The following is a 72,089-nucleotide window of genomic DNA, read 5'->3' on the forward strand; positions in this document are numbered from 1 at the left end:
GGGTTAAGGGCATCATGGTTAGAAGTTTTGGGGTTTAATCAAACTTTAAAATTAATCCAATCAAGGGCTTAATGGAAGAATTGATAAGTTTTGAGACTTAATTGAGCTTGGAATTAAATTAATTAATCCAATTAAAGGTTTAATTGGAGAATTGATAAGTTTTGAGACTTAATTAAGCTTGAAAATTAATTTAATTAATCCAATCAAGGGTTTAATTGGAGAATTGATAAGTTTTTGGACTTAATTGGCTTGGAATTAATTTAATTAATGAAACCCGGGGACTTAATTGAAGAAATATCAAAGTTTGGGGTTTAATTGTGGTCTAAATTGCAAACATTAAAATCCAAGGACCAGCTTGAAAATGGCGCGGAAATGAAAGGATCCAATTAAAGTTTATCCAGGGACTTATTTACAAAAATTTCAAAACTTCAAGGACCAGATCATAAATAGCATTTGATGGGAAAACGAAGCCGTTTCTTGGACAAAATTGTTCACTGTCTTCTTCCTCCGTTTCATCGGTTTCCAGCCAACGCTTAAGTTCCAGCATTGAAGGCACTTAAAGGGCCGGTTACAGGGCATTTAGGAGGCTGGCCGTTACCACCGATTTTGGCCTTATAAAAGGAGAAGGAGTCGCAGCCAACAGGGGGGGATTTTTGGACTGAAACCGGGGGAAAAACTGGGGAGAAAACAGGGCAGAACCGAAAGAAAAAAACCACAAACGGCAGAAACCAAACCCAGGGAGGAGGAACCACAGAACCGGGGACACTAAAGGAAAAGAAAAGGAGCAGACGTTCGTTCCCTTGGTTTCTTCTCAAAGAAACAGAGAGGTGAACGAACCCGAACAGAGGAAGAACGCAGAAAAAAAGCAGGAGACCTTGAGAAGACAGAAACAAAGAGAAGTGTTGGCCAGCCAACGCACGAGCACCAGCCTTGTCTCGGGTTACACCACCTCTTGAACAGACGAACACAAAGAAAATCGGAGAGCACAAACGAGGAGAGAGCAAACACAGTAGAGAGAGAGAGAGATCAGAGAAGATGAAGGAGCCCGTAAAGGTAAAGAAAAGAGAGCAGAGAGAAGGAAGACTACAGGAACACCAAGAGGGGAACAGAAAAGAGGAATAGAACCGACCGCCCTCAACTTCGTCTTCACCTTCCGGAGCAGCGTCTTCAGGAGCAGCAGATCACTGGTAAGTCTTCTCTTCTCTCCCATGCATTTTAATTCACTGCTACAGTAGCAGTGAATTATAATTCACTTGCTACTATAGCAAGTGAATTGTAATACCCAGCCGGGTCACTGGTCTAGACCAGTGACCCAACCGAATCAGCTGGGTCCAGCCCAGCCCATGTGGGCTGAGCTGGGCCCCAGCCCCAAAAAATTATGTTGGGCCGGGCCAGGTCCAGCCCAACAAAAATAATATAAAAAAAATAAAAAACAGAAAATAAATAAAAAAAATTAAAAAATGTGGATGCATGAATAAAAATAATGTAAATTTACTGGTTTATTCATTGATGCCAGAGTCAGGAATAAAAATATCGGTCTAAATTTTTATTACTTTTATTCGTTGTATTTTTATTTTATTTAGCTAGAAAAAATAAAATATGTGCATGCTTAAAAATAATTTTTTTTTTAATTTAATTATCGGCGCTAGAGTAGGGAATTAAAAAATATATTGATCTAATTTTTGTCGTAGCTACGAATTTTTACCAATGCCAGAGTTGGAATTATTCGAGCTCAAATATTCACTGGCGCCAGAGTCAGGAATATTATAAACAAATCATCACAGCATAAATCAATAAATATTTAGCAATTTAAGACAACACCAACAATGCAGTCTGCCTTAGGCAGAACGTTTAAGGGGTGATAATATCTTCCCTTTTACGTAACCAATCCCGAGTCATAGAATCTCTGTTGACCAGTTAGGGTTCCTAGTGACCATAATACTAGGTGGCGACTCCTGAAACGAGACCTTTTCCCCTAAAAGAACCGGATGCCAGAAATCTGTTCTTTTTCCATATATAATTCATTTGAAGAATTAATTTTTTTTTAGGGTCGCTGCGATGTCGGGTGCGACAGAATGGCGACTCCACTGGGGACTTAGGATTAAGCTTTGTCTTTTGTCTTATTATTGCTATTATTTATTTATTTATTTATTTATTTTTTTGTTGTACTTATTTGTTTATTTTTCCTGCATTTACTGCTTTAGCATGCATCCTTGTTTATGTTGCCATGCATCACTTTGAGAGCACACACTTTGCAACCTAGGATAAGTGGGAAAGTAACGGTACCCCAATGGCTTTAGCCTGGGTAAGACTCGTGAAACCATCCAACTCTCGCTTGATTGTTTACTTGGAAGTGGTTGATATGCCAAACTGATATTACCCAGGGCCTCTATCTTCACACTACTTGTAAGCCTCATATCGACCTTTCATGGACGATCACTGAGCATGCGAGAGACCCTTTGAAACTAGATAATGACCAACCCCTTGATGCACTCAGTAATTAGGATCTTCCAATTAGGTTGTCACCCCGTGAAGGGCAAGTTCACATTTCATACGCATTTTTTTTTTATTTTTTATTATTGCTTTAGCATTTTTGCATAATTGCATGCGGGTGGATAAAATGATTGTTAATAATGAAAAGTTGAAACCATCTGGTGTTGTTGTGAAATTATTGCAAGGCGGACGCTTTAAAGCTCCAAAGTCAGATGGAATGGTATGCTTATATGCTGAGCCTTTTCGAAAAACTGACCTTATGGTGCCAATTAATGGGCTTGCAATTGCTCATATATACTTGCAAAACATGATAATGAAAAGGACAACCTTTAACATTACAAAAACTGATTTCAAGAAAATACATTCAAATTCAGTTTCGAATGTATACTTACAAATTACTACTGTCTTTGCATGTCCTTGATCAGAGCAAGCGAATCGATACCAAGCATGAGGATGATGCTGCGAGAGGTGTATGGAACAAATCGCAGGAAGCAGAAGTTCGCAAAATGGTAAAATTTTAGGTTTCACAAACTTTCTATCTTTTAAGTCTTGGCATGTGACTAACATCACAAAGGGTTTTCATTGCTCCATCATATATCTTAATTTTAACATTATCAATTCTAGCAACTTAGATTTTATTATCATTTATGAGCGCTATAGAATCTTCATCATATTCTTTGTAAGTATCAAAACATTCTTTCTTTAAATAAATATGAAAGGAACATGCAAAATCTACAATCCATGAATTTTTCAAAACCTTTTTACATTTATGATCCATGAGAGCATCCCTATACTTCGTATGATTTAGCTTTAATTCTTCTAAGTCGGCTTTCATCTTCTCACAATGATACTAAACATGGCCTTTCCATTGAAAATAAATATATTTCTCATCATTACAATCCACTCTAGGTCTAGAATCTCAAATAGAGTTTTTTATACCAAATCTACCTCCTAATGCCATGTTCCTCCCATGACAATCATAATTTTATTTCCTAGATTACCTTCCATCACCAATGCCTCGTTACCTTTCAAAACCTTTTATTCTATCCAGTAAGATTAAACCTAAAGTTATCCTTTTAACTAGTATTGTTTGCACCAATGGCTTTGTAGAATGAGGTTTCGCTCTTTATCCTCAATTTTTTTTTTCTAATATTGACTAGTTGTGTTGTCAACCTTTTAACTCTTGTGTGTACCCATTCCTTCATCCATCCTCAAGAGTACAAATCTAACTTCAAAAGAAAACGATTGGTCATGGGTCGTATAGAGAGATAAAGAAGAATCAAGCTTCTAATGGCATTATACTCCACAATCCAGCTTCTAGTAATTGCATAGGAACAATCAATACTCATTTAAAAAGATTTTTTAATTGTCAAAAACCTATAGAATAAAAGAAAACATATAAAAAATTTCTTTCATGATCTCTTAAAAATCCATCAATACCAGAGGGTTTTGGTTAGCCATTTAAAGAACCATTCACATTTCACTTTAGGTGGCATCCAAGACAAATTATATTCTAGTTGCTTTGGTCCACGTAAGAAGCTAATCAGGTGATTGAAGTAAATATATTCTAGTATAGCAAAAACTTTCACATCCACATTGTGTCCATGTTGCAACTTTATAGAAAAGGGAATGATAGATTTCTTTTAATTACCTCAAATTTGATTAATCCAAAATGGAAATAAAGTTCTTTACTTGCTCAAAAATATGGAATGCCTCGCTGATCTACTAAATAGCGATGAATTACTTCTTCGTTATTATGGGATATTAAGCTAACATTGTCATGATGCTTTATATAATTTGTATAACATATATTTTCTAATTAACACTTTGTTGTTCAGCGTAAGGTATTTAAAGTTTTGGTGGAGGCAGATGATAAGACTGAGTGTGATTTACCAAGAACGACGTTAACGACGGAGCAACTGAACAGAGGGGTATGGAATCTTCTCGTGGTGTCAGTACTGGTAGCTGGAGTAACCTTCGCTGGTGCTATCACTGTGCCTGGATCAGGTTCTGATCCTAGCAGTGATTGGTCAAAATATCTGATGAGTTTATATATTTGTTTTGACATGCTAGCTATGAATTTCTCCCTCATCGCTGCTATAATCCTTTGTCAGATATCATTAGGTCGTGCCAGTGATGTAACATCAAGCATGAAGATAGCGACATGTTGTAATTTTTACTCCCTTCTCTACATGAGTTTAGCATTTACATTCATCCTGGCAATGACGCGGCAAGAACACACTAGATCTTTCATAATCATCATCACATCCCAAGTCTGTTTTGTTCTTATCCAATATTTTTTGTCCTTTAGATTGATAGTTTCAAGTGCAAAATCAGCATTTTGTCTTCTTTTGTAATTTGTATCTCTTGTAAGAAATAGATATTAAGCTCTTTCTCTTCTCTCTTGTAACGACTTTGGTTATATAGAGAGCAGAACATACATGTCACTGGTGTGTCTCTTCAGAGTTCTTCCATGTTGCAGGGTACTTGACTATCGAATTCTTAGCACTAAATAGTTTGACAACAACTAATCGCGTGCGTTTTTGATAAATATAGTATGTACTAGTCGTGGACCTGAGCTATGATGTGGGGTTGGATTCGTTTTCTTTCATATAAAACATAATGTTCTAAAGCATAGAGAAAAATGAATGATAGACCAGTTATAGACTAGACTAAATAGATTTGTTTTATTTTAATTAAATAATAAAAAAAATAAATTAACAATGAACTAGAGTATATAGAACAAATTAAGAAAAAATGATCATGATAACTTGAAAAAAATATTATTTCAAAGAGAATAAATAATGTGACTCAATTCCCGACCCATTGAATATAAAATAAAGAAATTGGATAATAAAATAGGATAATTCTCAACTAATCAAATGTTAAAATTTTAAAAAAAAAAAATCAATTATACAGAAAGATAAAAAAAAATAATTGAAGAAATGAGAATCAAAATTAAAATCAAAAATAAATTTTATTTTTGATTGAAGGGTGAAATTTAAAACAAAAATCAATTTAACAAAAGGACTCAAAAAAATAAAACTATCAAAAGAATGAGGACTAAATTGAAAAAAGCATAATATATAACAAATTAAGATAATAAAATTAAAAATAACTCAAAATTTCATAAAATGACCAAGAATAAAATTAAAAAATCAAGAATAAATAATGAATTTGACATCTCAATAAATTAAAGGACAACTTTAAAATTTCGCATGCCCAATATAATTTTCAAGGAAAAAAAAAGAAACTTGAATGAGAAAAGAAGATCACCAACATCACACCGCTATCCTCATAACACCACGTGTTGTCCTTAAAAAAACAATATATTGCAGTACTTTCAATGACACAACAAAAACTAGTTTTTGGTTGCTGAGAAATGCCACCCAAATGGAGCTAGCGCCACCCATTACACGGGCATGGAGCTGTTAATATAACATACTCTTCTTCTTCTTCTTCTTCTTCTTTTTCCGATCTCTAGGGTGTTTTCTAAAATGCTAGGGAAAAAAAATAAAATAATGGTTGAAGTTAAAAAAAATAATTAACAAATAATGGCTTAACAATGATACACAAAAATAGATTAAATATCGTAATTACGATATAACAAGAAAAAGGAAAATTTTTTATTTGCATAATTATAAAATAGTTTCGTTATAATTCAAGGAATGAAATACTTTTATTAAACAATAAAAAAAGAAACAAGAAGAAGTGATGACTAAAAATTAGTTTTCACTGCTCCTAATTAAACAAGTGGTAGTGATTACTAAATCCATAGCCCAACGCTATGCAACAAGTTAAATGAAAAAAAAATATTAGCTAATAAAATTGTCCGAATATTGCAATTGTGCTTTAAAAAAGTTAAAAATCTTTGTGACAAAGTCAGATAAGCTGATAACATTTAATTAAATGATTAAAAAAAAACGGTAAATAGATTATAGATTGAATCAAATAAAAAAAAAAATTTTAATGAGAACTTATAATAAACATCAACAAAAAAAGTATAAGAGCTTGGTTCCAAGTAAACCTAATATGGAAGATTGAAACCAGAGAAAAAATAAATTAATAATGAGTTAAAGCATATAAAACAAATTAAAAAAAATTATAATAACCTGAAAAATATATTATTTTTTAAAAAAATAAATGATGTGACTCAATTCTCGACTCATAAAAACATGAGATTAAATAAAACAAATAGTCTAATTCCCCACCAATTAAATGTTATAAGTTAAAAAACAAAATAACAATTGAAAGCATGAGAATTAAATTAAAATAAAAAATAATTTTTTTATTGAAATGTGAAATTGAAAAGAAAATTCAATTAAAAAAATCAGAAAATAAACTATAAAAAGAGTAAAGATTAAATTGAAAAAAATATCAAAGTTTGCGGGCTGATTTGGGTTCAAATTGTAAGGAATTAAAGTCCAAAGATCAAAGTGAAAATTCAGGGGTTACTATAGGGAGCTTAATTGATTTTTCCAAAGATAATTTTGAAATAATAAAAAGTTGAAAATTTAATTAAGGACTGAATTGAAATATTCAGAAACTAAGGACTGTTTTGTAAAAGACGCTAAAATCCAGGGGTCCAATTACAATTTATCCAGGGGGCGAAATTAAAAAACAAATGGAAGGAATTTCCTGATTAAGGGGCTTGATTGTGAAATCTCGACACTTCAGTGACCAAACCGACAGAAAATCAACGGCGCCATTTCCAGACGAGCTGTTCATCTTCCTCAACGCCTCAGCTGCCCACGATGCAATACGTTACTGAAACGTATGGCATCCTCTGGCTATAAAGCCAGAGGAAGAAAGGCCTCCAGGAGGAAGGGGGAGGACGAAGAGGACGAAGACCAGGGGACTGAGAGCAAACCGAGAGAACCAGAGGACGAACGGAGAGAACGAAAAGAACAGAGAAAATCCACGAACAGAACACAACAACAGGGGAACAAAACACACAGAACACACACCAGGAGGAGCGAACTGAGGACGAACTGGGGGGGGGGAAAGCAGGGGGAAAACAAGCAAACGCAGAGAGGACGAACGAACGAAAAAAACCCAGGAAAAACAAAGACGACCGGACACAGAGGAGACGCAGATAATACACAGAGAACACTGGACCAAAGACCACAAACAAAAACACAGACGCAAGAACAAAGATAATACAGAGAAGACGAGCAAAAACAGAAGGCCACAGGAGAACGAAACACACGCAGAACAGGGGACGGACAGGAAGAAACCGATCAGAGAAAAGCAAGAACAAAGGTGAGAGCAGAGGAAGCAAGTAACTAGTCGACCAGTCCTCCATCACATATTCATCTCCAGAACTACATGTAGAGGTGAGTATTTTCAGTTTAATTTTTACTTAAAAAACCAACCAAACTGAATTTTTATTTATTTTTAATTTAAAAATAAAACCAAACCGCCAGTTCAAAGCAACTTATTTCGATTCGGTTAATTAAGGGAAAAAATTAAAAAAAAAACCAATAATCCAATTTTGTTTCATGAGAAGAGCAAGCTGATGCCAACAACAACAAAGTAAAAAAGATGAATGATAAATTGATTAGTCTAAATGGCAAGAATTCCAGCCATGTCCAAGTGCAAAATAATGATCCTAGCCAACAAGATTTCCACCAACTCGTAAAAAAGCCAAAATAGCCGGGAAAATACATGAAACCAAGTAGATAAAAGAAAAGCAGATCCCTTTATGCAAAAGCATGTGGAAAAAATGCACATCCCTTTTATACAAAAGAAATATTTTTATCCCTCGATAAAGTGTTCAGTGTTCACATGTCCAAAGTCAAGACAAATATAGTATGAAAAAGGAAAAGATTGAAATTTTAGAGTGATGCTGGTGTTGAAAGTTTTGATGATAATTGTTTCCATGGGCTTCCTTTCTGGAGCAAGACTCCTGGTTAGTCGATGTCCTGTTGCCGCATCACAAAGAAACGACGAAGGCAACTTACCCATCCATGTTGCATGCCAGAAGGGCCATCTTGAAGTAGTACGCGAACTACTTGTTTTTTGGCTAGATCCAATGGATTTTCTCAACGAAAAAGGACAGAATATTCTTCAGGTTGCAGCGGAGAGTGGACAGATGAAAATAGTGGATGAAATATTGAAAAATCGAGATCTGGAAGCTCTTATAAATGAGAAAGATTACGATGGAAATACACCTTTGCACTTGGCTGCAATGTATGGCCGTCCTGAGATAGTGCAGGCACTAGTGAGTGACAAGCGGGTGGATAAAACGATTGTTAATAATGAAAAGTTGAAACCATCTGGTGTTGTTGCGATATTATTGCAAGGCGGACGCTTTGAAGCACCAAATTCAGATGGAATGGTATGCTTATATGCTGAGCCTTTTCGAAAAACTGACCTTATGGTGCTAATTAACTTGCAATTGCTCTTGAACATCACGGGGGATCATACTCCAAATTAATCATCATATATACTTGCAAAAAATGATAATGAAAAGGACAGCCTTAACTGAATGCAAGAAAATACATTCAAATTCAGTTTCGAATGTGTACTTACAAATTAATACTGTCTTTGCTTGTACTTGCTCAGAACATGCTAATCGATACCAAGCATGAGGATGATGCTGCGAGAGGCGTAGGGAACAAATCGCAGGACGTAGAAGTTCGCAAATTGGTAAGATTTTCGGTTTCACTAAAACTGCACTTTATCTTATGCTTCGACTTAAACTGCACTTTATATCAACTAAGAACGCAGCACAGCTAACTTTATGTTTGGAATTGTGTTTTGAAAGTATTTTTAAAAATAGTTAATTAAATTTTTGTTTAAAATTAATATATTTTTTTATATTTTCAAAGCTCATATGTAAAAAATAAAATTTTAAAAATAAATAATATTATTTTAATATGTTTTGGAATGAAAAATATTATAAAAAATAATCATTACTACACTTTCAAACACACAAATATTAGAACGTGCCTAACATCACAAAGGGTTTTCATTGCTCCATTATATATCTTAATTTTAACATTATCAATTCTAGCAACTTAGATTTTATTATCATTTATGAGCGCTATAGAATCTCCATCATATTCTTTGTAAGTATCAAAACATTCTTTCTTTAAATAAATATGAAAGGAGCATGCAAAATCTATGATCCATGAATTTTTCAAAACCTTATTACATTTATGATCCATGAGAACATCATCATCTTTGCTCCTATCACCAATGCCTCGTTACCTTTTGACATTGTTTTCTACTTTCAAAACCTTTCATTCTCCAGTAAGATTACATCATTTAAACATGAGGTTTCGCTCTTTATCCTCAATATTTTTTTTTTCTAGTATTGACTACTTGTGTTGTCAACCTGTTAACTCTTGAAAGATAGTTGTGTATATCCATTCCTTCATCCATCCCTCAAGAGTACAAATCTAACTTCAAAAGAAAACGATTAGCCATGGGTCTAGAAGCATAAATACTCTCTAGTTTTTCCCATATGCCTCAAGTACTGTCAACTCACCTCAGGGCTCAGATATTGTACTTAACCTAAAGAGTCAAAGCCAATCGAATTTGACTTGATGATTTCTTCTTAATTGAGTTCCGATTATTGTCCTGGATTTATGCAGCTTTAGTTTCTTAAGATAAATATTAAGTCCTTGAATTGCTAAAACATTCTTCACTATCAAAGAACGAAATCTTTTTTTCTTTTTTTTTTCTATTAAACAATTTGATTTCAATGTCCTATAAACCCACAAAGCCATAACATAAACCAAACTTTGAAATTAATAAAAACAAAAACAATGTAACTAAATTCGCTTCTCTATGCATTCCTTGCTTTGCCTTTGCTTTGCCAAATGATCTGTGTGACATGATTACTAAGAATATGTGTAAAGTTCACAAAACAAGATACTACAAGAATTTAAAATGTTATTGAATTCATGTTGTAAGCGTCATGATCTTATAATATTGTGAGTTTTGACCAATGTAGTGGCATTATATGAATAATCAATACTTACTTGAAAAGCTCTATTAATTGTCAAAACTTCAGTCACATTTGATTTTTTTATACCTGTAGAACAAGAGAAGACACAAAAAATTTCCTTTAAGTCAAATTACTTAGTATTCTAGCCGTTTGGGTCCACATAAGAAGCTAATCAAGTGATGGAAGCAAATATATTCTAGTATAGCAAAAACTTTTACATCCACATTTTATCCAAAATATATTCTAGTTGCAACTTTACGGAAAAGGGAATGATAGATTTCTTTTAATTACCTTAAATTTGATTAATCCAAAATGGAAATAAAGTTCTTTACTTGCTAAAAAATATGGAATATCTCACTGATCTACTAAATAGCGATGAATCCCTTCTTTGTTATTATGGGACATTAAGCTAACATTGTCATGATGCTTTATATAATTTGTTTACCATATATTTTCTAATTAACACTTTGTTGTTCAGCGTGAGGTATTAAAAGTTTTGGTGGAGGCAGGTGATAAGACTGAGTTTGACATCAATCTTAACTTTGATTTAACGACGTTAACGACGGAGGAACGGAACAGAGGGGTAGGGAATCTTCTCGTGGTGGCAGTACTGGTAGGTGGAGTAACCTTCGCTGGTGCTATCACTGTGCCTGGATCAGGTTCTGATCTTAGCAGTGGTAGTTCAAAAATCCTGATGAGAGCTTATATTTTTTTTGACATGCTAGCTATGAATTTCTCCCTCATCGCCGCTATAATCCTTTGTCAGATGTCATTAGGTAGTACCAGTTATGTAACATCAAGCATGGAGATGGCGACATATTATAATTTTTACTCCCTTCTCTGCATGGGTTTAGCATTTACATTCATCCTGGCAATCACGGTGCAAGAACGTACTGTATTTTTCATGACCATCATCACATTACAAGCCTATCTTTTTTTTACCCAATTAGTTTGTTCCTATGGATTGATGCTTTCAACTGAAAATTCAGTATTGTCTTTCCTGCGTGCAAATCCCTTTAAATTCATGGCTCGAATGAAAAGAAGGATGGATGTACGGACTTCTCTTAGGGTAGAGAATAGCTTGCAAACGGGAGGGCATTTTATCTCATGTAATTTGTAACAAATAGATATTAAGCTCTTTCTCTTCTCTCTTGTAACGACTCTGGTTATATATAAAGCAGAACGTACATGCCTCTGGTGTGTCTTTACAGAGTTCTTTCATATTGCAGGGTACTTGACTCTCGAATTCTTAGCACTAAATAGTTTGACAACAACTAATCGCATGTGTTTTTGATAAATAGTATGTACTAGTAGTCGACCTGAGCTATGATGTGGGGTTGGATTCTTTATATATATAATAATAATAATAATAATAATAATAATGTTCAAAGTGTTGTAAAATGTATTCTAAAGCATGGAGAAATATGGTTGAAATTTATTATAGTTTTCAGGAAAATATCTTATTGCATGAGTCTATTTTGTTAATTATTGACTTGATTTTGCTTAATTTAAGATTTTCTATATTCAATGAATGGTCATCAAGATCAATAATTATTCTGCATACCTAGAGAAATTTTATGTGAATATTGTAAATTTATATGATCTTAACAAACTCTAAAAGTTGTTTGATGATGCTCATGGTTTCTTCGATAAATTATTACTTAAGAAATTATTTAGGCATTCTTTGAATCAATTGAAACTTTAAAGCTTTGTTGAATTATAATTTGGCGTTATATATGTATCAACATAATGTCCCTTATCCTTTTTGAGCTTACACACTAATTTTCTTACCTTTCAAGAGAACTAAGTTTACACAATTTTATTCTTAGAAGAGCATGTAAGGTGTGAGAGAAAGATAGTTCACAAGTAAAATTTATCACAGGCTATGTTGTCGCACCCGATATCGCAGCAGGTTTAAAATTTTTTTTTATTACAAAAAAAGAACAGATATCTAGTAGCATCTTGTTTTTTTAGGAAAAAGATCTTGTTTAAGGAGTCGTCATCTAATATTATGGTCACTAGGAACTTTAACTGGTCAATAGAGATTCTATAGTTCAAAATTGGTTACATAAAAGGAAATATATTATCATCCCTTAAACGTCCTGCCTGAGATAGACTACATTGCTGGTTTTGTCTTAATTGTTAAATGTTTATTGGTTTATGTCATGATAATTTGCTTATAATATTCCTAACTCTGGCGCTAATGAATATTCAATTACGGATACTTCCAACTCTGGTGTTGGTAAATATTATGTAACTATAAAATAAATTTAGATCAATATTTTTATTTCTGACTCTAATGTCAATAATAAATAAATAAAAATAAATTTACCCATGCACATATTTTTTTTATTTTTCAAGCTAAATAAAATAAAATACAATGAATAAAAATAATATAAATTTAAACCAGTATTTTTATTCCTGACTCTGGCGTCACTGAATAAACCAATAAAGTTATATTATTTTTATTCATGCATACACATTTTTTATTTTTTTTGGGTTGGGCCGAGCTCAGCCTATGTGGCTGGGCTGGACCCAGCAGGCCTAGCCGGGTCATTAAATTCAAGCTGCACAATGACTTTGTAATGAAAAATGAAAGAGGAGGGAACGAAAAACTTACCTAATCTGCAGACGTTGTTGGAGGCAAAAGACTGGGAATAACACTGGCTTTGGAAGATTCTCTTCTATTCCTTTCTGTTTGTTATTTGCTTTCTCCTCTGGTTTCCTCTGTTATGTGCTCCCTGGTCCTTCTTCCTCGTGTTTGTTCTTTCTCTTTCGCCCATGTCTTCTTAGGTTCTTACGCGTTCCTTTGTTTCTTTCAGAAGAAACAGGGGAATAACAGTCCTGCTATTCTGGTTCATCCTTCTGGGTTGTTCTCTTGTTGTGATACCCTTTCTATTAGGTAATATAGTACCCTTACACCTAGATAGATCTTTTCCTAGCTTGGATGTTTATTCTAAACTAAGCTATGAGCTTTGTACAAAGATTCTAAAAGCCAATAATAGATTTGAAATCAAAATTATGGCACCACATCTAGGTCTATCCTCAAAACATGGTCGAAAGAATCTTGCATATGGAACACATATTTTATATATGTTCTATTGAGTCTATAAGCCTATCATAATTGTTTAAGGCCTTTTTCTATTTGAGCTATTAAAGGAAATCCCTAATAATGAGTGATGGTGATGGTGATGATGATGATGATGATAGTGATAGTGATAGTGATTGATTTTATATTTATTTTCATAACCCAATTTTTTACCATTGTTATTTTATTTTATTTTATTTTATTATAAAAATAATAAAAAATGAGAAAAAAAATGATGATGAAAAAAATGAAGAAATAAATTGAATGAAGAATAAGTTGAAATTTGGGTTAAGACAACATAAATTGAAAGTTTGAGAACTTAATTAAACTTTGAATCAGTTTAATTAATTAAATCAAGAGCTTAATTGAAGAATTGATAAGTTTTGGGACTTAATTGAACTTGAAATTAGTTTAATTAATGAAATCAGGTGCTTAATTTAAAAAATACTAAAGTTTGGGGCTGATTTGGGTCAAAATTGCAAGGAATTAAAGACTAAGGATCAAATTGAAAAGGCGGGGGTTACTGTAGGGAGTTTAATTGATCTTTCCATGTGTAATTTTGAAAGAATTAAAAGTTGAAGAATTAATTAAGGACTGAATTGAAACATTTAGAAACTAAGGACTGTTTTGGGCACCAACAACATAAATCTACTATTGGGCTTCAAGGAGTATGCAATACTTACATCAGGATGAATGTAGCCTTCGAGGTTATATTTTATTCTAATCGGTTAAATAACAATGAAATATTATTTTATATATGTGTAGACTGTAGACTAACCCCCGTTACTTGATATTAATATATTAGTTGAATTAGTTAAACCCCCCCTGCTAGCTATTTCATTAGTATTTATAATATAAAGTCATGAGAGTAATTAATGTGCTTCCAGCTATCTGGTGAGTCGGTGGTGTAATTTGGACATGAAAGAAGTTACTTTTTTCTATTTCGAGCAGGAGTTTAGACACCAGCAACTTAAACATCTTGATTTCTTTTAAATATATATATACTAGTTAGGTGGTATGTGCTATATCATAAATTTATTATATAAAAAATCTAATATTTAAAAGCATTAAATTTAATTTTAATGTTAAATTAATATTGTTAAGTTTGGTTGCAATACCAAATTCAACAATAATATTTATAATATTATTAATAATATTTAATTTTTTTGTTAAAATTTTTATTTTTTTAATTTTTTAAAAAAATTATTAAATCTTGTTGTGCAATTGAACTTAAAGCTATTTTAATCCTGCGCAGTTAGACTTGATTTTAATATATTTTAAAATAAAATATAAAAAATATTTATTTGAAGTAAAAAAAAAAGAATATAAAACTTAAAAAAATTTTGAAATTATTTTTAAAAAATAAAAACAAACAGGATTTATTAAAAAAATTCAATTTCAATCTAAAATAAATAAAAATCATTGTCATTCAACTTCTATATAATATAAAAAAATCACATTAATTAATTTTCTATTTACAGTATGCATGTTTGTCTCCAGACCCGCGTGTCATGTCTTCAGCAAGGGGTGCGGGTTTATCTAGCGCTTAGGTTATGAACCCAACGACAAGTGTTTGTAGTCTGGTACTAATCAGCTTGCTGACTGGCCCTAACGCCAGCTGTTTCTTATCTGGATGGTGCCGAGCAGTAGATATCTGCAGCCAGCTGTATTCTGTACACCTATCACTATGTCTCCCTATAGATAGTATGTGCTATATCATGGATTTACTATATAAAAATCTAATATCCAACAGCATTGAATTTACTTTCAACGTTGAATTAAATATAATTGGATTTGACAGAAATATTAAATCAACAGTAGTATTTATAATATTAATAATAATATTTAATTTATTTGTAAAAATTTTTATTTTTTTAATTTTAAAAAATTATTAAATCTTGTTACGCAGTTGACTCAAAGCTATTTTGATCCTGTACAGCTAGATCTAATTTTAATATATTTTAAAAAAAATTAAAAAAATATAAAAATATTAATTTGAAGTAAAAAAAACAATAAAAAACTTAAAAAAAATTAAAATTATTTTTAAAAAGTAAAATCAAATAGAATTTATTAAAGAAATTCAATTTCAACCTAAAATAAATAAAAATCATTGTCATTCAACTTCTATATAATATAAAAAAATCACATTAATTAATTTTCTATTTACAGTATGCATGTTGGTCTCCAGACCCGCGTGTCATGTCTTCAGCAAGGGGTGCGAGTTTATCTAGCGCTTAGGTTATGAACCCAACGACAAGTGTTTGTAGTCTGGTACTAATCAGCTTGCTGACTGGCCCTAACGCCAGCTGTTTCTTATCTGGATGGTGCCGAGCAGTAGATATCTGCAGCCAGCTGTATTCTGTACATCTATCAATTATCAAACCCAAAACAGTACAATACACGAGAAAAACATGTCTCCCTAACTACAGTGCTTACAGACAAAAACATTCACTGTTTATAACACTGATCCCTAGGCAAAGAGGAGGACGACCAGGGGAGTAACCGATCAGAGAAAAGCAAGAACAGAGGTGAAAGCAGAGGTAGACAGTAAGTCTCTTCCCTTCCCCACTCTTACAATTTCAATTCCACTTAACACTGAATATTTGATTTATGGATTTTTATTGTATAATATAAATTTGATGTTCGATATATCATTTTGTTTAATATATGTACCACACATTGAGTATAATTGATTTCGGGTTTAAATATTGCTCTTTCTTTAACAATGATGTGAAAAGATGAAGTTATCCTTTACACCTAAGTTAATAATTATAAGTAACAATTTAGTGCTACTTGCAGCACGAATTATTTTTGAAGATTCTATTCAAATTCTTAACAAACTGGCATAAGTTGTTTGCGCTAACAAAATTTATATTAATTTGATATATTTATGTATAAAATATATCAAAAGTCATAAAACATTATTTTATTTATAAATACAATACACAAACGCTTAGTTATTCTTGGACCTGGATATAAAAGAATGGCCTTAATTTGATTTTAATACTAATTATTTTTATATTTTAAAAATATTTTAGAAAAAAATTTATTATTTTAAAAAAATTTACTTTAAATCAATATATATTTTTTAGTTTTTTTATATCATTTTGATGTGTTGATATCAAAATTGATATATTTTTTAAAAAATTATTTTAATATATTTTTGAGTAAAAAATACTTTGAAAAACAACTATAATTATACTTCTAAACACATCCAATTTACAAAGCTTTAACAACTTGATTTTTACTTGAATTTAAACATTTATATATATGCTCCTAAATAATTGTATTGAGAAAAATTATGTAGCTAATGTACGTTTCTCTCACCAATACTTCTAATAGCATATCTCTTGCATTCATGTTTTCTATGAATTCTTTAGTTTGCTTGGCCAAATAACAAGACATGTAATTACCACTTTACCACTGGTACAACCGCAGTAAAGTTAAGTCACTCAAGAAGAGATGGAGCACTCAACCGACGTTATACAAATAGTACATGAGGAGCTTGAACAATGGAAGGCAACTAAATTCCCGGTTCGGAATGCAGAGTATGGTTTTTCTGAGCCAAATAAATTACTGCAGAGGGACTTTTATAACTATGCAAAGGAAGACAACTTCAATGCCTTGTTTCATCTCTTGTCCAATGAACTGGAAGTGCTCAATATCATTTTCAAACATGTTGCTGCCTCTGGAAATTCACTGCTTCATGTGGCAGCAAGCCATGGAAGCGAAGGTGTGATACAGCTACTGTGTCATCACTTCCCCCTCCTAATCACCAGGAAAAATTTCCTGGGTGATAATGCGCTTCATCTGGCTGCCAGGGCTGGACGGCCTGACACAATTAAAAATCTCGTCAACCATGTGAAAAATGATCCTCATAAAACACTTGAACTTGCTAGCTTGCTGAGGATGAAGAATAATAAAGGAAACACCCCTTTGCATGATGCAGTCATCAAGGGTTGCCGAGAGGTGAAGAATAATAAAGGAAACACCCCTTCGCATGATGCAGTCATCAAGGGTTGCCGAGAGGTGGCCCGTTTCCTCGTTAATGAAGACCTAGAAGTTTCCTACCTCAAGAACAAGGAAGACAAGTCTCCCTTGTACTTGGCAGTAGAGAGTTGCGACGGGGAGATGATTGATTATTTTATAGAAGCAATGCCGGAAGGAAATTTAGGTAATGACATGTTTTCATCATTTGGACGTGAAAAATAACATGTCACACTTAGAATTATTGGTCTCATTAAAACTGATTCTTCATAATTTCATTTTGTGTAAAGCCTAAAATTCAAGTTATTTCCATGCATTTTGTGTTTTTTGTATTGATTATCTAATTTTTAAATTATGCTGCACTAGAAAAACTAGCGGTCGGCAAGCCGGATATAATGCTTCCCGAGGACATAAAAGGGGGAAATCTCCTTCATCTTGCAGCATCCATGGGCTTCCTTTCTGGAGGAAGACTCCTGGTTAGACGATGTCCTGTTGCCGCATCACAAAGAAACGAAGAAGGCAACTTACCCATCCATGTTGCATGCCAGAAGGGCAATCTTGAAGTAGTAAGCGAACTACTTACTTATTGGTTCGATCCAATGGATTTTCTCAACGAAAAAGGACAGAATATTCTTCATGTTGCAGCGGAGAGTGGACAGAGGAAAACAGTGGAAGAAATATTGGGAAATCGAGATCTGGAAGCACTTATAAATGAGAAGGATTACGATGGAAATACACCTTTGCACTTGGCTGCAATGTATGGCCGTCCTGAGATAGTGCAGGCACTAGCGAGTGACATGCGGGTGGATAAAAGGATTGTTAATAATGAAAAGTTGAAACCATCTGGTGTTGTTGTGAAATTATTGCAAGGCGGACGCTTTAAAGCTCCAAAGTCAGATGGAATGGTATGCTTATATGCTGAGCCTTTTAAAAAAAACTGACCTTATGGTGCCAATTAATGGGCTTGCAATTGCTCTTGAACATCACGGGGGATCATACTCCAAATCAATCATCATATATACGTGCAAAAAATGAAAATGAAAAGGACACCCTTTAACATTACAAAAACTGAATGCAAGAAAATACATTCAAATTCAGTTTCGAATGTATACTTACAAATTAATACTGTCTTTGCTTGTCCTTGCTCAGAGCAAGCGAATCGATACCAAGCATGAGGATGATGCTGCGAGAGGTGTATGGAACAAATCGCAGGAAGCAGAAGTTCGCAAAATGGTAAGATTTTCGGTTTCACAAACTTTCTTTCTTTTAAGTCTTGGCATGTGCCTAACATCACAAAGGGTTTTCATTGCTCCATCATATATCTTAATTTTAACATTATCAATTCTAGCAACTTAGATTTTATTTTCATTTACTAGCACCATAGAATCTCCATCATATTCTTTGGAAGTATCAAAACATTATTTATATAAATAAATATGAAAGTAGCATGCAAAATCTACAATACATTATTTATGTATTCCACTCTAGATCTAGAATCTCAAATAGAGTTATTTATACCAAATCTACCTCCTTATGCCATGTTCCTCCCATGACAATCATAATTTTATTTCCTAGATTACCTTCCATCACCAATGCCTCGTTACCTTTCAAAACCTTTTATTCTATCCAGTAATATTAAACCTAAAGTTATCCTTTTAACTAGTATTGTTTGCACCCATGGCTTGTAGAATGAGGTTTCGCTCAATTTTTTTTTCTAATATTGACTACTTGTGTTGTCAACCTTTTAACTCTTGTGTGTACCCATTCCTTCATCCATCCTCAAGAGTACAAATCTAACTTCCAAAGAAAACGATTGGTCATGGGTCGTATAGAGAGATAAAGAAGAATCAAGCTTCTAGTAATTGCAAATATAGGAACAATCAATACTCATTTAAAAAGATTTTTTAATTGTCATAACCTATAGAATAAAAGAAAACATTCTTTCATGATCTCTTAAAAAATTATAGATTTGGTATAAATACTCATTTTTAAAAATTTCTTTCTTCATCATCTCTTAAAAATCCATCAATACCAGAGGGTTTTGGTTAGCCATTTAAAGAACCATTCACATTTCACTTTATGTGGCATCCAAGTCAAATTATATTCTAGTTGCTTTGGTCCACGTAAGAAGCTAATCAGGTGATTGAAGTAAATATATTCTAGTATAGCAAAAACTTTCACATCCACATTGTGTCCATGTTGCAACTTTATAGAAAAGGGAATGATAGATTTCTTTTAATTACCTTAAATTTGATTAATCCAAAATGGAAATAAAGTTCTTTACTTGCTCAAGAATATGGAATGCCTCGCTGATCTACTAAATAGCGATGAATTACTTCTTCGTTATTATGGGATATTAAGCTAACATTGTCATGATGCTTTATATAATTTGTATAACATATATTTTCTAATTAACACTTTGTTGTTCAGCGTAAGGTATTTAAAGTTTTGGTGGAGGCAGATGATAAGACTGAGTGTGATTTACCAAGAACGACGTTAACGACGGAGCAACTGAACAGAGGGGTAGGGAATCTTCTCGTGGTGTCAGTACTGGTAGCTGGAGTAACCTTCGCTGGTGCTATCACTGTGCCTGGATCAGGTTCTAATCCTAGCAGTGTTTGGTCAAAATATCTGATGAGTTTATATATTTATTTTGACATGCTAGCTATGAATTTCTCCCTCATCGCCGCTATAGTCCTTTGTCAGATATCATTAGGTCATGCCAGTGATGTAAAAACAAGTATGATGATAGCGACAATTTGTAATTTTTACTCCCTTCTCTGCATGGGTTTAGCATTTACATTCATCCTGGCAATGACGCGGCAAGAACACACTAGATCTTTCATAGTCATCATCACATCCCAAGTCTGTTTTGTTCTTATCCAATATTTTTTGTCGTTTAGATTGATAGTTTCAAATGCAAAATCAGTATTTTGTCTTCTTTTCTAATTTGTATCTCTTGTAACAAATAGATATTAAGCTCTTTCTCTTCTCTCTTGTAACGACTTTGGTTATATATAGAGCAGAACATACATGTCACTGGTGTGTCTCTTCAGAGTTCTTCCATGTTGCAGGGTACTTGACTTTCGAATTCTTAGCACTAAATAGTTTGACAACAACTAATCGCGTGCGTTTTTGATAAATATAGTATGTACCAGTCGTGGACCTGAGCTATGATGTGGGGTTGGATTCCTTTTCTTTCATATAAAACATAATGTTCTAAAGCATAGAAAAAATGAATGATAGACCAGTTATAGACTAGACTATAAATAGATTTGTTTTATTTTAATTAAATAATAAAAAAAATAAACAATGAGCTAGAATATATAGAACAAATTAAGAAAAAGTGATCATGATAACTTGAAAAAAATATTATTTCAAAAGAGGATAAAAGATGTAAATCAATTCCCGACCCATTAAATATAAAATAAATTAAATATAAAATAAAGAAATTGGATAAAACAATAGTATAATTCTCAACTAATCAAAATGTTAAAATTTAAAAATGAAAAAAAGAAAAATCAATTATACAGAAAGATAAAAAATAATAATAATTGAAGAAATGAGAATCAAAATTAAAATTAAAAATAAATGTTATTTTTGATTGAAGGGTAAAAGTGAAAAGAAAATTCAATTTAATAAAAGGACTCAAAAAATAAAACTATCAAAAAAATGAGGACTAAATTGAAAAAACATAATATATAACAAATTGAGATTGAAGGATAAAATTAAAAACAACTCAAAATTTCACAAAATGACCAAGAACAGAAATAAAATATCAAGAATAAATGATGAATTTGACATCTCAATAAATTAGAGGACAACTTTGAAATTTCGCATGGACAACATGATTTTCAAGAGAAGAAAAAAGTAAATTGGGATGAGAAAAAAAAGTCATTAACATCACACCGCTACCCCAATAATACCACGTGTCGTCCTTAAAAAAAGAGTATACTGCAGTACTTCTAATGACACAACAAAAACTAGTGTTCGGTCGCTAAGAAATGCCACCCAAATGGAGCTAGCGCCACCTATCTGCTAGCACATGCATTACACGGGCATGAAGCTATTAATATAACATACTCTTTTTGTTTTTCCGATCTCTAGGGTGTTTTCTAAAATGCTAGGGGAAAAAATAAAATAATGGTTGAAGTTAAAAAAAATAATTAACAAATAATGGCTTAACAATGTTACACAAAAATAGATTAAATATCGTAATTACATATTCATCTCCAAAACTACATGTAGAGGTGAGTATTTTCAGTTTAATTTTTACTTAAAAAACCAACCAAATTAAATTTTTATTTATTTTTAATTTAAAAATAAAACCAAACCACCAGTTCAAAGCAACTTATTTCGATTGGGTTAATTACGGAAAAAAAATTAAAAAAAACCAATAATCCAATTTTGTTTCATGTGAAGAGCAAGTTGATGCCAACAATAACAAAGTGAAAAAGATGAATGATAAATTGATTAGTCTAAATGGCAAGAATTCCAGCCATGTCCAAGTGCAAAATAATGATCCTAACCAACAAGATTTCCACCAACTCGTAAAAAAACCAAAATAGCCCGGAAAATACATGAAACCAAGTAGATAAAAGAAAAGCAGATCCCTTTATGCAAAAGCATGTGGAAAAAATGCACATCCCTTCTATACAAAAGAAATATTTTTATACATCGATAAAGTGTTCAGTGTTCACATGTCAAAAGTCAAGACAAATATAGTATGAAAAAGGAAAAGATTGAAATTTTAGAGTGATGCTGGTGTTGAAAGTTTTGATGATAATTGTTTCCATGGGCTTCCTTTCTGGAGCAAGACTCCTGGTTAGTCGATGTCCTGTTGCCGCATCACAAAGAAACGACGAAGGCAACTTACCCATCCATGTTGCATGCCAGAAGGGCCATCTTGAAGTAGTACGCGAACTACTTACTTATTGGTTCGATCCAATGGATTTTCTCAACGAAAAAGGACAGAATATTCTTCACGTTGCAGCGGGGAGTGGACAGATGAAAATAGTGGATGAAATATTGAGAAATCGAGATCTGGAAGCTCTAATAAATGAGAAGGATTACGATGGAAATACACCTTTGCACTCGGCTGCAATGTATTGCCGTTCTGAGATAGTGCGGGCACTAGTGAGTGACAAGCGGGTGGATAAAAGGATTGTTAATAATGAAAAGTTGAAACCATCTGGTGTTGTTGCGAAATTATTGCGAGGCGGACGCTTTGAAGCACCAAAGTCAGATGGAATGGTATTAAGTTGTGAAGGACACTGTGCCTATGAATGTGTGGTCTTTATTACATGTTGTGATTGTTATATACGCATCTACATCAAATGTTGGAGGGCTCTGTTCTGCTGTAACTGAATTGCTCTCAGGAACTAAAAGGTGGACATTCATTGCAGAAAACAAAAGAAAACCACAGTTTACATGTATTATAGCGGCCTCCTCTGGCGCAATGAAAGCCGACGGAGTTGCAAAGAAAGCTTTAGACGGTGTTAAATCTGGTAGTTTCATAATCCCTTGCAACTTTGAGGGAATCTTACTGTCCATTGCGACCGCTGGTTAATCCCCTCAGAGATCGTGCCTGATGGCATTTGTTGAGCTGGTTGCTGCTTTGTGCTTCCAATGGAATTGGTATGGAAGTACTGAGAAGTGGCGTGAGCAAAAAAAAACAGTAAGATTCAAATCCCCTCCTTAATTTCTGTAATTTATTCTTCTGTATTGAGAAAAGCATCTGAGACTGGTATGTGGATGTGGTAAACAGGTGGTGTGACGTTGAGGGATAAGCCATGCATCACTTCTTACCGAGTAAAAAATATAAGAGGGGAAGTTCCTGGTAATACAATGAAGTATTAAGTCACCAATCTGACCTATTCTTTTTTATGCCTCTATTCCGATATACTCATTGTTCAAATTAATGTTCTGGATAAGAGCAGTTTTTAGATTTTTTTGAATTTTGTACACTTCCATGACCTATTCTTTTTTTTGTCCCAGGAACCTAGAAGCTATTGGTACTTGAATCAGGCAGACAATTTCCTGATGTGACCTGCAACGTATGTTGAGGGCTCCTTGAGTTGCTGAAATGTGAGTTTTGGGCTGCACAGGATTTTCAGTCTCTGTATTTCAGGACTCGGTTTAATTTTGGACCGTGCTATTTTGTTCCCATTCATTACAGATCCATCAAGATGGAAATATTGGGCTGTGGCTGATGAACGACTTGTATCTCCATGCAATGGTAGACTAATATGATCATATATTTCTTCATTGCTCAACAGGAACATAGGCATTGGTATTCCTTCTCCTAATTCCCTCTGATGACATTCCTCCTGGTGTAGATCATTACACGACATCAGAAATACAAGGTTGTCATGTACGAGGGAAGTTCTTGAAGAAAACCAGGCTTTAAATAATAAGATTGTGGTGCTAGTTTTTTTTATTATTATTATTATTCTCTTATTTGTAATCATTTTCTTTCAAATTTTTCTACTCAACCATGATGAAGCCTAATTTTACTTTCTTGTTTATGAATATTGTTTTTTTGGAGTGGACCAGGTCCAAAATCTAATCTATGAAATTACACATTGCACGATCAAGGCAGTTTTCGTTGTCGTTTGTTCCATTTATTCAACTGAAAGGAACCACCAAGAAAAATCAAAGCCTTGTTTGTTTTGAGGAATTTATTTTTATGGAAACTATTTTCTCCACTTTTCTATATTTGATAAGCATAAGAAAAATTAGTTAAAGAAAACTCAATTCCAATTAATGGAAAAAATAAAGCTTTATGGTAGGAAAGTGTTTTCCTTTCTTTATTCTAAGAAAAACACTCTACTTTTTTTTATTGACAAAAAGTGTTCCCGGTTCCAAAATACAAATCCTTAAACTCTTTTTCTCTCCCAAATAATTTACACAGATCAATTGCAAGCATCTCTTATCTTCCAAGTAATTTTTTTTTTCTCAAATGTCTTTATTTATCTTATGTTTTCATCCTTTTTATTTTTAATTTGTAGTTATAATAATGGCATAAATCTTGTGCTGCGTTTTTTTCCTTATTTATCGTGTTAATTTGACTGCAACCAATGCTCCCATGCTCTGTGTAAACCGAAACCTATGAGAAGGCAACCCATTCAACCACAACAAACCCAAACCCCTAGGAAAAATCAACCACAGCAAACCCAAAATTTTTCCCTGAAACCAAACACAAACTCATACACAAACACGGCAAACTCCATTATTTTGCCATTGTTGCTATCACAGCAAAGAATCACCACTTTTGCTATCACAGCAAAGAATCACCATTCTTTTCTTAAGTCAAAGGCGCCCTTCGACCCCGTTTCCTTCCTTGCCGATCAACCTCTTCACTAGGCAACCCATAAATAGAAAACCAAAACCCCTGTATTTTTCCCATAAACCAAACACTGCAAACCCATACACAACAAACCCATACCCATTTTTCCCATGCTATGCTTTTTTCACAGAAATTAGGTTTGTTGTGTTTTTTTTCACAGAAACCAAACAAATTGTTTTGTTTGGTTTCTGTGAAAAAAACTCAGCAAACCCATGCTCTATTTCTCCTTTTCTTTAATCGAAAACAGATGCTTTCAATTCCCCTCCATCTCTTCATCTTCCTCTCATTTTCTTCAATTGCTTCTCTTCCGGTAGACTCCAAACCCATCCAATGTGATTTTCCATCTATGTTGTTGAGTTGCTGATATGCATTTCCTGTGTTTTGTGTGTTTCCTATGCTTTCTAGGCATGATGTGTGTGCGTTGATGATGATACACAATGATATGTGCGTTGATGATGAAAGGGGAATTAGTTTCGGTAGAAATCTTGACTGTGAAAAGGAATACCTGTTGATGTTGATGATGTTGCATAGTAGGAATAGGTTTGGGTAAAAATAGACAATAGTTTCTTATTAGTGGTTAATTCGGGTATTAACTGAAACAAGGCATTAGTGAACGGTTGATGATGCTGCAAAGTAATTGTTCAAGAATTGATTTGGGTAGAAATATTAGACAGTGAAATATTATGTGCATTGATGATGATGATTATACACAGTTATAAAAAACTGAAATGGTTTGGGTAGAAAACTTGAGTCCGTTAATATTTTTATACAAAATTCATTAATAAATTATTGTATTTTTTGTTAAGGGATGCATAATTCATTATATAATTATTTCCTTTAAGGCATTGTTTGTGTTGGGAATCAGCTTCTTTGCGCATAATTTTAAGCATAATTTATTGTATTGATTATGTAAGTATCTTATATGCTTTTTTAATGTTTATTTCCCTAAATTTTTAGGTTTTGTTAGCAGAAAACTTCACTTTTTTGTTATGGATGTCGATACACGACGTCGGGCGACGGCTCCGCTCTTTTTGTTTTTTATTTTACAAAAAGATTGTTTTATTGGGGGAAATAGATTTTATTGGAGTCGCCATCTAGTAATTTGAGGGAACTAGAAATCCCAAATTAGACACTGGTTCCAGAGATTTGGGTACTGGGTTAGTTATGATTAAGGGAAGGTAGACACCACCCTTAAAACATCCTTTCAAAAGAAAGGTTACCCTTACTTGTGTGTTTTCTATTTGATTTAAATGCTATTATATTTTGAGCTTATTTGCAATTTTGTTTTATTTTAAAAAAATTAACGTCAGTCCCTAAAAATAGGAGACACGTTTAAAAATGACATCAGTCCCTAAAAATAGAAGACTTGTCTAAAATATCGACGTTTAACCCTAAAAAGGAGATTTACGTCCGAGATACCAAAAAACACAATTATGGACATAATCCATATTTGTTTGGTATTTGAATTTTTTTTTTTTTTTTTTTGACATCGGTCCTTTTCTATAAAAAGAGACGTGTCGACAAACATCGTTCGTAAGAGATGCGTAAAAAAACAAATGACATCAGTTCCTAAAAATAGGAAACTTGTCTAAAATATTGACGTTTAACCCTAAAAAGGAGAATTACGTCAGGGTTATCAAAAGGAAATAATGGACATAATCCATATTTGGTATAAAAAACTTTTGACATCGGTCATTTTCTGAAAAAAAAGAGACGTGTCGACGAACAGTATTTGTTTATAAAATAAAAATTATTTTTGTATCGTTGAAAAATGGGTATAACCATATTTGAGATTTTTATATCGTTGAAAAATTGCTCCAGAATAGAAAAAAAATAAAAAAAATCGTGAGCATCCTTATAATACTGCTCATAATTACTATCGATGCAAATAACCTGGGTGACTTCCAAAATATTTCAAAATTCAGGAGATCTATATCTGCGCAGTCAGCATCTTTTTTTTTAAATAAATAATTTTGTTCGCAACACAAGATAATGGTTCATTACAGTTTGACAACACAACAAATATAATAGACACCAGAACAGACGCTCAACTGTGACATTTTTTTTGTTGAATCGGAGAGAATAACCCGATGATGGCAGTGGCAGGCCCTCATGAAACCGTGATCACGCTCTCAGGTATATTATATCAACTATAGGAGTAAAACAGGATGGAAGCAACTACACACATAAATATATAATTCACGTCCAGCATGAACAGTAGGACGTGAATTATATTTCACGCCTACTGTTCATGCAGTAGGAAAGGAAGAAAACAAAGAAGAAGAAAGAAAGGAGGCTCACCTGGCTAAAGGGGTCGTGGCTGCTGTGATGAGGTGGTTCGGCTGGTGGTTACAGCGGTGGAATTGGAGGAGAAGATGTTGACGGCAGAGGAAGAAAGAAGAAGAAGAAAATACGTGCAGGAGGGGCTGTAGCGAGGAGAGAGAAACCGACGGTGGCTCTTGGTGGTCGGCTGGTGGTTGCGTTGGCTGCCTGTGGTGTAGATGATGGTGGGAAGACCGGAGATGAGGGTGGTGGTGGCTGAAGGCCACGGTGGAGAGAAAGAAAGAAGAAATGTGCAGAAACCGGAAGAAAAACTGGTTTTTTGGCTGATTTTGGACCCGATCTTTTTTTTTTCAGGCCATGAAATCCACCTCTATTTATAGGCGGTGGAAGAGGGAAATCTTGTCTACATTGAAAAAAAATTTCAGCCTTTGATTCAGTTGGGAAGGATCCCAACCATTGGCTCAAAGTAGGTATCATGAGTTGAAAATCTGCAGACAAAAACTGATTGAGTAGGCCTCTTTAGGCTGTCACCAGTCCTAATATATTGTCATTTAGCCCAACCTGATCACATGGGGTTGTAGAAAAACTGCAGAGGATCAGTTTCATATAAGATTTGTTAAATTCGGTGGACGTTAGGTACATTAAATGCAGCTGCAAAGTAGTCAACCAGACCAGCTTTTTAAGAGAAAAAAATAAAATCTGCAGACAAAAACTGATTGAGTAGGCCTCTTTAGGCTGTCACCTGTGCTAATATATTGTCATTTAGCCCAACTTGATCACATGGGGTTGTAGAAAAACTGCAGAGGATCATTTTCGTATAAGATTTGTTAAATTTAGTGGACGTTAGGTACATTAAATGCAGTTGCAAAGTAGTCAACCAGACCAGCTTTTTCAGAAAAAATAAAGAAGATAATGAACAGTGATTTTTGATCAAAGTCCATTTCAGTCCTTTCTCTTTCAATTGAGCCCTAATTGACCCTAAACCTTTTTATTTAATGCAATTAGCCCCCTAATTAACCTGGTAAAAATTAAATTTGGTCTTTTAAAATTCGGATTTTCTCAATTAAGCCCAAATTAAACTCCCAAACTTAATTTTTCACCAATTAAGCCCCAAATAAAATTAATTTGACCCATTTAAAGTATAATTAAGTCCTTGCAGTTAATCAAATCCTTCAATTGGACCCAAATTAATTCTTAAACATAATTAAAATTTAATTCGGCCCATAATTAAATCAAATTGGCCCATTAAAAAATTTAATTATGTCATTGAACTTAATTTTTATGCAAATTCATCCAATAATCATTTAATTTGACCTTGAATTTGCATTTTTTCTTCATTTCTTAGGCACAATAAGGTACAATTAGGCCTTAAACTTCCTTCAAAAATTGCAGCTTGATTCTCCGATTTCCTTTCTCCACATTGACAACCTTTATTTTATATTTTATTTTTTATTTTTTGAAAAAGAAATTGATTTTTTTTGGATTTTTATAAATAATAATAGAAATAAAATAACATTCAAGAAAATCTTGGTGAGTCCAAAATTGGGTTACAACAATGGATAGTAAAATTATTCATGTAACATGTATGAGAGCAGTTGTAATTGTGATAGCTACAGGGGTAGCTATTATTGAACAAGAAAGAAAAAGAAATTATATACTAAGAGAACCACATATAAATGCAATTGCTCAACGAGAATTCTATATGGATAGCATTTTGAATTGAGGTGATAGACATTACATTGAACAAATTCGTATGAAACTAGTTGTCTTATATAAAATATGTGATGTTCTCACAAGTCATGATCTATTACAATCAACTCAAAATGTGTCTATTAGAGAGCAAGTAATTGTGTTCTTATAAATTGTAGGTCAAAACCAAAGATTTTGTTTTATTAGTGGTATATACTATAGGTATGTTGAAACTATCCATCGTTACATTAGAATTGTTTTAAAAGCAGTTCTTAAGTTATACAAACACCTAATTAAAGACCCAGGCAATACAGTTCCCGCATAGATAATGAATAATTAAATATTATATCCTTAATTTAAGGTATGAGAACAATACCAATATGTTTATACATTAATTAATTACATCTAGAGGAAAATGTTATAAATTATTTTTTCATGTTTATATAGGATTGTGTGAGAGCAATTGATGGTACCCATGTTCCTGCAAATGTTCCTGTTGAGATTTAAGGAAAGTTTTGAGGTCGAAAAGAAGGAACAACACAAAATGTTTTAGAAGCTAAAACTTTTTATTTGAAGTTTATATATGTTTTAGCTGGCTGGGAAGGAAGTGCACATGATTCACGGGTTTTAGGTGATGCATTATCAAAACCTAGTGGTTTAAAAATTCCAGAAGGTATATACTAAAGTATTTATTATATGCAATAAACATATAAAATGTTTAATTAGCTAAAGATAGTAATAGGTTCTTTTTTTTTTTCTAATTTGTAGGGAAATATTTTCTTGATAATGCTGGTTACGGTATTCGAAAAGGAATCATTTCTCCTTTCCATGGAGTTCAATATCAATTGAACGAGTTTACAGAACATTCGCCAGAAAATAAAAAAGGAGTTATTTAATCTTCGACACTCTTCTTTGAGAACTGCTACTGAGTGAGGGTTTAGTATTTTGAATAGTCATTTTAGATCAATTGATGAAAAATCTTTTTGGTCTTATGAAACACAAGTAGATGTTGTGCTTGCATGTTGTATTATTCATAATCACATTATGGAAGTTGATCTAAATGACTTTTTTATGGAAGAAATATGTTCGGAAAGTGAACCAATTAGACGAACAATCAACTTAAGTCAACGGCAGGAAAGGGAAGAAAATATGGAGTGGATAACAAAAAGATAAATGATTACATCAATCATGTGGAATGATTATAACACTCAAAGAAACTAGTAATTGAGTGTTAATTATATGTGTTTGTTTTTATTATGTCTTGCTTGAGTTTGTATTATCTTTGTTATGTATTTGGATTGTTTGTTGACTTTATTATAATTTCTTATGTATTTTATATATTCTCTTTTAAATATTAATTGTTGTTTTTATATTTAATTTATTAAATCTAAATATTATATGATATATTTTGTATAAATTTGTAACTTTTTTTTTTTTTGTAGAAATGAGTACCACACAGAATGAAAAATATAAGGGCAATCACTTTACATGGTCTAAGCTATGTCTTACATGCTACTTGAGATATATGCTACTTGAGATATTAGCTGAGGATGCACTTAAATGAAACAAACCTTCTTCCACCTTTAGAGCAGAATCTTTTGTTAAGGTGGCTACAGAAATTAGTTAAAAGTTCAATGTTCAATACGAGCCTAAGCATGTTGACAATCATCTCAAAACTTTGAAAAAAAAAAATGGAATAATAACCAAGCTTAAAAATAAAAGTGGCTTTGGTTGGGATGATTGTTTGAAGATGATTACAGTTTCAAAAGATGTTTATGATAAAGAAGTGAAGGTATGATAAATATTATACTCTTCGTAATTTTTATATTTACTTTTGTTTCCAAAATGTTATACAAGGAAATAAAAAAATTCATATTCTAAACTTTATGAACATGCATATCCCAATCATGACAAGTATCTCAACAAAAAATTTGATATATACAAGGCAATGACAATTATTGTTGGAAAAGATATGGCAACCGGAAATTATGTCATATCATATACTAATGTTAACTTGGAAGAGAACACTGAAGAGCAATCAATTTCAATTGAAAATGAAGGGGAATATGAAGAAACTTCAAAAGAAAAAGAGACATCTTCCTCTAGTGCACAAAAGAGGCAATATAGGAAGAGAAATCGCATGTATGAAGATGATAGTGTTGAAAAATTGTCTAAAAAGATTGGAGATTTAGCATTTGCAATCTAAAACCTCAACAAAAATCAACTTGATGTTAATGAGCTATATACAGAAGTGATAAAAATTGAAGGCTTTAATGAGATCACTCTTGGGGATGCATTTGATCACTTGGTTCAGCATGAAATGTTGGCAAAAACATTTATGGTAAAAAATGCTAATTTGAGAAAAATTTGGGTTCAGAATTTTGTGAACCAACGCAACTACATGCTTGATTGCTAAGATGATTTTACTATGATAAGAAAGTTTATGTTTGTTATTTGACAAGTATGTTTACTTGTTTAATTTAGTCTAGCGTTTTTATGTTTGTTAATTTAAACTAATATGTATGAGTATTACATTAAAACTTAATATTTATGCATGACTATGTTTGATGTAAGATATTTATATTTATTTTTTAATGCTTATTTGATATATATTAAAGGGATATTATAGGGATAATTGTCTATACCCGTAACAAAAAAAAAATCTTTATCCAAAAAAATCTATCAAAATATTTTTGTATTTATTTATCTTTTAAAAAAATCTTCATACCAAAAACCCAAATATCTAACTCTTACTTAATATTATAAACTAATTTGGCTTTCTTCATATGAAAAAAAAAATTAATAGGTTTTATTTATGAAAAAATTTCACAAGGCTACATCTCTATAATATTATATAACATATATAGTTATATTTTATAAAATAAGCTATATATGAATATAAGATATAATAAAAAAAATCATTACACTTTTTAGATTTTATTCTTTTATTGTAAGTGATTAAATATTTATATTAAATATTTTTTATATATTAGATAAATTTAAAATAAAAATTAATTCATTAATAAATTATTTTACAGTTTATTTTCTATAATATAATCAAACACTAAAAAATATTTTATAATTTATTTTTTCATAACATTATCAAACATGAAAAATAATTTAACTTTTAAAAATTAATTTTTTTTAAAAAACCACTTTTTTAAAAGAAAACGCAAACAGATGCAATTCAAAGTGTTTGAAAGCATCTTTAGCAGAGGCTGAAAGGGTCCTAGACATGGACTATCTACTGGATAGCTAGTAGCCAAACAGCACATTCCGAACTCCGAAGCAAGGCTAGCTGCACCCCTAAAATTCATTGCACCGAGACGTCAAAACATCAAATCATGAACATCAATTCGTTGCACCGAGGCTGAAAGGGTCCTAGACATGGACGGCGAAAGTCGGTTCGGCTTCCGTCCACGTTTTCGGCTGAATTTTCCAAGCAGGCTGCGAAACTTAAAAATCCCTATTATCCTAGAAAAAAAAAAGAAAAAAAATCTGCAAATAAATTTTTTATTTTAAATTATTTTTTACCATGGTAATATATGGTATAAAAAAATATTAAAAAATAAAACAAATAATTATTTTAATATATTTTTAAAAAAAAACACTTTAAAAAATAATATTTATTATATTCTTAAATAAACGTATAAGCTATATGGCCATGAGAAATATAATTCGTAATGTTAGGTATTAAAAAAAAAATCAAAATATACTAAATTCATTAAAATTACTATATATTTCACAATTCTGTTGAAGTTTTTTTCTTCTTATTGTTTTTAACTTTATTATTTATCATTTTCCTCGTGTAACTAAGGAAACTTGCGAGGAAAATGAAGGTGTTGGAGTCGTGAAAAAAAAAAAAAAAAAAGAGATGACGTAATCCATTGAATGTAAAGGATTAGCAGATTAATTAGCACGTTTGGAATTGAATGTCCTGGGTATGGAACACGAAGGAGTGCTTGATTTTTGTCCTTTCCATGAGAAAAGCCATCATCCCTTTGCTTTGCCTCTAACCCACGACTTGATTACAGTCTAGGAAAGTTATCATGTCCCCCACTTGCTCTCGGACTTCAATACAAGAATTTGATTAACAAAACATGTGCCATTGCTTAATAATGACTTCATTATTAATTTTATTAAAGATATTTTTTTTAATATATAAAATTAAACTATTTCTAAATTTTCTAGGGACTAGTAAAATTATTTGGCAACAATTATTTGTTGATTTGATATTTTATACAAGTGGATTAAATATAAATATTAGTATATTTTTTTTTAATTTTTTTTTATATATATCCATAATTTTTTAAGTTGTTTAGTACTTCATTTTTTAATTACTAATAAGTTGATCACTATCATTTTTTATATGAAATTCATAATAAAATACATATTAATTCATCACAACTCATTTCAATTCATATTCATATAATACTATACATACACGTATTAATTTAACCAATTCATAAATTATCATAAACTCTAATATTTTTTATAACTAATTATTAAGGAATATAACTAAAATTAAACAATGAAATAAATAGAAAAAATAAAGGAAACTTATCTAAAATATAAATATAAAGCATAAAAAATTATTTACTTATCTAATTAATAGTTTAGGACTTAAAGAAAAATTATGAAGAAGGAAAAGAGGTAGGAAACAATAATTAAAAAAAAAAAAAGAAAACCTTGTTAAATTATTATATTAAAATTCTAATATAAAAATTATTAAAAAAAAGGATTAAGGGGGCAATTACCCCCTTAATCTCCATTGTGGCTCCGCCACTGATCACCAATGCCTCGTTACCTTTCAAAACCTTTTATTCTATCCAGTAAGATTAAACCTAAAGTTATCCTTTTAGTATTGTTTGCACCATTGGCTTGTAGAATAAGGTTTCGCTCTTTATCCTCAATTTTTTTTTTCTAATATTGACTACTTGTGTTGTCAACCTTTTAACTCTATATTTAGTAAATAGGAAGGACTTCCTTCATCCATCCTCAAGAGTACAAATCTAACTTCAAAAGAAAACGATTAGTCATGGCCGGTCTAGAAGCATAAACACTCTCTAGTTTTTTCCATATGCCAATAAGATAACTTCATTAATTATCTCTTATAGCCAATTATAAGCTTCTAGTAATGGCATTATACTCCACAATCCAGCTTCTAGTAATTGCATATATAGGAACAATCAATACTCATTTAAAAAGATTTTTTAATTGTCAAAACCTCAGTCACGTTTAATTTTTTTATACCTATAGAATAAAAGAAAACATATAAAAAATTTCTTTCATGATCTCTTAAAAATCCACAATACCAGAGGGTTTTGGTTAGCCATTTAAAGAACCATTCACATTTCACTTCAGGTGGCATCCATTTAAAGAAAGAAACTTTAGGTGGCATCCATTTCCAGTTGCTTTGGTCCACATAAGAAGCTAATCCAAAAACATTCACATCCACATTTTGTCCATGTTGCAACTTTATAGAAAAGGGAATTATAGATTTCTTTTAATTACCTTAAATTTGATTAATCCCAAAAGGAAATAAAGTTCTTTACTTGCTAAAAAATATGGAATGCCTCGCTGATCTACTAAATATATAGCGATGAATTACTTCTTCGTTATTATGGGATATTAAGCTAATATTGTCATGATGCTTTATATAATTTGTTTACCATATATTTTCTAATTTACACTTTGTTGTTCAGCGTAAGGTATTTAAAGTTTTGGTGGAGGCAGGTGATAAGACTGAGTGTGATTTACCAAGAACGACGTTAACGACGGAGGAACGGAACAGAGGGGTAGGGAATCTTCTCGTGGTGGCAGTACTGGTAGCTGGAGTAACCTTCGCTGGTGCTATCACTGTGCCTAGATCAGGTTCTCATCTGAGCAGTGGTAGTTCAAAAAATCTGATGAGAGCTTATATTTTTTTTGACATGCTAGCTATGAATTTCTCCCTCATCGCCGCTATAATCCTTTGTCAGATATCATTAGGTCGTACCGGTAATGTAAGAATAAGCATGGACATGGCGACATATTATAATTTTTACTCCCTTCTCTGCATGGGTTTACCATATACATTCATCCTGGCAATCACGGTGCAAGAACGTACTGTATTTTTCATAACCATCATCACAATACAAGCCTATCTTTGTTTTACCCTATTAGTTTGGTCCTGTGGATTGATGTTTTCAGCTGCATATTCAATATTCTCTTACCTTGCAAATACCTTTATATTCATGGCTCGAATGAAAACAAGGATGGGTAGAGAATAGCTTGCAAACGGGAGGGTATTTAAATCTCATGTAATTTGTATCTCTTGTAACAAATAGATAAGCTCTTTCTCTTCTTTCTTGTAACGACTTTGGTTATATATAAAGCAGAACATGCATGTCTCTGGTGTCTTTTCAGAGTTCTTTCATATTGCAGGGTACTTGACTTGCGAATTCTGAGCACTAGATAGTTTGACAACAAACTAATCGCGTGCGTTTTTTATAAAACTTAAAAATAAAAAAAAATTCAATTATATAGAGATTTAAAAAAATGGTAATTGAAGTAATGAGAATCAAAATTAAAATAAAAAATAAATTTTATTTTTAATTGAATGGTGAAATTGAAAAGAAAATTTAATTTAACAAAAACACTCAAAAAATAAAACTATCAAAATAATAAGAATTAAATTGAAAAAAACATAATATATCACAAATTGAGATTAAAGGATAAAATTAAAGATAACTCAAATTTCACAAAATGATCAAGAACAAAAATAAAAAAATCAAAATAATAAATAATGAATTTGATATTTTAATAAATTAAAGGACAACTTTGAAATTTTGCATGACTAACATGATTTTCAAGATGAGGAAAGAGTAAAGTAGGATGAGAAGAAAAAAAAAAGAGGAATAATTGTTTGAAAATTTGGCAGCTTTGGCTTGTCGATAAGGAGTAGGTCCACTGTCCCGGCCACCACCTGCACCATGGCCTCGCTTGTTTTGAGACTTGGTAGCAGTGGCAGTTGACGTACCCCTCTTCCTCTCTGCTTTGGTTTTTTCAAGCAGAGAAGCCCGTTTTCTCAAGCTGTCAAGGGAAAATTCTGATTCAAGCTTATGATCTTCCACACATTTGATGATTGCTTTAATAGAATTCAACTCCAAGGTACTTGACTCATCCTGCAAAAAAATTAATAAGACTCAAATATTTCATGTCATTAGAATTACACAATGTAGATAGAGATTAGACACACCGTTGCAGCTGCACTATAATTGCCATTCTTCAAGACAGTAGTTGTGATCTTCTTGGAATTCTTAAGATATGACTTGAGTAGAGATACAGGAGAAAATCTTTTCGTCAAACCAGATTCAGAAGCAAAACATACAGCCTCTATCTCTTTCCCATTCTTCACCAATTAATCAATTATATCTGCAAAACAATTTATGATTGAAAAAAGTTTAACACCATAAACACTTGTTTGAACTCTCAGCTAAACTAACTACAGACATATACACAGTGATAAGTCATATCTTGAAACCAGTACTAGGGCTCATACACTACTTAACTACCTCTCGTGAGGGGAGGAATGAGGCAGGTTTGGTTCATATGACCTAAGAAATAAGCAAGAAAGATATTCCGTCAACTAACCTTAAATGATGATTAGGATTACTACTCCCGGGAATACAGAAAACTTTTTGAGAGATTGACCAAATCAGTCATTGTTATTATCTGAAGTCACAACACAGATAAACTCTGCCTACCAAAATAAGAGGTTTGCTAACAAAGCTACATGCACCATTTAAAGGGGAACCAACCCCTGTTGGAATGGCAAACCAATAAAATTAACAGACTTCTTTTTTTCTTTGACAAATGGTTGGTGAGAACCATTGAACACTTAAAGAGTCTAGTTCAATTAAGCGTACAAAGAACATTCTTCAGAAAAGGAAATAAGCAGTTCTATGCACAATGGTGTAAGCAAAACCAGTTCAACTCTCGCATGTCATTTATACATTTATTTGTCAGGGAAGTATAGCATTGTTTCCATCACCTTGGTAAAGTCTGTTTTATTTAAATAAATTATCACTTCCCAGGTGATATCAATGCATTGTCCACGCTGGCTTTCAAAAGCATCAGCCTGGAAACATTACGCAAATACCCAGTTAACTTAACAAGGCCACACCAAGCAGATGTAGGAGTACCAGGAGTGGACCTTGCATTATTTGTAAATGTTAAAAACATCAGAAACAATTTCTAGTGGAACAAAAATGCAATAATGCAGGTAATTTTAAAATGATTTTGAACATAGGCACTTCAACTCTTAGAGCATTAGCCTCGAGTTCTTTAGAAACAGAATAAAGCGTTTTTGGCATAATTTACATAGCATTTGGAGATACTAAAGCTGTGCCCTTTCAGATTCACAGTATCATATCTATTAATCATACAAAGAGAGAGATTATTATGTCCTTTGATGCCAACTAATTATGCAATGATCTCGTTTACAACAATGAATCTCACAAAAAAAAAGGTATAGAACGAAACGCAACACCCAAAAGTACAAAATAGTAGCGAGTTGAACAGAAAAACCTTGCAACGAATGCAAAAAAAAACAATTATATTATTGTAATTAGGTTAGTATAATGCAATAAAACAATTATATTATTGTAAAACTATAATATTTCATTTCCTTATCTTAATTTTGTTTATCAAATTACCATTCTATGTTGCGTGATTTGTGACATGATGTTCCTAGATATGCAATGAACATAGCCAACTTTGATGACATAGCATTGCGGAAAACTTTTAGATTGAGACACGTCATAAAGAGTAATTGGGTTAAGTTTCAAGAATTTTTGGCATTATATTGTTTTAAAAAGTGCTCACAGTCTAGGTCTCAAAATAAAAGGAAAAAAAAACTCATTTGATGTGAACATGCTCCAATGGAGTTATATAAGAAAACTCATATAAGGGAAAGGGATAAGCAAAAAGGGTGAAAAGGTTTATCGATAATAGAGTGAAAAAGTTCATTGTAATTATTTTTGAATAGTTATAATTGTATTACTAATGTTTTTCTTTTTGAAAGGTTTAATTGTATTTTGACTTTTTGTTTTGACAGATACATATAAGTTCAACATGGTTGCTAAACATGAAGACAATTACAAATATTCTCCTCACAATACTCATTTGTTGTCGGAGGCTGGAGCAATTGATAGATTTTATAAGAATTGAGTTTATGATATGCTTATAGCATTGACCCGGGATACAAGGGTGGGGTGTAGTATTTCAATGGTAGGCACACAACATTCCGACTTCAACCAGACATCATTGGCCATTGAGGAGATGGTTTGAGATAGGATTCCATAACAATTGGCTATTGAGTTGCACAATATAAGAGTATAGATAATGGCAGAACTAAGAGAATAAATAAGAGCAAAATTCAAACAAGAAATAATAGAAAATGAGAGCAAAGATGTGCATATTTAGCTTTGCATTTTCCTCCCTCTCTTGGAGCTTATAGATCAGGATCTTTTTCACCCCTCTATCTTTTTCACCTCTCTATATTTAGCTTTGCATTTTCCTCCCTCTATCTTTTTAAAAATTTTGATTTGTTGTTTACAAAATCTTTATGTATGGAATTCTGTTTAATATAATTATTTTTTGTGTATGGAATTCTGTTTATAATATTTTTAATTTTGTTGTTGTTGTGAGTTTAGTGTTAATAAAAAATGCATTTGAGATTATAAAAACTAAACAACACAAAAAAAAAAAAAAGTATGAAACACTAACAAAATCACCAAAAAAATTGCATTTTTGTCGGCAGTATTTACTTACATTTCATCAAAAAGTTACATAAAATTTAGGCATTTCTGACAGAATCGATGAAGGAATATTCCATTCGAAATTAAAGTGTATTTTAATTGCTGATTTCCGTGGTAATATTTGCTCTGTTTTTTTATGGACTTCCCGATTAAAAATGAGTGATAAAATCTAATTTTTTAGCGTGAATATTTCATCGGCCATTCCATTATAAAAGAAAGTTTATGATGGAATCACCGGTGAAACACAAAAATCATCAAGCAAAAAAATACTATGGATAAAAATGAATCCGCAAACGAAAGATCAGGGAATATGTAACTTAATTAGCAAACCGAGTATCTAAGCACAAGAACTGGAAGCAAGCAATTACAAAACTGAATAAAAGCATGGAAAATAGAGGTATGTGATGTACGTTTGATTTGGTGACCGCAGGGCAGCGATGGTAGCTGTTCGAATGGCTTAAATTCAGGTGTGATTAGTAATTGATGTTCAACAAAGCTTAATGCTACCATGAGCAAAAGATGTGGTTAAATTTGAATACAAATTATTAGGAATTCGGATTAATGATAAGAGGAACCCTTGTCAAATTTAAAGCTTGATATGATACAAGGATTATTAAAACAACCATTTGTATTAGGTGGTTTGGTACCCTTACACTAGGATAGAGTTTTTCCTGGCTTTATTCTAAACTAGGCTATGAGCTTTGTACAGAGATTCTAAAAGCCAATAATAGATTTGAGATAAAAATTATGGGACCACATCTAGGTCTATCCTCAAAACATGGTCGAAAGAATCTTGCATAAGGAACACACATTTTATATATGTTCTATTGAGTCTATAAGCCTATCAGGACGAAGAGGAGGAAGACCACGATGCAATACGTTACTGAAACGTATGGCATAAGGAGCTGTTCATCTTCCTCAACGCCTCAGCTGCCCACGATGCAATACGTTACTGAAACGTATGGCATTCTCTGGCTATGAAGCCAGAGGCCTCCAGGACGAAGGGGGGAGGACGAAGAGGAGGAAGACCAGGGGACTGAGAGCAAACCGAGAGAACCAGAGGACGAACGGAGAGAACGAAAAGAACAGAGAAAACCCACGAACAGAAACACAGCAGGGGAACGAAACACACAGAACACACCAGGAGGAACGAACTGAGGAAGAAAAGGCAGGGGAAAAAACAAGCAAACGCAGAGGAGACACGGATAATACACAGAGAACACTGGACCACAAATAAAAACACAGACGCAAGAACAGAGATAATACAGAGAAGACGAGCAAAAACAGAAGGCCACAGGAGAACGAAACACACGCAGAACACGGGACGGACAGGAAGAAACCGATCAGAGAAAAGCAAGAACAGAGGTGAAAGCAGAGGAAGAAACTAACTAGTCGACCAGTCCTCCATCACGTCTTCATCTCTACCAGGTAAGTCTCTTCCCTTCCCCGGTCTTACAATTTCAATTCACTTAACACTCTGCTCTTTGGATTTTAATTAACTCATCACTGTACACGCACGATACTTGCGTGCCTGGTGTCAGACCCAGCCGGCCAATCCCTTTGTTTTGATATTTGATCAAGAACTTCTTTTTTATATTAAAAAATTCAAAAAACAATTTATGAATCTTTCGAATTTATGTATAGGTCCCTCATGTTTTTTTTAATAGTATTTCTGTGAAATTCAAATCCAAATATATTTTCTTTATAAAAAAACCTATACATGCATTAATTTAACTCAATTATTATGTTATTCACTAAGTTCAGAGCCAAAAATACCTTATATTTTTGTGAAATATCAATCATCACATCAAGGTATTTATTAGACTTTTGGGATATTGTAATATTACTTTCTTCTTAACTACAAGTTTGTAATTCTTGTTACTCTATAATGATATGAGTATAATTGATTTCGAGTTTAAATGTTGCTCTTTCTTTGTTATATTCTCATTTTCGATTACAGCAAAATCCTAGTATCATTTTCGCCTGTAGAATAGGTAATTGGCTAAACTAGGTTAAATAGATGTATTATTTTCTCCTTTATATTATGAGAATTATTTTTGAAGATTCTATTCAAATTCTTAACAAACTGGCATCCGTTGTTTGCGCTAATAAAATTTATATTAATTTGATATATTTATGCATATAATTTATTAATTTATATAATACTGTTAGAAAATATATTAAGAGTCATAAAATATTATTTTACTTGTAAATACAATACACAAACCCTTAGTTATTCTTGGACCTACAACTTAGATATAAAAGAAAGGCTTTACTTAACTTGAGAAAATCTACAACGCGTTAACAGCTTGATTTTGACTTGAATTTAAAAATTTATATGCTCCTAAATAATTGTATTACGAGAAATTTAGGTTAAATAGATGTACGTTTTCTCTCACTAATACTTTAATTAGCAAATCTCTTGCATTCATGTTTAATATGAATTCTTTAGTTTGCTTGGCCAAATAACAAGACATGTAATTACCACTGATACAACCGCAGCAAAGTTAAGTCACTCAAGAACAGATCGAGCACTCAACCGACATATTACAATCTTCCAGCACGTTGCAACTCTCTATGCAATTACAAATAGATATGCTGAGACCAGTACATGAGGAGCTTGAACGATGGAAGGCAGTTAAATTCCCAGTTCCGATTGCAGATTATGGTTTTTCTGAGCCAAATAAAATACTGCAGAAGGAGCTTTATACCTATGCAAAGGAAGACAACTTCAATGCCTTGTTTGGTCTCTTGTCCGACAAACGGGACCGTGTTTCATCAGAGGAAGTGCTCGATATCATTTTCAAACATGTTGCTGCCTCTGGAAATTCACTGCTTCATGTGGCAGCAAGCAATGGAGGCGAAGGTGTGACACAGCTACTGTGTCATCACTTCCCCCTCCTAATCACCAGGAAAAAAATTGCATTTTTGTCGGCAGTATTTACTTACATTTCATCAAAAAGTTACATAAAATTTAGGCATTTCTGACAGAATCGATGAAGGAATATTCCATTCGAAATTAAAGTGTATTTTAATTGCTGATTTCCGTGGTAATATTTGCTCTGTTTTTTTATGGACTTCCCGATTAAAAATGAGTGATAAAATCTAATTTTTTAGCGTGAATATTTCATCGGCCATTCCATTATAAAAGAAAGTTTATGATGGAATCACCGGTGAAACACAAAAATCATCAAGCAAAAAAATACTATGGATAAAAATGAATCCGCAAACGAAAGATCAGGGAATATGTAACTTAATTAGCAAACCGAGTATCTAAGCACAAGAACTGGAAGCAAGCAATTACAAAACTGAATAAAAGCATGGAAAATAGAGGTATGTGATGTACGTTTGATTTGGTGACCGCAGGGCAGCGATGGTAGCTGTTCGAATGGCTTAAATTCAGGTGTGATTAGTAATTGATGTTCAACAAAGCTTAATGCTACCATGAGCAAAAGATGTGGTTAAATTTGAATACAAATTATTAGGAATTCGGATTAATGATAAGAGGAACCCTTGTCAAATCTAAAGCTTGATATGATAAAAGGATTATTAAAACAACCATTTGTATTAGGTGGTTTGGTACCCTTACACCAGGATAAAGTTTTTTCCTGGCTTTATTCTAAACTAGGCTATGAGCTTTGTACAAAGATTCTAAAAGCCAATAATAGATTTGATATAAAAATTATGGGACCACATCAAAACATGGTCGAGCGGAGAGATCGAAGAGGAGGAAGAAACATGGGACCACATCAAGATTCTATCCTCAAAACATGATCGAAAGAATCTTGCATATGGAACACACATTTTATAAATGTTCAATCTAGCATATGGAACACACCAGGAGGAACGAACTGGGGAAAAAAAAAGCAGGAGAAAAACAAGCAAACGCAGAGAGGACGATCGAACGAAAAAAACCCAGGAAAAACAGAGACGACCGGACACAGAGGAGACGCAGATAATACACAGAGAACACTGGACCAAACACCACAAATAAAAACAGACGCAAGAACAGAGATAATACAGAAAAGACGAGCAAAAACAGAAGGCCACAGGAGAACGAAACACACGCAGAACACGGGACGGACAGGAAGAAACCGATCAGAGAAAAGCAAGAACAGAGGTGAAAGCAGAGGAAGAAAGTAACTAGTCGACCAGTCCTCCATCACATCTTCATCTCCAGAACTACCAGGTAAGTGTCTTCTCTTCCCCGGTCTTACAATTTCAATTCACTTACCACTGTGCACTTTGGATTTTAATTAACTCATCACTGTACACGCACTATACTTGCGTGCCTGTGGAATAGGTAATTGGCTAAACTAGGTTAAATATATGTATTATTTTCTCTTTTATATTATGAGAATTATTTTTGAAGATTCTATTCAAATTCTTAACAAAGTGGCATCCGTTGTTTACGCTAATAAAATTTAAGTTAATTTGATATATTTATGCATATAATTTATTGATTTATATAATACTGTTAGAAAATATATTAAAAGACATAAAATATTATTTTATTTATAAATATAATACACAAACCCTTAGTTATTCTTAGACCTGGTTATAAAAGAATGTCTTAATTGGAATTTGACCTGTTTATTTTTGTGATTTAAAAATATTTTTGAAAAAATTAATAATTTTAAATTAATATTTTTTTTAGTATTTTCAAATAATTTTAATATAATGATGTCAAAAATAATTTTTTTAAAAATAAAAAAACATTACTTTTCAAATAAAAAATATTTTAAAAAATAACCGCAGCCATATTCTCAAACACAACCGATCAACAACGAATTAACAACTTGATTTTGACTTGAATTTAAACATTTATATATATGCTCCTAAATAATTGTATTGAGAAAAATTATGTAGCTAATGTACGTTTTCTCTCACTAATACTTTAATTAGCATATCTCTTGCATTCATGTTTTCTATGAATTCTTTAGTTTGCTTGGCCAAATAACAAGACATGTAATTACCACTGATACAACCGCAGCAAAGTTAAGTCACTCAAGAAGAGATGGAGCACTCAACCGACATATTACAATCTTCCAGCACGTTGCAACTCTCTATGCAATTACAAATAGATATGCTGAGACCAGTACATGAGGAGCTTGAACGATGGAAGGCAGTTAAATTCCCAGTTCCGATTGCAGATTATGGTTTTTCTGAGCCAAATAAAATACTGCAGAAGGAGCTTTATACCTATGCAAAGGAAGACAACTTCAATGCCTTGTTTGGTCTCTTGTCCGACAAACGGGACCGTGTTTCATCAGAGGAAGTGCTCGATATCATTTTCAAACATGTTGCTGCCTCTGGAAATTCACTGCTTCATGTGGCAGCAAGCAATGGAGGCGAAGGTGTGACACAGCTACTGTGTCATCACTTCCCCCTCCTAATCACCAGGAAAAATTTCCTGGGTGATAATGCGCTTCATCTGGCTGCCAGGGCTGGACGGTTTGACACAATTCAAAATCTCGTCGAGCATGTGAAAATCGATCCTCATAAAACACTTGAACTTGCTAGCTTGCTGAGGATGAAGAATAATAAAGGAAACACCCCTTTGCATGATGCAGTCATCAAGGGTTGCCGAGAGGTGGCCTGTTTCCTCCTTTATGAAGACCTAGAAGTTTCCTACCTCAAGAACAAGGAAGACAAGTCTCCCTTGTACTTGGCAGTAGAGAGTTGCGACGGGGAGATGCTTGCTTCTTTTATAGAAGCTATGCCGGAAGGAAATTTAGGTAATGACATGTTTTCATCATTTCGACGTGAAAAATAACATGTTACACTTATAATTATTGGTCTTATTAAAACTGATTCTTCATAATTTCATTTTATATAAAGCATAAAATTCAAGTTATTTCCATGCATTTTGTGTTTTTTGTATTGATTATCTAATTTTTAAATTATGCTGCACTAGAAAAACTAGCGGTCGGCAAGCCGGATATAATGCTTCCCGAGGACAAAAAAGGGGGAAATCTCCTTCATCTTGCAGCATCAATGGGCTTCCTTTCTAGAGCAAGACTCCTGGTTAGTCGATGTCCTGTTGCCGCTTCACAAAGCAACGAAGAAGGCAACTTACCCATCCATGTTGCATGCCAGAAGGGCTATCTTGAAGTAGTACGTGAACTACTTATTTATTGGTTCGATCCAACGGATTTTCTCAACGAAAGAGGACAGAATATTCTTCATGTTGCAGCGGAGAGTGGACAGAGGAAAATAGTGGATGAAATATTGAGAAATCGAGATCTGAAAGCACTTATAAATGAGAAGGATTACGATGGAAATACACCTTTGCACTTGGCTGCAATGTATTGCCGTTCTGAGATAGTGCAGGCACTAGTGAGTGACAAGCGGGTGGATAAAATGATTGTTAATAATGAAAAGTTGAGTCTATCTGGTGTTGTTGCGAAATTATTGCGAGGCGGACGCCTTGAAGCACCAAAGTCATATGGAATGGTATGCTTATATGCTGAGCCTTTTCGAAAAACTGACCTTATGGTGCTAATTAATGGGCTTGCAATTGCTCTTGAACATCACGGGGGATCATACTCCAAATCAATCATCATATATACTTGCAAAAAATGATAATGAAAAGGACAACCTTTAACATTACAAAAACTGATTGCAAGAAAATACATTCAAATTCAGTTTCGAATGTATACTTACAAATTAATACTGTCTTTGCTTGTCCTTGCTTAGAACAAGCTAATCGATACCAAGCATGAGGATGATGCTGCGAGAGGTACTGTATGGAACAAATCGCAGGAAGCAGAAGTTCGCAAAATGGTAAGATTTTCGGTTTCACAAACTTTCTTTCTTTCAAGTCTTGGCATGTGACTAACATCACAAAGGGTTTTCATTGCTCCATTATATATCTTAATTTTAACATTATCAATTCTAGCAACTTAGATTTTATTATTATTTACGAGCGCTATAGAATCTCCATCATATTCTTTGTAAGTATCAAAACATTCTTTCTTTAAATAAATATGAAAGGAGCATGTAAAATCTACAATCCATGAATTTTTCAAAACCTTATTACATTTATGATCCATGAGAACATCTTTGCTCCCATCTTTCATGGTTTTCGTAACATCTCTAGACTTTCATAATTCTTCTAAGGCGGCTTTCATCTTCTCACAATGATACCAAACATGGCCTTTGCAATGACAATAAAAATATTTCTTATCATTGTATTCCACTCTAGGTCTAGAATCTCAAATAGAGTTATTTATACCAAATCTACCTCCTTATGCCATGTTCCTCCCATGACAATCATAATTTTATTTCCTAGATTACCTTCCATCACCAATGCCTCGTTACCTTTCAAAACCTTTTATTCTATCCAGTAAGATTAAACCTAAAGTTATCCTTTTAACTAGTATTGTTTGCACCAATAGCTTGTAGAATGAGGTTTCGCTCTTTATCCTCAATTTTTTTTTTCTAATATTGACTACTTGTGTTGTCAACCTTTTAACTCTTGTGTGTACCCATTCCTTCATCCATCCTCAAGAGTACAAATCTAACTTCAAAAGAAAACGATTGGTCATGGGTCGTATAGAGAGATAAAGAAGAATCAAGCTTCTAGTAATTGCAAATATAGAAACAATCAATACTCATTTAAAAAGATTTTTTAATTGTCATAACCTATAGAATAAAAGAAAACATTCTTTCATGATCTCTTAAAAAATTATAGATTTGGTATAAATACTCATTTTTAAAAATTTCTTTCTTCATCATCTCTTAAAAATCCATCAATACCAGAGGGTTTTGGTTAGCCATTTAAAGAACCATTCACATTTCACTTTAGGTGGCATCCAAGTCAAATTATATTCTAGTTGCTTTGGTCCACGTAAGAAGCTAATCAGGTGATTGAATTAAATATATTCTAGTATAGCAAAAACTTTCACATCCACATTGTGTCCATGTTGCAACTTTATAGAAAAGGGAATGATAGATTTCTTTTAATTACCTTAAATTTGATTAATCCAAAATGGAAATAAAGGTCTTTACTTGCTCAAAAATATGGAATGCCTCGCTGATCTACTAAATAGCGATGAATTACTTCTTCGTTATTATGGGATATTAAGCTAGCATTGTCATGATGCTTTATATAATTTGTTTACCATATATTTTCTAATTAACACTTTGTTGTTCAGCGTGAGGTATTAAAAGTTTTGGTGGAGGCAGATGATAAGACTGAGTTTGACATCAATCTTATCTTTGATTCACCAAGAACGACGTTAACGACGGAGGAACTGCACAGAGGGGTAGGGAATCTTCTCGTGGTGGCAGTACTGGTAGTTGGAGTAACCTTCGCTGGTGCTATCACTGTGCCTGGATCAGGTTCTGATCTTAGCAGTGGTAGTTCAAAAAATATGATGAGAGCTTATATTGTTTTTGACATGCTAGCTATGAATTTCTCCCTCATCGCCGCTATAATCCTTTGTCAGATATCATTAGGTCGTACCATTTATGTAACATCAAGCATGGAGATGGCGACATATTTTAATGTTTACTCCCTTCTCTGCATGGGTTTAGCATTTACATTCATCCTGGCAATCACGGTGCAAGAACGTACTGGATTTTTCATAACCATCATCACATGCCAAGCCTCTCTTTTTTTAACCCAATATTATTATTCCTATAGATTGATTCTTTCAAATTTAATTTCAGCATTTTCTGCCATGGCTCGAATGTATGCACGGACTTCTCTTATGGGTAGAGAATAGGATCACATCCAGTTCAAACTGGATAGCTTGCAAACGGGAGGGCATTTTATCTTGTATTTAAATCTCATGTAATTTGTAGCAAATAGATATTAAGCTCTTTCTCTTCTCTATTGTAACGACTTTGGTTATATATAAAGCAGAACATGCAGGTCTCTGGTGTGTCTTCTTTCATATTGCAGGGTACTTGAATTTCGAATTCTTAGCACTAAATAGTTTGACAACAACTAATGGCATGCGTTTTTGATAAATAGTATGTACTAGTCGTGCACCTCAGCTATGATGTGGGGTTGGATTCATGTTAGTTATAGACGAGACGTAGATTAACTAAATCTATTTTATTTTAATTAAATGATAAAAAAAAAAAAAAAAAAAAGACAATCAGCTAGAGCATATAGAGCAAATTAAGAAAAAAAATATCATGATAACCTGTAAAAAATAATTAACAAATAATGGCTTAACTATGGTACACAAAAAATAGATTAAATATCATAATTACGATATAACAAGAAAAAAGGCAAAAAAAATTTTTGCATAATTATAAAATAGCTTCGTTATAATTCAAGGAATGAACTACTTTTATTAAACAATAAAAAATGAAACAAGAAGAAGTGATGACTAAAAATGAGTTTTCACTGATCAAACAAGTGGTAATGATCACTAAATCCATAGCCCAACGCTACGCCACAAGTTAAATGAAAAAAAAAATTGCTAATAAAATTGTCCGAATATTGCATTGTGCTCTAAAAAAGTTAAAAATCTTTGTGACAAAGTCAAATAATCTGATAACATTTAATTAAAAGATAAAAAAAACAACGGTAAATAGATTATAGATTGAACCAAACAAAAAAATAATTTAACGAGAACTTATTACAACTTCAATTTAAAAAAAAAGCCAAAAAAAAAAGCATCATAGCTAAGTCAATCTAAAAATTTGAAATAAAATAAATAAATAATGAGCTAAAGCATACAGAACAAATTAAAAATAATAATTATAATAACCTGAAAAAATATTATTTTAAAAGAGAATAAATGATGTGATGAAATTAAATAAAAATAAATAGTCTAATTCCTAACTAATAAAATGTTAAAAGTTAAAAAAAAAAATAGCAATTGAAAGCATAAAATTAAATTAAAATAAAAAAATAATTTTTTTATTGAAAGGTAAAATTAAAAAGAAAATTCAATTTAACAAAAAGACTCAAAAAATAAAACTATCAAAAGAGTGAAGATTAAATTGAAAAAAAACACCAAAATTTGGGGTTGATTTGGGTTCAAATTGCAAGGAATTAAAGTCTAAGGACCAAAGTGAAAATGCAGGGGTTACTATAGGGAGGTTAATTGATTTTTCCAGGGTAATTTTTTAAAGAATTAAAAGTTGAAAAATTAATTAAGGACTGAATTGAAATATTCAGAAACTAAGGACTGCTTTGTAAAATACGCTAAAATCCAGGGGTCCAATTACAATTTATCCGGGGCAAAATTAAAAACCAAATGGAGGGAATTTCCTGATGAGTTAATTAAAATCCAAAGTTACCTTTTCTTCTTTAAATATATGCATGTGATACATCAAAACGGGGAGGTAGGTATTTAGTATATGCTAGATAAGTTGAACGTGATAAGTTGCGAGTTTATTTTTTATTTAATAAAAATATCATAAAAATATAAAATTCAAGAATATTGAATTTAGCTATAACGCCGAACCCAAAAACATTGAGTCTAGCTACAACGCCAAACCCAACAACAATATTTATAATATTAATGATACTATTTAAATAATCTATCAAAAAACAAATTTATTTTCCTCAATAGTAATAATAGTTTTTTTAAAATTTACTAATGATAATGATTATTATGATGATGATAATCATAATAATTTTTTATTTTACACTTCAAATCAAATCTATGGTTGTTTTTCAATATTGATAATAATATTTTTAAATTTATTAATTATTTTATTAATAGTATTAATTATATAATAATATTTTTGATTTTATTACTTTTAATTATAATATTTATAATACAAATAATTATATTTAGAAACCTAAAATCCAAGAATCTTTGGTCCTGATGTCAGACCCAAGAGCCTTGGGTCTTGATGTTGAACCCGAGGGAATTGGGTCCTCATGCAGGACCCATCAACCTTGGGTCTTACTGACAAATCCAAGAGCTTTGGGTCCTGAAACAGGACACATTAGCCTTACTTAGGTTTTGATGAGGACCAATAGTCTTGGGTCAGGTAGGGCTGCAAGACCCAATGAATTTGGGTCTACGCTTTAGCCACACCCAAGCTTCTTAGGTGAGGCATTGTTTTCCAGCCCCAAGTTTTTTGGGTTTGGAAAGAAATGCCTCACCCCAGATAATAATAATTGATTTTACACTTTAAATTAATACTATGTTTTTTTTATAGTAATAATATTTTTTACAAATTTAATAATATTAATGAATATTATAATGTTTATAATATTAATAATAATATTAAACTCTTCTGATCCAAGTTCGTATAATATTTATAATACTATTTTTTAATATTAATATTATCAATTATAATAAATATAATAATATCTATAATACACATAACACTATTTTTTCATATTAAATCTTTTTTAATTATAATAAAAATAATATTATTTATAGCACAAATAATAATATTTTTTATATTAATACTTTTAATTATTATAAAAATAATAATATTTTATAACACAAAAAACCTAAGATTCAAGAACTTTGGGTCCTAAGGTTGAACCTACAGAAACGGATCCATATGTTGAATCCAAGAAAAATGTTTCCCAATAGCTGACCCAAGAGAATGAGGTTCTGATGCAAGACCCCATAGCCTTGGGTACTCACGCCGGACCCTTAAAAGAATGAGGTCCTGACGCAGGACCCAAGGCTAACGTGTCCTAACATAGGACCTAGGAGAATTATAATAATAATAATAATATTTATAATACAAATAATAATAATTTTAACATCAATAATATTAATTATAATAAGAATAACAATATTTATAAGACAAATAAAAATATTTATAATTTATTAATTATTATATTAATAATATTAATTAAAATAAAAAAAAATAATTTTTATAACACAAATAAAAATATTTTTAATATTAATAGTTGTAATTATAATAAAAGTCTTGGATATTTATGTAGGATCCAAAAAAATTTGGGTCCAGGCCTAATGATTTTTGGATTTCTAAATCAAAACTATTTTGGATCTGAACAGTAAAATCCTTTCTTAAAAATATTTTTAAAAAAAAATTAAGAAAAAAACTTCTCTAAACATGGTCGAAAGAATCTTGCATATGGAAAACACATTTTATATCTATTGGGTTATAAGTCTATAGTAGGAACGAGCTGAGGACGGACGAACGAAGGCCACAGGAGAACAAAACACACGCAGAACACGGGACGGACAGGAAGAAACCGATCAGAGAAAAGCAAGAACAGAGGTGAAAGCAGAGGAAGAAAGTAACTAGTCGACCTGTCCTCCATCACGTCTTCATCTCTACCAGGTAAGTCTCTTCCCTTCCCCAGTCTTACAATTTCAATTCACTTAACACTGTACACTTTGAATTTTAATTAACTTATCACGTTACACTCACTATTCTTGCGTGCCCAGTGAACAGTTGGGTTACTGGCTTGGATTATGACAGGCTGGACCAGCCGAGTCCAGCCCAGTCTATACAGATTGAGTTAGTCCCATCTTTAAGCCTGGGTTTTTGGTTCAAAAACTTCAAATGACTTAATTTCTTTTATTTTTTTATTTTAATATTTGATCAACCGAGCTTCTTCTTTATATTAAAATATTATAAAAACATTTAAAATTTATGAATCTTTTTGAATTTATGAGTAAATTCCTCGTGTTTTTTTATGATATTTTATTATATATTTAATTTGTGAATTTTTACTAAAATACAAATTTGATATTCGATAAAATAAATTTTCTTTTAATGTGTGTGTGTATATATATATATATATTATTTTCTCCTTTAAATGATGAGAATTATTTTTGAAGATTCTATTCAAACTCTTAACAAACTGGCATCAGTTGTTTGCGCTAATAAAATTTATATTAATTTGATATATTTATGCATATAATTTATTAATTTATATAATACTATTAGAAAATATATTAAAAAGTCATCAATCATTATTTTATTTATAAATACAACACACAAACCCTTAGTTATTCTTGGACCTGGATATAAAAGAATGACCTTAACTTAACTTTGCCCTATTAATTTTTATGTTTTTAAAAATATTTTTAAAAAATTAATTTTTTTAAAATATTTTAGCTTTAAATTATTTTTTTTTGTATTTTTAGATTATTTTGATATGCTGATATTAAAATTAATTTTAAAAAAAAATTATTTTAATATATTTTCAAATTAAAAATATTTTAAAAAAATAACTACAATCACATTTTCAAACACCCGATCAACAACACATTAACAGCTTGATTTTGACTTGAATTTAAACATTTATATATATGCTCCTAGATAACAAGACATGTAATTACCACTGATACAACCGCAGTAAAGTTAAGTCACTCAAGAAGAGATGGAGCACTCAACCGACATTATACAATCTTCCAGCACGTTGCAACTCTCTATGCAAGTACATGAGGAGCTTGAACGATGGAAGGCAGTTAAATTCCCAGTTCCGATTCCAGATTATGGTTTTTCTGAGCCAAATAAAATACTGCAGAAGGAGGTTTATACCTATGCAAAGGAAGACAACTTCAATGCCCTGTTTGGTCTCTTGTCCGATAAACGGGACCGTGTTTCATCAGAGGAAGTGCTCGATATCATTTTCAAACATGTTGCTGCCTCTGGAAATTCACTGCTTCATGTGGCAGCAAGCAATGGAGGCGAAGGTGTGACACAGCTACTGTGCCATCACTTCCCCCTCCTAATCACCAGGAAAAATTTCCTGGGTGATAATGCGCTTCATCTGGCTGCCAGGGCTGGACTGTTCGACACAATTCAGAATCTCGTCAAGCATGTGAAAATTCATAATAGAACACTTGAACTTGCTAGCTTGCTGAGGATGAAGAATAATAAAGGAAACACCCCTCTGCATGATGCAGTATCCATGGGCTTCCTTTCTGGAGCAAGTCTCCTGGTTAGTCGATGTCCTGTTGCCGCATCACAAAGAAACGAAGAAGGCAACTTACCCATCCATGTTGCATGCCAGAAGGGCCATCTTGAAGTAGTACGCGAACTACTTCCTTATTGGCTCGATCCAATGGATTTTCTCAACGAAAAAGGACAGAATATTCTTCACGTTGCAGCGGGGAGTGGAAAGATGACAATAGTGGATGGAATATTGGGAAATCAAGATCTGGAAGCACTTATAAATGAGAAAGATTACGATGGAAATACACCTTTGCACTTGGCTGCAATGTACTGCCGCTCTGATATAGTGCGGGCACTGGCGAGTGACGAGCGGGTGGATAAAAGGATTGTTAATAATGAAAAGTTGAAACCATCTGGTGTTGTTGCGAAATTATTGCAAGGCGGACGCTTTAAAGCTCCAAAGTCAGACGGAATGGTATGCTTATATGCTGAGCCTTTTCGAAAAACTGACCTTATGGTGCCAATTAATGGGCTTGCAATTGCTCTTGAACATCACGGGGGATCATACTCCAAATCAATCATCATATATACTTGCAAAAAATGATAATGAAGAGGACAACCTTTAACATTACAAAAACTGATTTCAAGAAAATACATTCAAATTCAGTTTCGAATGTATACTTACAAATTAATACTGTCTTTGCTTGTCCTTGCTCATGAGAACAAGCTAATCGATACCAAGCATGAGGATGATGCTGCGAGAGAGGTGTATGGAACAAATCGCTGGAAGCAGCATTTCGCAAAATGGTAACATTTTCGGTTTCACAAACTTTCTTTCTTTTAAGTCTTGGCATGTGACTAACATCACATATGGTTTTCATTGCTCCATCATATATCTTAATTTTAACATTATCAATTCTAGCAACTTAGATTTTATTATCATTTACGAGCGCTATAGAATCTCCATCATATTCTTTGTAAGTATCAAAACATTCTTTCTTTAAATAAATATGAAAGGAGCATGCAAAATCTACAATCCATGAATTACATTTATGATCCATCAGAACATCATCATCTTTGCTCCCATAACCAATGCCTCGTTACCTTTTGACATTGTTTTCTACTTTCAAAACCTTTCATTCTCCAGTAAGATTATAGTTACATCATTTAAGCATGAGGTTTCGCTCTTTATCCTCAATATTGTTTTCTAGTATTGACTACTTGTGTTGTCATCAACCTGTTAACTCTTGAAAGATATCCATTCCTTCATCCATCCTTTAGAGTACAAATCTAACTTCAAAAGAAAACGATTAGCCATGGGTCAAGAAGCATAAATACTCTCTAATTTTTTCCATGTGCCAATAAGATAACTTCATTAGTTATCTCTTATAGCCAATAAGCTTCTAGTAATGGCATTATACTCCACAATCCAGCTTCTAGTAATTGCATATATAGGAACAATCCATTTAAAAAGATTTTTTAATTGTCAAAACCTCAGTCACATTTAATTTTTTTTATACCTATAGAATAAAAGAAAACATATAAAAAATTTCTTTCATGATCTCTTAAAAATCCATCAATACCAGAGGGTTTTGGTTAGCCATTTAAAGAACCATTCACATTTCATTTCAGGTGGCATCCATTTAAAAAAAGAAACTTTAGGTGGCATCCATTTCCAGTTGCTTTGGTCCACATAACAAGCTAATCCAAAAACTTTCACATCCACATTTTGTCCATGTTGCAACTTTATAGAAAGGGGAATTATAGATTTCTTTTAACTACCTTAAATTTGATTAATCCCAAAAGGAAATAAAGTTCTTTACTTGCTAAAAAATATGGAATGCCTCGCTGATCCACTAAATATATAGCGATGAATTACTTCTTCGTTATTATGGGATATTAAGCTAACATTGTCATGATGCTTTATATAATCTGTTTACCATATATTTTCTAATTAACACTTTGTTGTTCAGCGTAAGGTATTACAAGTTTTGGTGAAGGCAGATGATATGGCTGAGTTTGACATCAATCTTATCTCTAATTTACCAAGAACGACGTTAACGACGGAGCAACTGAACAGAGGGATAGGGAATCTTCTCGTGGTGTCAGTACTGGTAGTTGGAGTTGTCAAGATATCAAATGCTCTGCCTCAGCCACCTCAGCTTCAGCCACCTCTGCTTCAGCCACCTGTCAAAGAGAATAGAGAATATAATGGTTAGCAAGTTTGTTAATATGGTTAGGCAATTAATGAATTCTGTTACAGCTGAGTAGAAAACGTAACCAAGCTTCTCATCTACTGTTGATATATAAATGAATGTAACAGTGCTGGGAACGTAATCAAGTGAATAAAACATATAGACATTTTCTTCTTCTTCCTCTGCATTACAGCAGTATATTTCTCTGCTTCTATTCTGCTTCTTATTCATCTCTATAATTCTTGCTAGTCTTTCATGGTATCAGAGCTTAGGATTGTTAGTATCTTGTGAGCTTGTGATTTCTCTGCTTGTAATCTCTGTTTCTGGTGTTATTATCGCCATATTCAATCAAAAAAATCAATAACAATGATCTGCCTATAATCTGTTTGATATATTGTCAAACTGAAAGACTTCTCTTCAAACACTCTTCTCAACCTGTAATTTCTGTGATTCTCTTCCTCCTCATTACCTAATCTCAGTCGTTTGAACTTTAAAAATGATAACAACTTCTCAACTACAGATTCTCCAATCTCCCATTACCTCTTTACTTCCTACAGTTTCAACAGCAGTAACCGTTAAATTGGATGACACAAATTATCTCATCTGGAACTTTCAAATGCAAATTCTATTGGAGAGTCATGGTATTTCAGGATTTGTTGATGGATCAACAAAGTGTCCACATCGGTTTGATACAGCTACTGATGTTGAAGGTGTTGAAACTGATGATCATAAAATTTGGAAAATGCATGACCGGGCATTGATGCAGTTGATTATTGCTACCCTCTCTGCAACTGCAATCTCCTACGTTATTGGATGTGTTAGCTCTCATGACATGTGGATTCAACTGAAGGATAGATTTTCCACAATTTCCAAGGCACGGATTTTTCAGATGAAAAGTGAGCTTCAAACCATCAAGAAGGGCTCCGATACTGTGACTCAATATTTGCAGAAAATCAAGGATGCTCGGGATCATCTGTCTGCAGCAGGGGTTTATTTTGAAGATGATGACATTGTCATCTTGGCTCTCAATGGTCTTCCTTCTGATTATAACACCTTTCGGTGTATGGTTCGTGGCCGAGACAATGTGTTATCTCTTAAAGATTTTCGGTCTCAATTGCTGGCTGAAGAAGCTACTCTTGAGCAAACTTATTCTGCTGCTTCATTTGTTCCTGCAATGATGGCTCAACATCAGGGATCTCCTGACAAAGCTCTTGCTCTTGATGAAGGTAGCTCTTGCTCTTGATGAAGGTAGCTTTCATTCTCATCCTTCTAACTCCAAGTCTGCTCCTCCTCCTGGTTTCCATGGAGGATTTAATGGTCATAACAGTGGATTTCATGGTTCCAATGGTGGATACTTTGGCAATCGGGGGTCTCACTTTGAGGGACGTGGCAAAGGACGTCATCAGTATCAGTTCAGCCCACGTCCGTATCAGGTTCCACCTACATCTCACCCTGGTCTTCTTGGTCCTGGCATTGACATTCCTACATGTCAAATTTGCACTAAGAAAGGTCATGTAGCTGCTGATTGTTATCAGCGTCACACTCTGCCTTCTAATCCTGCCACTTCCATTCAATGTCAAATTTCTTGGAAATTTGGGCACACTGCTGTTCAGTGTTACCATCGAGGTAATTTCAGCTATCAAGGCCGGCCTCCCTCCAGTAATCTTAGTGCTATGCATGCTGTGTTTCCACCTCCTTCTCCTCCAGAACAATGATACTGGCGCCACCACACACATGACCTCTGATTTGGCTTAACTTAATCTGGCTGCACCTTTCTCAGGAGCTGATACTGTTACCATTGCTGGAGGTTCAGGTTTGACCATCTCTAATATTGGTTCTTCTATTCTGGATGTCCCTCATTGCTCCTTACAATTAAAGCAAGTTTTGCATGTGCCAAAACTCTCTCAACACTTGTTATCGGTTCATAAGCTGTGCAAAGATAACAACTACCGTTTTATTTGTGATGCTTTTGGTTTTTGGATTCAGGACAAAATCACGGGGAATGTCCTCCTCAAGGGACTGTGTAGAGCTAGGTTGTATCCTATTCCATTTTCTTTTTCATTTCCTTCGCAGTCTCTCTTTCCAAATAATCCGGTTTGTTATCTTGGTAAATAGGTCAACACAAGTCTTTGGCACAAGCGTCTTGGTCATCCTTCAAACACAGTCACCTCTACTCTGTTAAAACAATCCCAGATTCCTTTCACCTCAGACACATCCAAATTTGTTTGTACCACTTGTCTAGAAGGTAAACTTGCCAAACTTCCTTTTCCTTATCCGACAGTTAAATCTGTTAAACCTTTAGAGGTCATTCATAGTGATGTTTGGGGGCCTTCTCCCACTGTATCTGTTGAAGGTTTCAGATATTATGTTAGCTTCATTGATGAATATACTCGATTTACTTGGATTTTTCCAATGATTAATAAAGGAGAGGCTTATTCTATTTTTGTTTCCTTTCATACCTTCTTAGTTACTCAATTCTCTGCTACTCTTCGAGTCTTTCAGAGTGATGGGGGTGGTGAGTATCTTAGTAATAAATTCAAACATTACCTCCTTACTAAGGGTATTATCCATCAAATGTCTTGTCCCTATACTCCGGAACAAAATGGCCTTGCTGAGCGCAAACATCGGCATATTTTAGAAACAGCCATTACTCTATTACAAACTGCCCATTTACCTCCAAAATTTTGGTTTCATGCTTGTGCTACTTCCATTTATTTGATTAATAGAATGCCCTGTCAAATTCTTCAACACAACTCACCATATTTCCTGCTATATGGCTCTCCACCAGTTGTTAATCATTTGCGAATTTTTGGTTGTGCTTGTTTTCCTTTACTCAAGCCTTATAATTCTAACAAGCTTTAGCCCAAGACTTTCACTTGTATTTTTCTGGGGTATGTAGGTCAGTATAAGGGGTATATTTGTTTTTCTATTCGCACAAATCGTTTCTTTGTCACTAGACATGTTCTATTTGATGAATCTATGTTTCCTTACTCTCATGTGCTTCCTGTATCCCCTTCCACTTCCTCATTCCCTTGTCTACATCCCACTATGTTCCCTCTTATTTCTCCTCCTCCTCCAGTGGCTGCAACTCAGCCTCCACTATCTCCCAGTTCCTCCTCACAGCCTACATTGTCTCCGCCTTCGCCCACTCTGTCACCTACACAGTCTCCTCTCCCTGTTGATCCTGACTTTCAGCCTGAGGATCTATGTGTGGTCTTACCTCTTTCCCCACTAAATCTTCATCCCATGACCACCAGGTCTAAGAATGGTATCTCCAAAAGAAAGGCTTACTCTGCCTCTGTCCAGTTTGTTGCTTCTTCTCAGGTTGAACCCCATTCCTTCAAGGCTGCTTCCACCATTCCTGAATGGCAGTCTGCTATGCGGGAGGAGCTTGATGCTCTTCATGCCCAAGGTACTTGGGACTTGGTGCCTCTTCCACCTAGCAAAAATCTTGTTGGCTGTAAATGGGTCTATCGAATCAAAAAGAATGCGGATGGTTCTATCGCTAGGCATAAAGCTCGGTTGGTGGCCAAGGGTTTCAGTCAAGAGGAAGGTATTGACTATAATGAAACCTTTAATCCTGTCGTGAAACCTACCACGGTTCGTTTGGTCCTTGCTCTTGCTGCTCAGTTTAACTGGTCTTTACGGCAGCTTGACGTTACCAATGCCTTTTTGCATGGTCTTCTGCATGAGGAGGTTTATATGGCTCAGCCCCCAGGTTTTGTGAGTAAGCTTCATCCTTCTGACTTTGTTTGCAGACTCAAGAAATCGTTATATGGCCTTAAACAGACTCCTCGTGCCTGGAATGAACGCTTCACCAGTTTTTTTACCAAGTTTGGGATTTCAAGCATCTTCTGCCGATCCATCTTTGTTTGTTCAGCATTCTTCTCTTGGTGTTGTGATTTCGCTACTCTATGTTGATGATATCATCCTTACTGGTAGTCATGCTTCTCTTCTTTCTTCAGTCATTGCTGCCTTGACTCAAGAATTTGATATGAAGGATCTCGGCAGGTTGCATTATTTTTTGGGCCTGCAGATCACATATCTCCCTTCCGGTTTGTTTGTGTCCCAGACGAGTTACATCACTGACTTACTTAGTAGAGTTGATTTACAGCATTCCAAATCTTGTGATACTCCTTGTCTTCCTCATCATCATTTGCTCAAGGATGATGGACAACCCTACTCTCATCCTCAACAGTATCGCAGCATTGTTGGCGCCTTGCAGTATCTCACGTTCACCAGGCCTGATATTGCCTTCTCTGTCAACCAGGCTTGCCAATTTATGCATAATCCCATGCATTCTCATGTTGTTGCTGTCAAACGGATATTGCGGTATCTTAAAGGTACCCTTGATGTTGGTCTTCATTTTCAGGCTGGTCCTCTTCATCTCCAAGCTTATAGTGATGCTGACTGGGCCGGTGATCCCAATGATTGTCGTTATGTCTCTGGCTCTATTGTCTTCCTTGGCTCTAGTCCTATTTCTTGGGCCTCTAAGAAACAACATATTGTTTCTCGCTCCTCCACTGAAGCTGAGTATCGCGCTCTTGCAATTGCTGCTGCTGAACTTGCTTGGATTCGCCAGCTTCTCTGTGATGTTCACATTCCTTTATATATCCCTCCGATCATTCATTGTGATAATATCTCTGCTATTTCCCTTGCTTCCAATCCTGTTTTCCATTCCAGAATGAAGCATCTCCAAATTGATTATCATTTTGTTCGCGAACGTGTTATCAAAGGTGATTTGTTGGTTCAACATGTCTCTTCCGCTGATCAATCTGCTGATATTCTCACTAAAGGCCTTTCCACTCCTTTATTTCGGCGTCACTATTTCAATCTTATGCTTGGTTCCTCCAAGCATATGATTGCGGGGGAATGTCAAGATATCAAATGCTCTGCCTCAGCCACCTCAGCTTCAGCCACCTCTGCTTCAACCACCTGTCAAAGAGAATAGAGAATATAATGGTTAGCAAGTTTGTTAATATGGTTAGTCAGTTAATGAATTCTGTTACAGCTGAGTAGAAAACGTAACCAAGCTTCTCATCTACTGTTGATATATAAATGAATGTAACAGTGCTGGGAACGTAATCAAGTGAATAAAACATATAGACATTTTTTTCTTCTTCCTCTGCATTACAGCAGTATATTTCTCTGCTTCTATTCTGCTTCTTGTTCATCTCTATAATTCTTGCTAGTCTTTCAGGAGTAACCTTCGCTGGTGCTATCACTGTGCCTGGATCATCTCATGATCTTAACAGTGGTAGTTCAAAAAATCTGATGAGAGCTTATTTTTTTTTCGACATGCTAGCTATGAGTTTCTCCCTCATCGCCGCTATAATCCTTTGTCAGATATCATTAGGTCGTACCAGTTATGTAACAATAAGCTTGGAGATAGCGACATTTCTTAATTTTTACTCCCTTGTCTGCATGGGTTTAGCATTTACATTCATCCTGGCAATCACGGTGCAAGAACGTAATGGATTTTTCACAACCATCGTCACATTCCAAGCCCATCTTTTTTTTGTCCAAGTGGTTTATTCCTATAGATTGATGGTTTCAACTGCAAATTCAATACTGTCTTTTCTGCAAGCAAAACTCTTTAAATTGATGGCTCGAATGGAAGGAGGGAGGATGTACGGACTTCTCTTATGGGTAGAGAATAGGATCACATCCAGTTCAAACTGGATAGCTTGCAAACGGGAGGGCAATTAAATCTCATGTAATTAATTTGTATCTCTTGTAACAAATAGATATTAAGCTCTTTCTCTTCTCTCTTGTAATGATTTTGGTTATATATAAAGCAGAACATACATGTCTCTGGTGTGTCTTCTTTCATATTGCAGGGTACTTGGCGTGTTAGCACTACATTTCAAAAACCTTTTTAAAAAAATTTAAAAATTTAAATCAGTTATAGAACAGATATATGATTTAAGTTAGTTATAGAACAAACTAGATTAAATAAATTTATTTTATTTTAATTAGATAAATAAATAAAAAAAGACAATGAGCTAGAGCATATAGAACAAATTAAAAAAAGATGATCATAATAACCTGGAAAAATATTATTTTAAAAAAGAATAAATGAGTGATTCAATTCCTAACCCATAAAATATGATATGATGAAATTGGATAAAAAAATAGTTTAATTTCTCAACTAATCAAATGATAGAAGTTAAAAATGAAAAACAGAAAATTCAATTATACAAAAAGAAAAAAAAAAATAACAATTGAAGGAATGAGGATCAAAACTAAAATAAAAAATAAATTTTATTTTTTATTGAAGGGTGAAATTAAAAACAAAATTCAATTTGACAAAAAAGACTCAAAAAATAAAACTATCAAAGGACTAAATTGAAAAAAAAATATATCACAAATTGAAATTGAAGGATAAAATTAAAAATAACTCAAAATTTCATAGAATGACTAAGAACAAAAATAAAAAATAAAAAAAATAAATAATGAATTTGACATCTCAATAAATTAGAGAACAACTTTGAAATTTTGCATAACCAACACAATTTTTAAGAGGAAAGAGTAAAGTGGAATGAGAAGATAAAAAGATAACTAACATCACATTGCCACCCCAATGGCACCACACATTGTCCTTAAAGAAAGAGGATATTGCAGTGCTTCCAATGACACGATAAAAACTAGTGTTCAATCGCTAAGAGATGCAACTTGAATGGTGCTAGCACCACCCATATGCTAGCACAAGCATTACATGGGCTAACTATTTTTTGTTTTTAAATAATATTTTATATTTATTAAAATATCAAATTTTACTTCAACTAACTTAATAATAACAAGAAAACCAGTATAAAAATAATCAAGAGCTCTTGAACATCAATTTATAAATTTTTACGTATAAAAAATATTTTAATTATTTCAGTGATTTCAAAATGCAAAAACACTTATTAATTTGTCTTCACAATAACAAATGAAACTTGTGAAAATATCTTAATTATCTTTAATAACTAGTTCAAATTCTTCCATGAGGAAAGCAAAATTATCATTACTTTGGTTCAATAAATAGTACTTATTAATCTACATGAACAGTGTTTTTCCAAACAGTAATAGTTTTGGTTGATGACCACAAGATGCGATTATTTTGTTTTGGAAACTCAATAAACTAATTACGGTATACCAAGAAAAAGGAAAAAAAATTATTTGCATAATTATAAAATAGCTTCGTTATAATTCAAGGAGAAGTTATGACTAAAAATTAGAATTCACTGTTCCTAATTAAACAAGTGGTAGTGATTACTAAATCCATAGCCCAACGCTACGCCACAAGTTAAATGAAAAAAAAATATTAGCTAATAAAATTGTCCGAATAATTGCAATTGTGCTCTAAAAAAGTTTAAAATGTTTGTGACAAAGTCAAATAAGCTGATAACATTTAATTAAATGATAAAAAAAAAAAAAACAACGGTAAATAGATTATGGATTAAATCAAACAAAAAAAATATATAGTTTTAATGAGAATTTATAAAAAACATCAAAAAAAAAATGTTAGAGCTTAATTCTAAGCCAACCTAATATGAAAGATTGAAATCATAGAAAAAAACTTAAATTAATCCGAGCATGCATGCAAATGCTGCAAGTTGATTTATGATAAAACAAAGAAGGGTAAATAGATTGAATCAAACAAAAAAAAAATTGGATGAGAACTTATAAAAACATCAAAAAAAAAAAAGTGATGGATCTTAGTTCCAAGCCAACCAAATATGAAAGATTGAAACTGGAGAAATAAAAAAAAAAGCTTAAATCAATCCAAGTATTCATATTAAAGTTGCAAGTTGGTTTATTAGACTAAGATAAGCATATAGAAAGCAAATAAAAAAAATAATCGAAGTCTATTCCTAAAAAACAAATGTAGAAAAATAAAATAGAAAGGAAATCAATTTAGAAGTATGGAAAAAAAAAAAAAAAAACACCAGCAAACCCAATAAGCCTACCAAACCTTATGATCTAGATCATGAGAATGACATAACCCAATAAAAAGCAAATTAAAAAAAAATTACAAAACTCAATTCTAAAGGGAACCAAATCTTCAAGGATGAAACTAATAAACTTTTAAATTAAAAAAGTAATGATCCAAAAGAGACTCGTCAAACCTGTGGTCTTGATAGTGAAATTGAGATAACTGAATTTAAAAGAAAAAAAATAAATAAATCATGAAGATCAATTTTAAAAAAGAAATTGAAGGATGAAAAAGAAAAAGAAAAATTATGTTGAGAGAAAAAAACCCTTATAAATAAAAGAATAATGTTAACCCAAGTTAATTTTTAAAATATATGACTTGGTTCATAAAATAATGATTACCCTGTAAAAAAAAAAACACGGAACCCAATTCCTAACTAACACCATGTTGAAGAATTAAATTAAAAAAATTAATTTTATAAAAGGCTCAAAAACAAGAAAAAATAGTAACCAAAAGAATGAGAACAAAAGTAGAAATAAAAAAAATAGAGGAGATTTGGCATTTTTGATTTGATTATGAAATTGAAAGGACAATTTCATTTCACTAAAGGATCAAAAACTAAAAATGGGAATTAAAAAAATATGGACCAAATTAAAAAATAAAATAAAAAGACAACCTATAATTTTTATTGAATAATGAAATTAAAAATAATTTTTAATTTTAGAAAAGGACCTAGAACAAGAACTTAGTAATTAAAAGAAGAATGATCAAATTTGAAATAACAATAAAATAAAGGAACAACTATGAAATTTAAAATGGCTATCATGAATTTTAAGGAGAAGAGAGGGAAAATAAGGAAAGAATAAAGAAAATAACATTGACGACACACCACTGAGAATGAGAATACGTATGCCACCCCTACAGGAAAGAATGTTGAGATGCATGAGCTACCCCATCAAACACGTGGTCTTAGTAATGAAATCAGGATAACTAAAGGCTCAAATTTTTATTTTTTTTTTTTAAAGGGAAATTAAAGGATGAAAATGAAAACTAAAAATTGTGTAGAAAAAAAATTGATAAAAAAAAAAACAAAGTTAACCCGGGTTAATTTTTTAAAATATATGATTTGGTTCATGAAACCATGATCATTCTATCAAGAAAAAACATGTAGCCTAATTTCTAACTAATCACATGCTAAAAAATTAAATTAAAAAAATTAATTTTACAAAAGGCTCTAAAATTAAAAAAAAAATAGCAAGTAAAAGAATAAGAATAAAATTAGAAATAAAAAACAAATTAGAGGATAAAATTGAAAGGAAAATTTAATTTCACTATAGAATAAAAAACTAAAAAAAAGAATTAAAAAAATATGGATAAAATTTCAAAAATAAAATAAAAGGACAACATACAATTTTTTTTTATTGAATAATGAAATTGATAACAATTTTACATTTTAGAAAAAGACCTAGAACAAAAACTTAGTAATAAAAAAGGGAACAAATTTGAAATAATAATAAAATAGAGGGCAACTATGAAATTTGAAATGGCTAGTATGAATTTTGAAGAGGGAAGAGGAAAAATCTGGAAAAAAATAAAGCAAATGACACACTACCAAGAATAAGAATACATGCGCTACCCTTACAGGAAAAGAATTCTAAAATGCATCGATCGCCACAATGGAAAAGTGGGTTGTCTGCTAGAAAAGATTGCATGCGCCGTCAAATCTGCTGCATCTTTTTAACTATACCCATTAATTTCAGTCTCTTATATTTGTTTCATAATCAAATTTAGTCCTTTAAGCTCTAATTGCTTTAAATCAACTTAATTTAAACATATTTTGATAAATTGGGCATCAATCAAGCACCAGACCTTTGCCTTAATATTGTGGGACCTTTATATCTAAGAATAAAAACTATCAAGACAATTTTTTAAAAAAAATGAAAAGATCAAATTAAAATAAAAATTAACGACAACTAAAATTACAAAACTAGTCCTCAATGGAACAAAATTAAAGGTGTTCATAAGTTTTCAAAAACTCGATTTTAGTCCCAAAAGCCTTAGTTGCTCTAAACCAATAAAATGGAATATTTTGTTGTAAAATTAAACATCAATTGATCACTTAGAAGATTGATTTAGTCAAACTATATTTTTAGAAGGAGACAGTATTATCTACCTACAGTTTAGTCAAACTACCTGTTACCATCTAATCTTGTCATCAGCCCCAAAAGTTGACTATGAGGTTGTGCTAGGAGAGTCAATAGCATTAAAAAAAGGTGGCAATATTATGAGCTATAAGGGGACATTATTGCTCTATCCATGTGTAGTTATTTGTTTATATAGAGAATTAGATGATGAATAACCATTTTATAGAACATCTAATACAAGCTTCTCCATTGGTCTGAATGTTTGAGAGTTATTTTCAGACCTCTTGTGGCCAAAAGAATGACGTCTATCAATTACAAGGACTAACTAATTGTTACCCATTATAGCCATGTTCTTACTAAATTGGATTTTTAGCATGATTACTAAACTGTTATGATTTTTAGCCAATCTATTAATTGATAATAGATCAACGAATTCTTTAATTAATATGTTCCTTGTTATTCATTTCTTCCTTCTAATAAGAAGATACTAAACCTAAAAAAGTGCAAGCAGCAAACGAAATTGGTTTGATTAACCAAAATTTGGCAAAAACACAAGCATAGGCAGCCAATGGCAACTCCAATCAAGGAAAGAAGTTGAAAGAATACAATGCTCGATAGCCAAACCATTTAAAACTCACAGCCCGGAAATCACATCCAGCTTGAGCTCCATATAAAGGTAATCAGCGTTACAGGCATGGGCATCATATCCAGTCATGAGATAAGACCAAAAGAAACTTTTATACGGGAAAGGGAGATGAAGGGGGCGGGTCCCAAGATTAGAGGGCCACATCCAGAAATCATAGAGACCGAAAAAAATAAAAATAAAAATCTTAACATCTGGCTAGGTTCCTCCCATCTTATTGAGTGTAGGATGAAGGTTGGTAAGTAACGGGTGCAGCAGAGCCGTAATCATATGCCCCATAACTGGTCTGGCTTCCATAAGAACCACTGGCACGGAAACCGGCAGCACTCATGTTCTCCGCTGGCTGTGAGTAGAGTTGTTGAGGAATTGCACTGGGGCTTTGAGAGTGATGGTAGGGTTGTTGAGAGATTGCAGAAGGGCTTTGAGCGTGGGAGATACCATAAGTTGATGCATACGGGGCTGCTGCAGGGCCCTCATAGACACTCTGGCTAGGGTAGTGGAATGGCCCAGAATATCTTCTAGCCGGGCTATGCTGTGCAGGGGGAGGAGCATTCCTGCGGCTGAAAGAGGAATAATTGTTTGAAAATTTGGCAGCTTTGGCTTGTCGATAAGGAGTAGGTCCACTGTCCCGGCCACCACCTGAACCATGGCCTCGCTTGTTTTGAGACTTGGTAGCAGTGGCAGTTGACGTACCCCTCTTCCTCTCTGCTTTGGTTTTTTCAAGCAGAGAAGCCCGTTTTCTCAAGCTGTCAAGGGAAAATTCTGTTTCAAGCTTATGATCTTCCACACATTTGATGATTGCTTTAATAGAGTTCAACTCCAAGGTACTTGACTCATCCTGCAAAAAAATTAATAAGACTCAAATATTTCATGTCATTAGAATTACACAATGTAGATAGAGATTAGACACACCGTTGCAGCTGCACTATAATTTCCATTCTTCAAGACAGTAGTTGTGATCTTCTTGGAATTCTTAAGATATGACTTGAGTAGAGATACAGGAGAAAATCTTTTCGTCAAACCAGATTCAGAAGCAAAATATACAGCCTCTATCTCTTTCCCATTCTTCACCAATTCATCAATTATATCTGCAAAACAATTTATGATTGAAAAAAGTTTAACACCATAAACACTTGTTTGAACTCTCAGCTAAACAAACTACAGACATATACACAGTGATAAGTCATATCTTGAAACCAGTACTAGGGCTCATACACTACTTAACTACCTCTCATGAGGGGAGGAATGAGGCAGGTTTGGTTCATATGAACTAAGAAATAAGCAAGAAAGATATTCTGTCAACTAACCTTAAATGATGATTAGGATTATTACTCCCGGGAATACAGAAAACTTTTTGAGAGATTGACCAAATCAGTCATTGTTATTATCTGAAGTCACAACACAGATAAACTCTGCCTACCAAAATAAGAGGTTTGCTAACAAAGTTGCATGCACAATTTAAAGGGGATCCAGCCCCTGTTGGAATGGCAAACCAATAAAATTAACAGACTTTTTTTTTCTTTGACAAATGGTTGGTGAGAACCATTGAACACTTAAAGAGTCTAGTTCAATTAAGCGTACAAAGAACATTCTTCAGAAAAGGAAATAAGCAGTTCTATGCACAATGGTGTAAGCAAAACCAGTTCAACTCTCGCATGTCATTTATACATTTATTTGTCAGGGCAGTATAGCATTGTTTCCATCACCTTGGTAAAGTCTGTTTTATTTAAATAAATTATCACTTCCCAGGTGATATCAATGCATTGTCCACGCTGGCTTTCAAAAGCATCAGCCTGGAAACATTACGCAAATTCCCAATTAACTTAACAAGGCCACACCAAGCAGATGTAGTAGTACCAGGATAGGACCTTGCATTATTTGTAAATGTCAAAAACATCAGAAACAATTTCTAGTGGAACAAAAATGCAATAATGCAGGTAATTTTAAAATGATTTTGAACATAGGCACTTCAACTCTTAGAGCATTAGCCTCGAGTTCTTTAGAAACAGAATAAAGCGTTTTTGGCATAATTTACATAGCATTTGGAGATACTGAAGCTGTGCCCTTTCAGATTCACAGTATCATATCTATTAATCATACAAAGAGAGAGATTATTATGTCCTTTGATGCCAACTAATTATGCAATGACCTCATTTACAACAATGAATCTCACCAAAAAAAAAAGGTATAGAACGAAACGCAACACCCAAAAGTACAAAATAGTAGCGAGTTGAACAGAAAAACCTTGCAACAAATGTCACTGACAATCTTATGAACTGACCACACAGAACAGCAATTACCACTGAAGAACAAATAATCCACTGATCAAATTAACATCCTACATACCTCCCATTTTCTCTCCAAAACCAATAGCAGCTGCAAGCTTCGCCATATCCCTCCTTGATGCATTCTCTGCCACAAGCTTCCTCAAGAACTCCTCATCAAACCTCGACTTCAGCCCAAATCCCAACACCATTTGCAAAAACATCACAGCCTCCGCAGGTCCCACGACTCCACCGCCGCCTCCGCCACCACCCTCCCCATCAGCCTTCTCCTCTACGTCGTCCTCCTCCTTCCAGCTCTCCAAAATCCCAGCAGCCCTCTCCACCACGCTACGTGCAAATTCCGGCCCTTTATCCTTCCTTCCAAAACAACTACCTTCCGGGAAAAGCGCCTGCACCAGTATTCCACATGCCCACCTCTTATCTGTAACCCCAACTTTCCCAACTTTATCTCTTACTAACTCATCCACTGCATCCAAAGTCAGTCTCGCAGGATCCACAGCTTCCATTATCGCACGTGAAATCTCCGCTCTAAGAAACACTGATTCCTTCCGTTTCGAAACTACAAATCTTAACAGCCCAGATGAATCCATTCTCCTACATAAAGACTTCAACGAATCCGATAAATTATCGAAAGAGTGGGAATTTCGGAACTCCGATAACGCGGTCTCTCTTTGCTCCTCGACTTTGGCAGCAGCAGCTGACTCGCGTTCCGGTATGGATTTTTCTCTGCAACTAAGGGATTCGAGGGTTAGCTGGGAATTGGATTCTAAAGATTGGAATTTGGATTCCAGGGATTGGGATTTCTGGGAGAGGGAGTTTTGAAGGGATTTGAAGTGAGTGGTCAAGGTTGTGAATAGTTGGGTACAGGACGATAGAATGGTCTTTCGCGCGTCGATGTCGTTGAAGAATTTTTGCGTTCTCTCTGTTTCGATTGCTAATTCGGTCGCCATTGATTGAAGACGATGAAGATTGTGAAACGATGCTGATTCTTTAAGGAATGAATGATCGATCGGGGGGTTTCAAAACCCTAAACCCTAAAATGGTGGTTGAGGGAAAAGGAAAGGATTTATGACTGGTTCCGTATTTTCCCTTTGCGTTTGTAGTCACTGTTTATTTTGCATTTCAAAATTATTTTAAAAAAATAATTTTTAATTTTTTTAATTTTTTATTTTAAATTAATATTTTTTTAATTGTTGTTAGATTAGTTTGATGTGTTAATATTAAAAATAATTTTTAAAAAATAAAAAATATTATTTTGATATATTTAATAAATGTATTTAAAAAAAAAATTCACAATACATTTTCAAACAGATAATAATTATATTTTATTTTGTGCAATATGAAAAATAATAAATTAATGATTTTTAATTAAAATAAAGTTTTTAATTAAAAAATATATTTTTTTAATAATTATATTGCATAACCAAATACAATTTTAATTTAACAATTTTAAAAATATCCTACTTTTTTTTATTATATTCATCACCGCTCAATGGAAATGTTTTTCACATTATTCTTATAATATGAAAAATTACAATCAAATCCTTCTTTCATTTTTAATTTTTATGGCAATTTCCTTTATTCATCTTATTAGGTCCGTTGTTTGAATTTTTAAAGTTTGTATTAGAATTAAACCAAATTAGATATATAAACATATATGATGCATTACTAAAGAAATTGAAGGATAAAATACTTTTTTTTTAATATATCTATTAATGTTTTCCATCAATCCATTGTTTAAAATAATAAATGTTACCCTTATTTTCTTGACTACTTTTTTTCTTTAACAAAATAACAAGCTCAAATGCAAATTGGGATGGCAACTTTATCCAATTAGGTGCCTAATATCACTCACTTAATGTAATATTCAATTTGACTTCCTATAGATAAAATTTCAATCAAATTTCACTTGGACCAAAGATAGAATTCACTTACTCGTATCCAATTAGATATTTTCATTATTTTTTATGAAAAAAAAAATTATAAATATATTTTTTTATGGGATGATATATACTTTGGACTTTGCTATATTTAGAAATTTTGGTATATGATGTTATTACTGGGTTTTTTTTAAACACATACATGTCATAAAAAATGTAAATTTAAAAAATTTTAGGATTCTTGAAAATACTATTAGATAGATCTAGAGTTGTTTAGGATTTATATGACTTGAAAATCAGATATTATTTTTTACTTTGAATATTTGCTTCAAAGCTAAATTGTTGTAAACCAAAGTATCCGACTTCTAATAGTAATCCACACGAAACTACTAGTAAGAAATCTTCTAAACACTTTAAGAAGAGATTGGATTGATACACATTAGAGTGCTAGCTCTTTTTTTTTTTTTTTTTTTGTATTTTAGGTGTTTAAGTACTATATTTTTTTCACCTTAAGAAATAAAAGGCATAACTTTCTATTTATAGGGAAACTAAAAAAAAATCTTAAAATGACAAAATATCAATTTGCCCTTAAAATAATATCATATATATTATTTTAGTTTAATTTTAGAAATTCAATCAAGTCCTTGCGTTATTGTTTATAGGTCTAGAATTGCAATCCTTTTAATTACATTATAATCTTTATTTTTTAAATTTATTTACAATCAAGTCACACTTGATTAATCATTCCTTTTTTTAACTTCTAACCAATGGTTTTTATGTGTGACCCATAGGTTCCTTAATAAGTTGACCCAAATATAAGTCATAATCTTAAATAAAATAAGATTAAATAAATTAAACAAAATAATTTATTATCAATTCAACAATTGATTTTTTATATATATATTTAAAGATCAAATAAAATGTCTAGCAACCTGTCATTATCCCCCAAATATTAAGAGAGTCATAAGTGGTTTGATTCAACTTTTTAGTAACTAGTTTCTTAATATAATTATTATCCTTTTTATCAACAATATTTTAATTTAAACATTATAACATGGGTGGTGAATACTCTCTTGATCACTCAATTGTCCTCATATAGTTCATGTTATACCTAATGTTCACTCCTTCGTTAGCATGATTAGGATAACATGTAACATGATTAAAGGATAACATTCTTTATATAAGATAACTTTGCGATCTTAAGTCTAAAAATCACTTACACCATTGTCATGTGAGTCTTTCAATAAACATAAATGATCTCTCCATTTGGAATTCTCATGCGGGTCAATTCAGTATACATGTCTTATGACAAAAAACTTATATATTAGTTTTATAAATACATTATACCTCAGCTTATTAGAACAAATACTTCCTTTCATTAAGAAAAGAACATAATATATACTAGTTTGTACGACTCTAATAAATGTCTAGTATTTAAGAGAGCACCGACTATGAACATTTTAGGAACAATGCTTTAATGCACTAGAAATCTTATAATTATAACAACTTTATAATTTTTTTATAAAATATTTTTGTCCCATAAACTTTATCTTTACTCTAGATTTGTAAATCAAGTATTAGATTCATTAATCTAATATTATATGAATATTAAAGATAAATCAGTTAGGGGACCATTTTCCAAACTTGGGATCTTTATGATAAATTAAGATTATGACCTTCCGTATTAAATCATTTTTTAGAAATTTCTCAATCAAATTAACATGATTATTATATAGTTATTCGACCTTTTTTTAGATATGGAAGGTCATAATACCTAGCAATATTTTTTAATCTTTGTGAATACACGACTAAGATAATACATAGCATGTTCATGCCTTGAGTTAATTTTTATGCCAGCATGCTATCAATTGATCCATGTTTTTGAAATGTACAACATTAAGGGGCTAATATTGGAGGTTTTGCTAGATAAGTCTTTACATCTTTAAAGAAAACATATTGCTTTTCATTCCATTAAAACTTATAAGAGCTCTTTCCTTTCAATAACTTAGTAAATGTTATAATTTTTCATGTGTTATTTCAAATGAACCTCCTTAGAAAATAAACCTTGCTAATAAACCTTTATGTTTTATTGATACACTAAGAATCCTAATAAATTATTTACTTGCACACCATGAATGCATTTTTAAAGGGTTTATTTTTAAGTTGCTCATTCGTATTTGTTCAAAAGCAACACGTAGTTCATTAAGTTGGTAGATTTTGATTTTGACTTTACCATAATATAATCAATATATACCTTTGTATTGTAATTAATCATGTTATAGAAGATCAAGTTCATTGTCTTTTGGTATGTTGCATCAATAATTCTTTTTTTTTATCTAAATAACATTTTCATTCATACATACATTTGTAGTGAACCAAAACATCTGAATACAATTTTACTAACATCTTTCTTTATAATAAAGATTTGTTTATAACTAAAGTGGAAATCTGTGAAGTTGAGTACATATCAACTATTGGTATAAGATACTAACATTTTAGACTTGCAAGATTTAATTATAACTAGAGTGATCATATATGAAAATGAGTATTTTAGTAAC

At 32.7% G+C, this 72,089-nt stretch overlaps 4 protein-coding genes and 2 pseudogenes across 6 annotated transcripts; 3 read left to right on the forward strand and 3 right to left on the reverse strand.

Annotated features, from left to right (window-relative positions):
- Positions 1–2,615: 2,615 nt before the first annotated feature.
- Positions 2,616–4,984, forward strand: LOC118050659 (uncharacterized). The gene is made up of 4 exons (XM_073406166.1): positions 2,616–2,713; positions 2,919–3,002; positions 4,332–4,631; positions 4,976–4,984. The coding sequence occupies exons 1-4, from the start codon at positions 2,621–2,623 to the stop codon at positions 4,982–4,984; spliced, it is 486 nt and encodes a 161-aa protein (XP_073262267.1). The 5' UTR covers positions 2,616–2,620.
- A 2,085-nt stretch (positions 4,985–7,069) lies between these two features.
- LOC140954934 (uncharacterized) lies at positions 7,070–7,798 on the reverse strand (annotated as a pseudogene).
- An 8,129-nt stretch (positions 7,799–15,927) lies between these two features.
- Positions 15,928–20,548, forward strand: LOC140954146 (protein ACCELERATED CELL DEATH 6-like). Its single transcript, XM_035061080.2, has 5 exons — positions 15,928–16,085; positions 16,977–17,712; positions 17,892–18,430; positions 18,675–18,758; positions 19,956–20,548. The coding sequence occupies exons 2-5, from the start codon at positions 17,001–17,003 to the stop codon at positions 20,472–20,474; spliced, it is 1,854 nt and encodes a 617-aa protein (XP_034916971.1). The 5' UTR covers positions 15,928–16,085; positions 16,977–17,000; the 3' UTR covers positions 20,475–20,548.
- An 18,957-nt stretch (positions 20,549–39,505) lies between these two features.
- On the forward strand, positions 39,506–47,532 carry LOC118050668 (protein ACCELERATED CELL DEATH 6). 3 transcript variants are annotated; one of them, XM_073406049.1, is made up of 5 exons: positions 39,506–40,076; positions 43,642–44,386; positions 44,566–45,104; positions 45,348–45,434; positions 46,808–47,532. In XM_073406049.1, exons 2-5 carry the CDS (start codon positions 43,666–43,668, stop codon positions 47,378–47,380), a joined length of 1,920 nt encoding a protein of 639 aa, XP_073262150.1. In that variant the 5' UTR covers positions 39,506–40,076; positions 43,642–43,665; the 3' UTR covers positions 47,381–47,532. The 3 variants fall into 3 exon arrangements, with proteins under 3 accessions (XP_073262150.1, XP_073262151.1, XP_073262149.1); XM_073406050.1 differs by lacking the exon at positions 39,506–40,076 and adding an exon at positions 42,372–42,837 and having other exon boundaries at positions 47,325–47,532; XM_073406048.1 differs by lacking the exon at positions 39,506–40,076 and adding an exon at positions 42,376–42,837.
- Positions 39,575–40,056, reverse strand: LOC140954920 (uncharacterized; annotated as a pseudogene).
- A 17,808-nt stretch (positions 47,533–65,340) lies between the features above and the next one.
- Positions 65,341–68,745, reverse strand: LOC118050671 (FRIGIDA-like protein 4a). Its single transcript, XM_035061087.2, has 3 exons — positions 67,713–68,745; positions 66,279–66,454; positions 65,341–66,204 (listed from the first exon to the last, which is right to left on the reverse strand). Exons 1-3 carry the CDS (start codon positions 68,599–68,601, stop codon positions 65,581–65,583), a joined length of 1,689 nt encoding a protein of 562 aa, XP_034916978.1. The 5' UTR covers positions 68,602–68,745; the 3' UTR covers positions 65,341–65,580.
- Between the last annotated feature and the right edge of the window lie 3,344 nt (positions 68,746–72,089).

Source organism: Populus alba, chromosome 18 (genome assembly GCF_005239225.2).
Source record: "Populus alba chromosome 18, ASM523922v2, whole genome shotgun sequence".
NCBI classification, from domain to species: domain Eukaryota; kingdom Viridiplantae; phylum Streptophyta; class Magnoliopsida; order Malpighiales; family Salicaceae; genus Populus; species Populus alba.

Excerpts from the sequence above, each read along its gene's own strand:
- LOC118050671 (XM_035061087.2), bottom strand. The coding sequence starts at position 68,601 with ATGGCGACCGAATTAGCAATCGAAACAGAGAGAACGCAAAAATTCTTC. Across the intron at positions 66,455-67,712 it reads TTTTGGAGAGAAAATGGGAG|ATATAATTGATGAATTGGTG; the intron begins GTATGTAGGATG and ends ATTGTTTTGCAG. Across the intron at positions 66,205-66,278 it reads ATTATAGTGCAGCTGCAACG|GATGAGTCAAGTACCTTGGA; the intron begins GTGTGTCTAATC and ends ATTTTTTTGCAG.
- LOC140954146 (XM_035061080.2), top strand. The coding sequence starts at position 17,001 with ATGGAGCACTCAACCGACGTTATACAAATAGTACATGAGGAGCTTGAA. Across the intron at positions 18,431-18,674 it reads CTCCAAAGTCAGATGGAATG|AGCAAGCGAATCGATACCAA; the intron begins GTATGCTTATAT and ends GTCCTTGCTCAG. Across the intron at positions 18,759-19,955 it reads AAGCAGAAGTTCGCAAAATG|CGTAAGGTATTTAAAGTTTT; the intron begins GTAAGATTTTCG and ends TTTGTTGTTCAG.
- LOC118050668 (XM_073406049.1), top strand. The coding sequence starts at position 43,666 with ATGGAGCACTCAACCGACATATTACAATCTTCCAGCACGTTGCAACTC. Across the intron at positions 45,105-45,347 it reads CACCAAAGTCATATGGAATG|AACAAGCTAATCGATACCAA; the intron begins GTATGCTTATAT and ends GTCCTTGCTTAG. Across the intron at positions 45,435-46,807 it reads AAGCAGAAGTTCGCAAAATG|CGTGAGGTATTAAAAGTTTT; the intron begins GTAAGATTTTCG and ends TTTGTTGTTCAG.
- LOC118050659 (XM_073406166.1), top strand. The coding sequence starts at position 2,621 with ATGATTGTTAATAATGAAAAGTTGAAACCATCTGGTGTTGTTGTGAAA. Across the intron at positions 2,714-2,918 it reads CTCCAAAGTCAGATGGAATG|AGCAAGCGAATCGATACCAA; the intron begins GTATGCTTATAT and ends GTCCTTGATCAG. Across the intron at positions 3,003-4,331 it reads AAGCAGAAGTTCGCAAAATG|CGTAAGGTATTTAAAGTTTT; the intron begins GTAAAATTTTAG and ends TTTGTTGTTCAG.